This window comes from Microcebus murinus, chromosome 26 (assembly GCF_040939455.1).
Source record: "Microcebus murinus isolate Inina chromosome 26, M.murinus_Inina_mat1.0, whole genome shotgun sequence".
In the NCBI taxonomy this organism is placed as follows: Eukaryota; Metazoa; Chordata; class Mammalia; order Primates; family Cheirogaleidae; genus Microcebus; species Microcebus murinus.
This window is the reverse complement of record NC_134129.1, coordinates 1830172-1902260: the sequence shown is the minus strand read 5'-3', so window position 1 is coordinate 1902260 and position 72089 is coordinate 1830172. Positions and strand designations below refer to the sequence as shown.

At 40.0% G+C, this 72089-nt stretch overlaps 2 protein-coding genes and 2 non-coding genes across 7 annotated transcripts; 1 reads left to right on the top strand and 3 right to left on the bottom strand.

Moving 5' to 3' along the window:
- Window positions 1–34178: 34178 nt before the first annotated feature.
- RCHY1 (ring finger and CHY zinc finger domain containing 1) lies at window positions 34179–54793 on the bottom strand. Of its 3 annotated transcripts, XM_012744587.3 has the most exons (9): window positions 54576–54792; window positions 49376–49495; window positions 48635–48750; window positions 46623–46701; window positions 38662–38706; window positions 38501–38559; window positions 38386–38412; window positions 37057–37177; window positions 34179–34858 (listed from the first exon to the last, which is right to left on the bottom strand). In XM_012744587.3, the coding sequence occupies exons 1-9, from the start codon at window positions 54660–54662 to the stop codon at window positions 34730–34732; spliced, it is 783 nt and encodes a 260-aa protein (XP_012600041.1). In that variant the 5' UTR covers window positions 54663–54792; the 3' UTR covers window positions 34179–34729. The 3 variants fall into 3 exon arrangements, with proteins under 3 accessions (XP_012600041.1, XP_012600051.1, XP_075853983.1); XM_012744597.3 differs by lacking the exon at window positions 49376–49495 and having other exon boundaries at window positions 54576–54793; XM_075997868.1 differs by lacking the exons at window positions 49376–49495; window positions 54576–54792 and having other exon boundaries at window positions 48639–48724.
- On the bottom strand, window positions 50771–50874 carry LOC142864757 (U6 spliceosomal RNA). The gene has a single exon (XR_012915104.1). It is a non-coding gene; the product is annotated as a U6 spliceosomal RNA (small nuclear RNA).
- Window positions 54794–54877: 84 nt separating the features above from the next.
- Window positions 54878–67210, top strand: THAP6 (THAP domain containing 6). Of its 2 annotated transcripts, XR_012915082.1 has the most exons (6): window positions 54878–55361; window positions 55786–55888; window positions 57098–57305; window positions 60702–60827; window positions 64548–65205; window positions 66853–67210. XR_012915082.1 is itself a non-coding variant. In XM_012744652.3 (5 exons), exons 2-5 carry the CDS (start codon window positions 55809–55811, stop codon window positions 64800–64802), a joined length of 669 nt encoding a protein of 222 aa, XP_012600106.1. In that variant the 5' UTR covers window positions 54878–55361; window positions 55786–55808; the 3' UTR covers window positions 64803–67210. The 2 variants fall into 2 exon arrangements, 1 of the variants encoding a protein (XP_012600106.1); XM_012744652.3 differs by having other exon boundaries at window positions 64548–67210.
- A 4267-nt stretch (window positions 67211–71477) lies between these two features.
- Window positions 71478–71584, bottom strand: LOC142864756 (U6 spliceosomal RNA). Its single transcript, XR_012915103.1, has one exon. It is a non-coding gene; the product is annotated as a U6 spliceosomal RNA (small nuclear RNA).
- Window positions 71585–72089: the final 505 nt, after the last annotated feature.

Here is a 72089-nt window from a genome sequence, read left to right as displayed (position 1 = left end):
AAAGAGTGCATACCTCTGGGGGGAAAAGGATGGGATAAGGGAGGGCACACACGGAAGGGACTTAACAATAATGGTACGTTGGTCTTTTTCTTAAATTGGGTGGTAGGTAATTGATGTTACTTGTATTCTGATTACTTATACCCTACATATATTTTATAAGCATTCTTTTTTATCTGCTCAAGAGTTAATAGAAATGTTACAAACACATACATCGGCCCAAGGTTGAAAGGCCAAGCTTGAACTCAACATTCAGATGAGGTCAAAACCAAAGCTGACGGTCACCATCACAGAATGAACTTTTTGAGAAAAGGGTAAATCTGAAACTTCCTCTAGAATAATAATTGAATCATCACTTCAATCAACTTACTTAAAATATTACTTCTCAAATATAACTTCTTAAAGTTGGCATTAGAGTCCAGAAACAATAATTTCTCAGCTCTATTGATTATCAGATTGCTCCTAGGGTTAATACACTACATATTTACAACGTCAAATAGACCTTTGCTTTCAACTGACGTTAGCAAAAGAGAAAGATATTTTCCAATAGATATATTCTAGTCATATTAGGCTGTTGCTGGCACTGATGTTGCCCTTGCATTCTAGTAGCAACTGGATTGAAGTCAAATCCTGTTTCATCTGCATCTCTGGACTTAAAGCTTTGGTCTTTAGTGATTATGCAATTTCCTTAAAGCAACCTCACAAACAGAATCTCTGTGCACTGAAGAACGTGCTTTCTGAAACATTTTCAGAATAAACAGTAATTTTTTTACTCTCGCTTATATTTTTTATTTTTAATATAATACATGAACTTACTACTTTAGTTTGCCCTTAAGCCTTTGATCTAGAAATGTGGCAATAGAGCACCATAATTGACTTTTAAGATAACAAAAAATAGTCTCTGAATTTCCATTTGCACCTCAGCTATTGTTGAATGCACAGCAATTTCAGCATCTTCCCTGGAGCAGAATAAGAAATGAATCTGCATAGCAGGTATCATGTAAGAAACACCTGCACTCTCAAGCACATTGGTTAGGTTAGTACTTCGGCAAGTTCCAGCAAATGAACTACTTTATCTGCAAGAAACCCATTGACTATAAGTCCTGCTGGATGGTACTGTTATGTGTTCAGGTGAACTTTAAAATATGTAGTAGCTACTTCTCCTTTCTATGTGAACATCTAACTCATATGAGTATTCAACGAGGCAGTTCTAAAACCTGTTGGATATCATGATGTTTGTCAATGAAGAAGAGTAATGAGTGCCCCATGACCTTACAGCCAGTAATCTCATGATGGCACCCCATGCTGTAAGTCCTTCCTGAACACACAACTGAAGGAAATGAACAAAACATAACATTTTCAAAGTATTAAGTCATTCACACCTTTTGCTATCCTATGTTTTTTCCGTTGTCAATGACAACACTTGATATTTTATTGATTTTCCTTTCTAAGAATATTCCTTCAATCATATATGCTATGCAATATGCAATCATATATGCTATATATAATCATATATGCTGTTTGAGATACAGGCATCTCTCAGCATCTGGTAAACCAGAAACAGCCATTCAAGGCCTCCAGACGTGACACTAAAGTAGGCATTTCGTGTCAAAACATGAGACCAAAGCCACAGTTTGAATGGCAGGTACATTTTTAGCTGAATATAGAGGCCCAAGCTAGACCTATGAACCTCAATATTTTTTAATAAAATAATTACAAAAAATAAAGAGGCAAAGTTAAAACTAAAGATTAATGTGTTTATTCAACAAATTTGTATTGTGTACTTGCTGCATGCAGGGCATTATGTCAAGCACTGAGGATAAAATAATGAACAAAGTAGGTAAAAGTCCCTCTTCTCAGGGAGCTCACATTTTGGTTTACAGGGCAGGGAGGAATAAACAACAGCGATAAATTGATAAATAAATGTCAGATGGTGCTAAATGCCATATAGAAAAACAAATCAAGGAAGGAGAATCAGCAGTGGATGGGATGAAGAGAAAAAAGTGATTTTTTAAAAGAGTACTTGAAGGAAGTCCTCATTGATAAAGTGACATTTGAACAGAGAACTTTAAAAAATATACTTCTAAGTTTTCAAAATCAGTATTTTTTAAAATATGGGAAAATACATCGCTGATATAAAAACAAAGAATAGAATTTCACAAAATTATTATCAGACAAAAACAGAATTCAAGATGTAAAAATTGCTTATAATACTAAAACATTGCTAACTTGAATACTTACTGAAAAGGAGATTTATGAAATAAATCATAGTAAATCCATACAATTAAGTAATGTGTAGTCATTAAAAGATAACACAGACATTCATATCATTTTATTGAATTTTTTAAAGTATTCATAGATTTAAAAGTCTGATATGAAAAATAATTAAATATGGATTTTTTTTAAATCTGGAAGATTATATAACAAATTCTTAGTAATGGTGTATCAGGGAAATGGAATTCTTGGGAGTGACAAAATCTTCACTTCCACTTATGTCCATATTATTTTAAATTTTTACAACAAATATTTATTACACTGTTGCATAAATATTTTTAAATAATTCCATTCTCCTCTGTAACTCTTAGGTAAGAAAAGAAAGAAAAGAAACTCTTTCATAATACTTAATACTAAATAATAATCATACCACTACCTCCTAAAATGTCTGAATGCAATCAAAGCTGTTATCTGAAGAAAGTTTATACCACTAGATTTTTTTATTTCAGCATATTATGCGGGTACAAATGTTTAAGTTACATATATTGCCTTTGCCCCACCCAAGTCAGAGCTTCAAGCATGTTCATCCCCCAGACAGGGCACACTGAACCCATTAGGTGTGAATATACCCATTCCCCACCTCCCCCCTTCCACCTGCCCAACACCCGATGAATGTTACTACTATATGTGCACATAAGTGTTGATCTGTTAATACCAATTTGATGGTGAGTACATGTGGTGCTTGTTTTTCCATTACTGGGATACTTCACTTAGAAGAATGGGCTCCAGCTCTATCCAGGATAATACAAGAGGTCCTAGATCACCATTGTTTTGTGGCTCAGTAGAACTCCATGGTATACATCTGCCACATTTTATTAATCCACTTATGTATTGAAAGGCACTTGGGTTGTTTCCACATCTTGGCAATTGTGAATTGTGCTGCTATAAACATTCTAGTGCAGGTGTCTTTTTTATAGAATGTCTTTTTTTCCTTGGGTAGATGCCCAGTAAGGATATTGCTGGATCAAATGGTAGTTCTACTTGTATCTCTTTGAGGTATCTTCATATAACTTTTCACAGAGGTTGAACTAGTTTGCTGTCCCATTAGCAGTGTATGAGTGTTCCTATCTTTCCTCATCCACATCAACATTTATTGTTTTGGGACTTTTTGATAAAGCCATTCTCGCTGGAGTTAAGTGATATTGATTTGCATTTCCCTCATTATTAGAGATTGAGCATTTTTTCGTGTTCATTGGCCATTAGTCTGTCTTCTTTTCAAAAGTTTCTGTTCATGTCCTTTGCCCTCATGCTTTCTAATGGGGTTATTTGATTTTTTCTTTCTGATTTTCCTAAGTTTTATATAGATTCTAGTTATCAGACCATTATCAGATGTGCAGCATGTGAATATGTTCTCTCATTCTGTAGGCTGTCTGTTTGCTCTTGTGATAGTTTCCTTGGCTCTGCAGAAGCTTTTTAATTTGATCAGGTCCCATTTATTTATTTTCATTGTTACTGTGATTGCCCTTGGGGTCTTCTTTACAAATTGTTTCCTTAGACCAATGTCTATAAGAGTTTTCTAACATTTTCTTCTAGAATTCTTATAGTTTTACACCTTAGATTTAAGTCTGTTATCCACCATGAGTTTATTTTTGTGAGAGGTAAAAGGTGTGGATCCTGTTTCAGTCTTCTATATGTGGCTATCCAATTTTCCCAGTACCATTTATTGAATACAGATTCTTTTCCCCAGTGTATATTGCTATCTACTTTGTCAGAGATCAGATGGCAATATGTGGATGCTTTTACATCTGGGTTCTCTGTCCTGTTCCTTTGGGCTATGTCTCTGTTTTTGTGCTAGTACCATGCTATTCTGGTTACTATAGCCTTGTAGTATAGCTTAAGGTCTGGTAAAATGATGCCTCCAGGATTTTGATTCTTCACACTTGAAAGACTAACAAACCCTAGAGTTCCGAGACTTCATGCCTGAAACATAGAAGAGAATCAATAAATATTTACTGATCTACTGGTTAATAGAACCTTGGTATAGAAGAAATTCTAACCTAGAAGATTATAGATTTTTTGGCTTTGACTAACTGTATCTGACTGAGCAAGGATTTTTAAAACATGAAAGAACAATTGTTGTACATCCAGAGTATATGTCAGCTACTCAACTAAAACTTTTTTATCCCTCTTCAATCACTATAATGAGTCTTCTAAACATCAATATATCAAAAATCAACAATGACACGAAATGCATTAATCCAAGAGAGAAGATAAGTACAAAATGCACAAGCTTATCCTCTACTCTCCATCCAGCTATTATACAAGTGGTAAGAAAGAAAAAGAAAGCACAGTCTTGACTGCAAGCTACATGTCAATCATTTCCTAGCTCCAGAAAATCAACCAAACAGCCATAAACATGTAAAAGTCTAAAAACTAATTTGTAAACTACCATTCTGGCAATTTCTTTAGAAATTTGCATGGTCCAGGAGGCAATGGCGGAATGCCATTCTCTTCACATTATTTCCACTGTATCTTTCACATCAATTAGTTAGGGCTGTCGTGCACCTGTTGGCTGTAAATTGCATTATGAACAGCTGTCCCATCCCTTAAGTAAACAGGGTGGATATTGAAATAGCCATCTAGTCTGGGGTTTGCTGATAACATAGCATCTTGATTTCCCCAGATGTAAGCTAGCATATATAAGTTTTATTTATGCACACTAAACATGAGAGAGTTGGGTTTTTTTTCCTAGACTACTAGGTTAGCCCTTAACCATTTCCCATAGCTCCTCTAAATTCAAGAAGGAGGTTTGAATATTTATTATTAGTGATTCATTTACATTCAATCTCCTGAGGGAACTGCTATACTAATGGGCATAAATGATCATTGGAATGTGTAAACAGGGTAAGAAGCCTAACTTCATTCATTCCAGGAAGTTGTTCTCTTTATCATAGTTACAGATTTCCAAAATGCAATTTTTGTTTGGAGTAGTGAAACACATCCTCCATAGACCAGGATGTGCAGTCCTCTAAACAGGATGCCACCTTCTAGAGTTAAATATGGGCAAAACAGTAAAAGAAAAGCCCTGGTGTTTCCCTGCCACCTCCTTGAGCACCTGTTCCCTTAAAGTGCAGGCAAACAGACACATAAGTTGGTACTCACGCGTGCATACACGCATGCGTACACACATGCACACATGTGTGCACACACATACATGCACACACATACATGCACACACATACATGCATGTGTACACCTACACACATGCACGCACCTACACACATGCACACACACCTACACACATGTGCACACACACTCATCATGCCCCTGGTCAGCCTTCTTTAGCTAAGTTCCTCTACCTGAAAAACCAGCCCTATTTTTGTTTACCACTTCCCTCAAACTTTTAGTTCCTCAGAATCTGATCTATCCAGAAGCAGAAAGAAAGTTAATTGAACTATTTTGCGACACTGGGAGAAGCACTGTTGGGACTTCTTCAAAGAGCAGTTGCATTTTAAAAGCATGACTTACTCCAGACTGACGGAGTCTAATAGAGCTTCAGGCGTAATGTGCCCTATCAGGGCCCTTTCTGGCCTCCTCTAATCAAAGCTTTCTCTACTTTATAAAACAAGCTCTGTCAAATGTTTTCACTGTTCTCCAACTAAGGCATTTGACCAAAACAAAAACATTCCACAATACACCCAGAAAATATCATAAGCTAAAAACAAAACTGAGATTTTTTTTTTCCTTTAATTACTGAGCAAGGTCAGTTAATGCCTGCATGAAATTTGACAGCTCCTTCTGGTGTGTAAACTTCAAAGACCTGTGCTATTAAAGGGTCACAAAACTATAAAGAACTCTCACATACCTCTAGTAGATTCTCAAAAAGAAAATGCTTGCATGTTTGCTTTTTGGAAACAGGATGTACAAAGAAGCTAATTTGGGAAACTCTTGATTATCTGATCTAATGGGGAAGAGCATAGAGCAGATATGTTGAAACTTTGACACTAGACATCCAGTTGAATTTAGAAACAAGGCTCCTATGCAGATCTGGGCAAAGATTTCTGAGCAGAGAAGACAGCAGTGCAAGTGCTCTGAGCAGGGAGTGAGTTTGTCACAGAACAAAAATGTGACACACAGGAGAGAGCAAGAGGAAAAGTTTCAGGTGATGAAATCAGAGCCAGAAAAGAGCCAGAAAATGCAGGACTTTATAAGCTAAATCACTTAACATCTAGAAGTTCTTAGAACCCAACATATATATCATATTAGCCAAGGTCCTCTTAAGAACCAGAAACCACACTAGATCTTTAAAAATATATGGGAATTTGATTAAACAGCCAATAGAAGACTGCAGAAAGCAAAGAAGAAATGGTGAGGCCAGAGCAAGGATCCATTACTACCCTGGAGCAGGAAGAACTGCACAAAGAAGTGGCATTATCTGAGCCAGAAGGAAGAGGTACAAGAAATTCTCCCCGTGCCCTCCTGGTCTAACCACGCAATTCCCCAGAAAGTCTTCTCTTGCTTACCTGATTCTACCTGTCTGGCCACACAACGTGGGGCTGCCACAGTCCCCAGTTGTCACCAGCGTGATGGGTCTTGTGTGTGAGGCAACATATCTCCTTGCAGAATCAGGCAGCTGCTACTTCTCATGAATGAACAAGATGACTACAGGTATGCAGGCCATTGAAGCCAAGTCTACCCAACACCTAAGCAAAGTTGGAATTTTTAACAAATCATTGGTTGTACCAATTAGTTATTTTGTTTCCATAATATCAAATTTTTGTAGCTGTTCTTCCCTCAGTAACAGCATCATCATCTGCCCAGTTACTCAAGCCAGAAACTTGAGAGTCTATTTGTCTCTTCATTTTCTTTTCTTTTCTTTTTTTTTTTTTATTTTTTTTTTTTTTTGAGACAGAGTCTCACTGTGTTGCCCGGGCTAGAGTGCTGTGGAGCCAGCCTAGCTCACAGCAACCTCAGACTCCTGGGCTCAAGCGATCCTCCTGCCTCAGCTTCCCGGGTAGCTGGGACTACAGGCATGCGCCACCATGCCCGGCTAATTTTTTCTATATATTTTTCTATATATTTTTAGTTGGCCAATTAATTTCTTTCTATATTTAGTAGAGACGTGGTCTCGGTCTTCCTCAGGCTGGTCTTGAGAAATGATCCGCCCGCCTTGGCCTCCCAGAGTGCTAGGATTACAGGCGTGAGCCACCGCGCCCGGGCAATGTCTCTTCATTTTCCACCCCCAGCCAATCCTCCCAATGGTTTAGCCTCCAAAATACACATCCATTCCTAACTCCAATCCGCTCTATCTCCACTCCTGGCCTCATTCACCTCACCGCTTCCTGGGACCATGGCAAATGGCCTCTCAACTCTTGACCTTTTCCCATCCTTGGGCACATGCAGGTTCGTACACTTACTCCAAGTCCTCGTGTGAAAGCTCTTTTTTCATTTATATGTCTGTTCCAGGGGCATCTCCTCAGAGAAGCTTCCCCAACCCATTGATGCCCAGCCCCACACCCAGCATGGCACCTATTTTTTTGTTTTCATAGTGTTTTCAGTACCTGAAGTTATCTTGCTCGTGTATTTCTTTTCTTCTTACATTCCCCGTGAGGAGGTAAGTCAAGGGCAGTGGGCCAGTCTGTCTTAGTCATTATAACCCCAGCACAATAAAAGTGCCCAGCGCAAAACAAGCCCCTGATATTTACCAAATAAATTAAAGAACTGCTTCTCCTGCTCTATTAGGTGGTCTGCCTCGATCAGCAATTTAGACAATAGAAAGACACACAGTCTAAGTTAAATTTATATATGAGGGTTCTGCATATGTTTTGAGAGGGCTTTTAAAAATTATTCCTTGGTCTACAAAGGAGTGAAAAGAATTAAAAAGAAAAAAGTAAAAATAAAAATTAAGCCAGGCACAGGGGCTCACGCCTGTAACCTCTAGCACTTTGGGAGGCCAAAATGGGAGGATCACTTGAGCCAAGGGGTTCAAGACCAGCCTGAGTAACAGAGTGAGACCTCATTTCTCCAAAAATAAAAATTTTTAAAGATTAGCAGGGAGTGGTGGCGCATGCCTGTACTCCCAGATACTCTGGAGGCTGAGGCAGAAGGATTGCTTGAGCCCAGGAAGTGGAGGTTGCAGTGAGCTATGATCATGCCACTGTACTCCAGCCTGGGTGACAGAATGTCTCTAAAAAAAAAAATTAGTCCCCCAAAAATGTTTTAAGCCAAGGGTGACCTATCTTAGTCTGTGTGTGGTACCATAACAAAATACCATAGACTGGTGGCTTAAACAACAGAAATTTATTTTCTCACAGTTTTGGAGGCTAGAAATCTGAAATCAGAGTGCCAGCATGGTTGGGTTCTGGCAAAGGCCTTCTTCCTGACTTGAGACAGCCCTCCTCTCCCTGTGTCCTCACATGTTATAAAGAGAGATCTCTCTCCTATTCTTCTCCTCTTTAAATAAGGGCACCAATCCCATCATGAGCACCCCACCCCTATGAACTCATCTAACTCGAATTACCTCCCAAACGCCTACCTCCAAATACCAGCACACTGGGGGTTAGGGAACACAATTCACTTCCTAGCATGACCATTAGAATAAAATTGAATTCCTCAACATGGAACAGAAGAGCCTTAAGGACCTATCTTTCTCACATTCCTTCCCACCTCTAAATGTCCCTGTATTTCAGTTATACCAAACTCTCTGCAAATGACATGCTTTTCCCACACCTCTATCTTTGCCAATTCCCTTCTTTCTGCCTGGAATACTATTCCATTTTTGTCTGCCTGACACTCTTCAAGATTCAACTCAAGCGTCACCTCTTCATTGAAGCCTCCCCCAATCCGTCCTTGATGGAAGTGGGCACTTCTCTTCTTATACTCTTAGGACACTGACCCAGACCTTTCTATAGGGTTTTCATGATTGCATTATGATTAATGCACATTTCTGTCTCTTTGACTCGATTGCATGCTCTTTACAAGCAGAGTCATATTATATTCACATCTGAATACCTGGCACCTAGCTTTTGGGTGCTTGGCAATGTTTGGTGAACAAACGAATAAACCAACCTTAGACTTGGGGCTGTGAATTCCTGGGTTCTTATTAATATCCATGGAGAGTGGGCTATATAAAGAAGATGATGTTTAAACGACCTGGAACTATGGGAGAACATCATTACCCCTACCTGTCAAACCTGAGTGCAGGTGGCAAGCTTGCAAAATGCCTTTTCAAAAAAAATGCCTTTTCTTCACTACTCTCCTCTGATGAGCTTTTTCCATCACCTGTACACATTTTTGCTAATCATATGAGGAGGACACTATAGCAATTTTTTTTCTAATAAAGCTCTCAAATTGCGGGCACGCCACTGCACTACGCATTTGCTCTTCTGTCACCTTGTATAAGCAGATGGAAATTACTTCTCTGATGGAATGCCCAGGGAGAGTCTTCCCTTTGCCTTGTGCAGCCAGGGAGGAAGAAAGCACAGACAACTTTGTGCAACAGATGCCCTTCCTGGACCCCATCTACATGCCCTTCTTAACAAATCAGTAGCCATGACGCTCCACGGGCCCTCACCAGAGGAGTCACGGCCAAGCCGAGTCTGGCCGAGCTGCAGGCAACAACACAAGCCTTCCTTCCCGGGGCCAGTCCTCCCCCTGCACAGCTGCTCCACGGTGGCTGCTGCAGATTTGTCTTTGACCCGGGTTTGCCATGCCCTTCAACTTCTGCTTCCTCCTCATCTCCTTACCAAGGCTCCCGTCTGCGCTGTTCTCAGAATCCCAGCTAAGCCCTTTCCCAGAATGCTCTGTCTTGGGCTCCCAGAGCGTTCCATGACACTCAGCCCTGGAGTCAGCCTTGTCACCTCAGACCTGCCGCTGCCCAAGCCTTCACCCATATCCTCCTCCTCGTCACCTCCCTCCAACTCCCGACCACCCTTGCCGTCACCTGCCTCTGCTGGGGCCATGGTGATGGAGGGCTAAGGGACACACTCACACGGCCCCACAGGTGGAAACCACGAGTTCCTCTGGAACATCTCCACTGGCTGAGGCGGCTTCATCAGCTGTGCCCGCAGCGTGCGCTCCTGTGCACACACGCATGCGCTCGGTTCTAGACCTGGTTCTTGGCTTTTGGGTACGGCCGTTGGCAAATGGTAATGGGACGAGAAAGACCCTCGATCTCCTAAGTCCTCAGGTGAAGCTTTCTCACTTTATCGATGGACAAGTATTTGAAGCTTAGGATTTAAGGTAGCAAGACTGGACATTATTTTTGTATTCCCCAAATGGCATAGTTCCAGGCACATGGTAAGCACCAACTGTTTGAAGGTTGAACAAAGGAAGAAAAGAAAAACATTTAATAAAGCAAGGGGGAGAGAGCAGGAAGGAGCGAGACAGAGAGAGAAGGCAAGAGGGAGGGAAGGCTGGTTCTCACGAAGCCACGGCTTTCTCACAGAGCACAGTCACGCGAAGGTAGGCGTAGCACAGTGGGGATGAAAATCGCTGGGCCAGGAGTCAGTCAGGAGCCGGAAGTTTTAAATCTGACTCTGCCAACAACGTGCCATGTGCCCTTGAGACACCCCACCTCAAGTCTCTTTGTAGCCTCAAAGTCTGAGAAAAGGAATCCAGATTTCACCAGAGTACACTGGACGCTCCTGTCTCTTCTGCGTTTCCTGAAGCTTAACTGAGTTCAGATCACGCTTGGTTCTTTCAGGACAGATCTAGGTTAATCAGTTCCAGGTGTTTCCTGAGGGGATTTAGGGCCTCTACAGTACTTTGGTCTTAGAAATGTGACCCCAACTTGCCAAAACGCAGCCAAAACTCTTAGCCAGCTCTGTGTCCAAAGAATCTAGCTCCTTATTCGGAGCCTACTTGCCCCTCCCCCAATGTCACAGAGGGTTCTGGAAACGTGGCCCCAGAGCCTCAACCAGCCCCTGCAGGTGGGCCCAGACCTGAAAAACAGGTTCTGGGCTCTGGGCTCTGAGCCTCTGTTCCCCAAGCTGCCAAAAGATCAGGCCAGAATAGATCTACACTATAATTTCCCTTTTAATTTGAGATTCTATTTTTTAGTGGTTTCTATCCTTACCTTAAAATGACTTTCCGGTTTTTAGGGTTTTCTCCACAACTTTACAAAAGCCGCAGGCAGTGGGAAGGATTAAGGACTCCTCTGGAGGGGCTTGAGCTCGTCACCGTCACCGTGGTGTGCGGTTGTATTTCGGCAATGCGTGCTTCCACCCGCATCAGCCTTTCATGGCGGGCCTCAGTGGAGGAGTCTGCTTTTGAAAGAAAACAATTTCTGAACCTTAGGTGGAGAGATAATGAGGATTCTTAAGGTTTTCTTTCCCCTCCACCATTCATTTGTCCCTCCCTGGTGGCCCTAGGTGATCTCACCTGTGCACATGGCAGGGTGTGCTGCCAGCTGTCGGTTCTTAGCTTCTCACAATCAAAGATTGAAAGCAAGAGATGGTTTTGAAGCAGCAAACAGCAAAGTTTATTAAGCGAGTGCACCTCCAGACCAGGGGGCGGGCTGCCAAGAAAGATTAGCAAGCGATAGAACATTCCAGCAGGTGGGGTGGTGTGGGGGCGGGCGCATGTCCCAGCGGACTGTGGCACTAGGGTTTCTGTGCCATCCCTTCTTGTCTTGTCTGTCCTCTCCTCCTTCTGGACAACGTTGTCTCTTTTCTTCTTTCTCCTTGACCAGTGGGGGTGTTGTCTCCTTCCTGTCATCAAGCAGGGGCCAGGTTTCCACCTTGTAGGTGAGGCCCAGGTGTGTTGTGGTGTCAAAGCCCACCAGGAAGAAGGACACGAATGCATAATGTATCCCATGTTGCTTCTGTTTCCACGTGTCCTTCTGTTTCCACGTGTCACTTCTGTTTCCACGTGTTACTTCTGTTTTCCACGATCGTGGTGGTGACCCTCACTTTGTCATTGTCGCGCTGTGCTCTCTTACCCAGCAGCCCGTGGGTTTGCATCACTTGCTTCCGTATCTCCTCCACTCACGTCTCCCTTTCCCACCTGCGCTAACAGGTGGACACACTGACGCTTACCTTCCCAGCAGGCAGCTCCTCCCGGCCCTCAGCCTGGGCGGGAGCCCTCGGGTGTTCAGGACTGAGGACACAGGACAGCTGCTTGCTCTGTAGTCCCATGACCACAGCCGGCCCTGGAACAACATGGGAGGAAACTCACGGCAGACTAAACTCCCAGCCATACAAGGCTTACGTGATGCCAGATAGACAGTACAAGTGCATTGTTTGCTCGAGCTATTCAGGGTGGTTAACTATTTAGATTTTATGTGGGAAATTACTTCGAATCCTTGTCCAATGTCAGCTCTGAAACTCGTCTTTAACTCGCCTCCACCCAGTCAGTGAGAAGGAGCGGACAGGCTGAACCAGGGATCCAGGCATTCAAGGCCGCAGAATCACAAAACGAGTTCAAGGTCCCTGAACAGGGATGAGCGAGAAGGGAGCTCAGCCCACATCTCTCCACCGCAAGGGCCTCCCCAGACGCCCTGGGGGCCTGCGGCTTCCTGCCTGTCCCAGACAAGACCACAAGACTCCATAAAGCCTTTCTCTTGTATCCCCAAACCCAGCTTTTGCCCCCTATCCGCACGCCTGGAGACCCAGCTTCATCTCACCTGCTCTTGGCGGCAGGGGCTCTGCCCAGGCTCTGTCTTCATACGGCAAGGACACCCCCTTTGGGCTTTATGCTTCGGACAGTCCCTGCGGACCCCAACTGCCCCTCCCTCAGAATGCTACCCCGCCCCAGCTGCGGAACCCCAGCCTGTGCTGGACCCGGATGCCCGCAGGCTGGGCGGGAGGAGCACACTGGCTGTGCCCACACTCTGGCGGGGCTCATGTCACCCCATCTGCTCTGGGGAGCTGGAGGCTATGGGCCAAAGCCTGTGGGCTCAGGATTCAAGGAAAACCTGCTCTTTCACCCAGTGTGTTCAAACCAGAACCCTCAGGACCCAGGGGTCCCCAGAGGTACCTCAGGGGTCACGGCAGAGGCAAGGAGGGGTGGCGGACGACAGGAGCTCTGGCCACCCTGCCTCCCTCCCCAGCGGCACTTCTTTGTTTGGTCTTGCACGTTTGCCTTCGCTGTGTGATCTTGCTAGACTCAGATTTTTTTTTTTAATTTTTTTTTATTTTCGCATATTATGGGGGTACAGATTTTAAGGTTTCAATAAATGCCCATTTCCCCCCCTCCCTCCAAAAGTCTGAGTCTCCAGCATGACCATCCCCCAGATGATGCACATCTCACTCATTATGTATGTATATACCCGCCCCCCTCCCCCCTCCCACCTCCCCAATACCCTATTATTGTAGGGTATTGTGTCCACTTAGGTGCTACTCAGTTAATACCAGTTTGCTGGAGAATATATCTGGTGCTTGTTTTTCCATTCTTGGGATACTTCACTTAGTAGTATGGGTTCCAGCTCTAACCAGGAAAATATAAGATGTGCTATATCACCATTGTTTCTTAGAGCTGAATAGTACTCCATGGTATACATATACCACATTTTATTAATCCATTCTTGGATTGATGGGCACTTGGGCTGTTTCCACAGCCTTGCAATTATGAATTGTGCTGCTATAAACATTCGAGTGCAGGTGTCTTTTTTGTAGAATGTCACTGGATCATTTGGGTAGATGCCCAGCAATGGGATTGCTGGATCAAATGGTAGATTCACTTGTATCGCTTTAAGGTATCTCCATATTGCTTTCCACAGAGGTTGAACTAGTTTGCAGTCCCACCAGCAGTGTAGGAGTGTTCCTCTCTCTCCGCAACCACACCAGCATTTATTGTTTGGAGATTTTTTTATAAAGGCCATTCTCACTAGGGTTAAGTGATATCTCATTGTGGTTTTGATTTGCATTTCCCTGATGATTAGAGATGTTGAGCATTTCTTCATATGTTTGTTGGCCATTCTTCTGTCTTCTTTAGAAAAATTTCTGTTCAAGTCCTTTGCCCACTTTTTAATGGGGTTATTTGATTTTTTCTTCCTAATTTTCGTGAGTTCTAAGTATATTCTAGTTATCAGTCCCTTATCGGATGCATAGGATGCAAAAATTTTCTCCCATTCTGTAGGTTGTCTGTTTACTTTCATGACTATTTCTTTGGTTGTGCAGAAGCTTTGTAGTTTGATCATGTCCCATTTATTTATTTTTGTTGCTGCTGTGATTGCCTTTGGGGACTTCTTCATAAACTCTTTGCCCAGGCCGATGTCTAGGAGAGTGTTTCCAACTTTTTCCTCTAGAGTTCTAATAGTTTCATTAGACTCAGATTTTTTTAAGTGTCCATTCCGCTACTTAAACTTCTGCATGCAAATAGTTACAACCAATTCGAATTACAACACTTTACTTGTTTAAAGTTATAGTTGCTTTTCATTTTATAATAGCCCAAAACTACTACTAAGTGGACACTTCTTGGACAGGATCTTCTCCAATCCACCTCAAGTGCAAAGGCAGCTATTTGGAATCATTACTGGGTGGGATCTGTCCCCTCTGTTTCCTCCTCATTATCAGAAGAAGAAAGCTCGTTTTTCCTCAGCAGGGTCTCTTTAGAGTGTCCATATTTATAACAACATATTTAGAACCCACAAGTGATAAAAAAAAAAATGTTGATGACTATTTTTCCTGAGAAAGAGAAAGTCATTCACTGTGAATAAAACACTATGGAAATGATCTCTAAAAAAGAGAGAGAGGCGCTTACATTTGGCATTGACCTTTGCGCAGCAGTCAGCCCTGGCGTTTTCTCAGCTGGGACCGGTGTGCATAGATGATCTACACCTTTCAGCAGTGAATCTATAAATCCCTTCATTCTTCCCCTGAGCTGCCAATAAATCCTCATAAAGAGAAGCCTCCTCCTCCTCCTCACTAGTTAACTCGTCTCCACAGAAGGAGGAGATAGAAATGGATTTTATTTTTTCTCCCCCTCCCTACAAACACAAAATACGTGTTTCTCTGAAGGAAACTCAGTGTGAAGGAACAAGTCCTGGTTTCCCAGAGTCGGCAGCTGGCAGGAAGCAAGAGAAATTCTTCAGGCCTGCGGATTGCCCAGATCACACACCTGGTCATCGTCAAGGGCCACGGTGAGGTGAAGGATTACCTCGAATCTACACAGCTGCACATTGGTTTCCTTTCCTAAGTTCAGGATCATGATCCAGAGTTACCCACTCGCAAGAAAACACGACCCTTCCTCACCACAAACAAGGCCACAAAAACAAGCTCAAGCCAGCAGGTGGCCCCGGAGCCTTCCTCAGCCTGGGAAGGGTGATCTCTCCCTCTCCACCCAGTCTCCTAACTAATTTCCTCCAGGCTCTTGCCCAAATGCACTGCCTCTGCTGACAGTTGCTTCTCCAAGCCCACAAGATGCGTTAGAACCTTCTAAGTGGCCAGAGTTATTTTATTTTATTTATTTAGACACAGTCTCACTCTATTGCCCAGGCTAGAGTGCCATGGCATCAGCCTAGCTCACAGCAACCTCAGACTCCTGGGCGCAGGGGATCCTCCTGCCTCAGCCTCCCGAGTAGCTGGGACTACAGGCACGCGCCACCATGCCCGGCTAATTTTTTCTATATATTTTTAGTTGGCCAATTAATTTCTATCTTTAGCAGAGACAGGGTCTCGCTCTTGCTCAGGCTGGTCTCAAACTCCTGACCTTGAGCAATCCTCCTGCCTCAGCCTCCCAGAGTGCTAGGATTACCGGTATGAGCCCTCATGCCTGGCCCAAGAGTTCATTTTGATAAGACCAAATGACAGAATGTTCTCATCACAGAGCACATATCTCTATCAAAGCATAAGCTATGTATAAGGAATCCATGACTTCTAGCCCATGTCTTCCCTCTTCTGGAATTCTTCAAGGAATGGTGTTATAATAGCTCCTCATTTTCTAACAATCACAGCAAAAAAAAAAAAAAAAAAAAAAGAATCCTAATATTTTTCTAGAGCTCTTTTTTAATAGTTCCACAATATTGGACCACTGGATTATGATTGTCTTCTTTAGGTGTTCAAACTGTACTCATCAGAGTCCCAGGATTCTGCAGAACTGAGGGGACTTGTAGTGTCATCTACCCACGTCCCCTCGACACACACAAAGCAGCCTTGATGTTTCTCTCTAGAATGCACTGAGGTTATGTACCTATGCCCTTAACTACAGGAAAGGCAGCAAGGAGCAACCATTTCCAGAAATAGAACACATATGATTAGATGACCACACAGATGATACACAGAGACCAGGGGTTGGACAAAACCCCTGGTCCAGTTAATCCCTGGATCCTAAATCTGCCAGAAGTAAGTGTCAAAGAAACTAGGCTCTCTGGGCTCCCTCCCTTGCCCTCCTTTCTCCCCCATCTCTGGCAAAGGGGGAGGAGGACCTGGGGAGGGATCCTGGCACAAGCAGTACCCCTGGGGGCAGAGAGGATGAAAAACAAAGAACTCTGCTTCTACTCTCAAAGTGAAATGTCCGCAAGATCGACCTTGTTCTGCTGACATCACCGAGTCTTGTAGCAAAACTAAAAGTATCATCAAGCATTGCAACCAAGCCAGCAAAGCTCTAAATCTTTTCACATTTTGTCAGATAGCCTTTCCCATTAGCCTGGCCTGCTGTGGGCCAAGGCTTCAGGATGGGGATCTCATAAGGACAGAGGGAGAAGAGAACTGTGTCCTAACACATTTTGGGCAAGGAGTTCTATTCCAAAAAATATATAAAAGCAAGTTTGAGGTGCTTTGCCCTCCACCAAGAGCCCAAAGGCTACTCCTCCAGCCAGGAGGAAGAAGACACACGGGCAGGGTTACAAGCTAAGAGCTGCCTTGGGCCCAAAGCTGGCAAATCATCACAGCATAGCACGTACCAAGAATTAGAGCTTTTTTCTTGTCATCCACTGAGACTAGGGGGAGGGAGGTTCACCGCAGTATAACCTAGAAAATCTGACAAATACAGAAATCAGCTGCTGAAATAAAATCTAACAAAAACTTAATATACTTGGCATTACATTGGGTCTGGGTGACCGGTGGTGAAAAAACCTTTTTTGAAGTGACATGTCTCCTCCAAGCAGAAGCTTGAAGTCCATCCCTGCTCTTCTTCCTGTACCATGAGGCGGAGATCCAGGCACCTCTCAGCCTGGATGCCAACACGAAGATCCTTGGGGCGGAGGATTGGAGCTTTGCTGTTTTAAGCACCTCTGCCCCCCCCCAAAGTTTGCAATGATACTCATAAGGGAACCCCTATCTATTACTTGGTGCACCAGGCCCACATCAGCATAACACTAACCTGTTTCCTGGCCCATCAGCGAGTCTATTGGCCGGCATCGGCATGACACTGAATCTGTTGCCTGGTGCATCAACACAATATCAACCTGGTACCTGACACATCAACTAACCTACACCTGGTACCCCACCCCTGGACCACCCCAACTTAATAAAAATGGGAAAAATTGGGTAGATGGGCTCAGAATTCTGAGCCTGCCAGCAAATGAACTTCGATTCTCCGACTCTCCGTGTGATGCTCGGTTTGTCCGCGGCACCACCGGCTGTGACACTTGCTGCAACAGTACATCTATAAGTTCTTGTATCTGTGGGAGAAAAGGAAGAACAGAAGAGAAAGAAAAGGAAGGAGAGAGGAAGAAAATGTTTAAGATATCAATGACAAGAGACATTTTAAAGGAAGAGGGATTCTTGGCATATTATCTGTCACCAAATGGACTCAGGCCAGACACAGATGATAGACGGAGCGAGAAATGGGAGAATTCCAGTGGAAACCGGGCAGGCAGAGCCATGCAAACAAGCAGCTGCTGCCCAGGCCTAATTGATTACGGCTCTGAAGAAGACAGGCAGTGAAACAAGTAAAAAAATAGTCACCCTTACAGGCCTTTTATCAGCAATGCCCTGGAGCAGGCTTCTTCCCTCCCCTTCCTACCTCACCAAAAATAAAAGCGCAACCTAGTAATCGGTACACCAGCCTCAGGGGCTCTGGAGAAAACTTGATTCTTTTCCTACAGGGGAACAGCACCAAACCTTTCTGCATGTGAGATCCTCAGGAAAATTTAAGTAAAAACTGCCATGAGCACCTCTTTGTGCATGGCTATGATGAAATATTTCACCCCCATCATCAGAACGGAGGGGGAAGGAGGGCAAGGCCCACAGAAGGGAAACTCGCAGGACGATTCGCTCAGCCAAAAGGAGCCGGAGTCCCTAAGGAATGAGTGGGCTGGACAGCCCAGCTGGGGAAGAGCAGAAAAGTCATTCTTGATTCCTCTTTCCTGCTTTGCCCCGGTTTTCTATCAGTTGCCAATTCCTACTAACTTTGACTCTGCAGCAAGCCATCGACCTCTGCCTCCTGTCCCTCTCCCTGGCGGCCCTGAGCTCGTGCACTGGCTCTTCCTAGACCACTGCGATATTTCAAGCCCTTTCCTTGCTTCTCGTGCCCTCATTCCACACGATGCCAATGCCGACAGGCCGCCTTCCTAAAACAAGTCTCTGATTCTATCACCTACCCCCTCTCGAATGCAGTGGCCGAAATTCCCAAATCCCCACCCTACCTTCCAAACCCTCCCTAATCGGGCTCATGATTCCCTTCACACACATGAAGTCTGATCAAGATGAAGGATTCATCCCTTCAACCACCACTCTTTCCTTCCTGTATTTTTTTTCCAGGCTGTGGTCTTACCCTTTTATCCTAATGTCTAAATCCTACCAACCCTTCAGACCTCAGCCCACCGCTGTTTCCTCCTGAAGCCACCACACCCTTCAGTAGACAGTCACTGCTCCCCGCTGTGAACTCACATTTCTCATCACCTGTGCTGTGGTTTGAATGTGTCCCCTTCAAAATGGAGGTGCTCCCATGTGACAGTCCTGAGAAGTGAGCCCTTTAGGAGGTGAGTGTAAGACACTGGGCTATAAGGACAATGGACACCTTCCAGCTTCTATTTACTGCTTGTTTGCTAACCGCAAGGCATTATGAGGAAATAATGCAGAGGAAAAAGACAAAGAACACGGAAACCGGAGTCTCTCAGCTAGGACCCAGAACAGGTTAGAGCCTATCAGGGGCAGGATGAAGTAAGAATCACTGTGGGGGCGGATGCATGATCAGTATGTAAACAACTTAGCTATAAAAGTCACTAGCACACAAAGAGGGGTCCCTGCTCGAAGAAGGCCACTGCGCTGGCACTCTGGGGGCCCGGACCCTAGCTCAAGCTAGACAATAAAACTCCTTTTGATAATTACAGCCTCGGTGATTCTGTCTCTCTGTCCTGCGGCCTTGTGAATCTCGAATATAATAGTGAGTGGACCAGGACTGGGACTGAGGCCCTGGGAAAGAGGCTTTCATGCAGCATGAGGAAAACAACCTCCTTCATGTCTGGATTCAGTTGTGTGAGGGCAGGATGCTTGTAGCTATGGCAACCATCTTGCAACCACGAGATGAAAGCCGAAAGAATCACAGAGAAGCTGAGCCAGAACCCAGATATCACCTGTACTGCTGAATTAACAAATCTCAGGAGCACGTATCTCCAGATTTATGTTACAAAAATAACGAGCTCTTGTTTTTTAAGCTCTACTAAATATTGCATTTCTTAGAGCAAAGAGCATCCTAAATGATAAAACATTCATGAATGGCATCTGCCCCTTCCCTTTTATTCAATACTTCGGGGTTATTAAAATTGTTATAAATAAAATTATTGAATATTATTATAAATAAAATCTGCACTTTTATCTAGGTATAATTATAAATTAGACGTAACAATAATTGATAACATTTGATAGATACGATTATAGCTCATGGGAATATGAAGCTAAATTTTTACAAAGGGCATCACAGCCAGGTCATTTTGCAATGTCTAAATCCTTTACAATCTCATTTGCATTTTCTTATTTGCCTAGCAAACCCTATTACCTGTCCGGCCAGAGAGACTGGCAGCTGTCATGCCTGAACCACACTCCTGCTCTTGGCCTGAGAGTGGACATGTAGATGACCCAAAGCCTCTCCACAGACCAAAAAGCCACGTGGTCAAGCTGGGAGGTCCTCACAGAGAACAAAGGGTGTTTGTAAGACACGACCTTGTAGAATGTTTCAACTTTGAACTTGGAAAATTTTTCAGTGGGAAACTAACCACAATGAGTCTGAACTGCCTCCTCCAAGCTAAGGTAGAGTTTATCTGAATGCCCCAGAACACAGCATGTTTATCCATAGCCTGCTTCAGAGTTATGTTTTATTATCATCGGTTCTAGAATATCCTGTACCCAACTGTGTAATGTACCTGTCCTAAAGTGCAATGCATTTATTTTAAAATGCCACTCGTAGATGATTTCTCCCAGGCCTGCAAAGGACATAATGAGATAATGCAGTGGAAAGCACTTTGTAAGCTGTGAAGTAATATAAAAATGTTGCTATTTTTATTATGATTTAGATTTTGTTTAAAATGTTAAAGTAAGCAAGAGCTTTATGAAAACTGTGTCCTGGGCCCAGAAAAGCTGCTACTAAGTTATTGGGACACATACTCAGGGGTAGATCTGTGCTAATGGTTTCTACCATTTTTTTTACAACTGTCCAAGAAACAGTTGGGGTTCAGAAATCCTGCTTTCCTCTGTGCCTTAAAAAATAAGTACGTCATGCGCACTTCTAATCCGGGCAATTGAAACATGATAACCCTTAGATTATCTGTAAAGTTAACGTAACATCTGACCCCTGTGCTCTGGTCTCACTATTCCCTGTGTCAAGCATGGTATATCCCAGTTCCAGCTCAGCAGGTGTTCAAGAAACATTGTCGAACTGAATTGTGTTCATGAGAGAATGTGTAACTCCTTGCTACTCAAAGTCTGGGATGCCAGCAGTGTTGGCATCGCCGGGAGTCAGCTAGAAATGCAGCAGCTCGGCCCCACCCTAGACCTCCCAAATCAGAGTCTGTATTTTGCACAATCCCTCAGATGCCTGGTGTCCACCAAAAGTGTGTAAGCTGTGCTGTGTCCAGGTCCCCCTTTAAGTCCACCCCAGGGGCCACTTGAGACAGCTCCCGCACAGGCCTTGCTGTTCAACCCTGCCTGGTGGCAGGAAAACACGCCCTCGGCTGGCGTGTGCCAGCCAGGCAGAAGTGCTGGGAAGCTGAAATCCTCACTGGGACAGTGGCTGACGCATGAGCATCACAGCTTTCCTGGCTTTCATTAAGAAAATTGTGGGGCATGTTCCACACAGTCTTTCAAAGTGTTACTGGAGATACTAGGTTCCAGTTGCCCATGGTGACAAACCACCACGGGCTTTCCTGTCTTCCTCTGTCTCCCTTCCCCACACCCTCAGCATTAACTGTACGTACCTCCTCAGCATTGCTTCTAGGAACCACTTCCCAAATACACCGCCTTTCCTCTGATCCTTGTTTCAGGATCCACTTTTGGAAGAACCCAAACTAAGAGAAGTTACCTTCTACTTCTGAGAGTCTAGGCTCTATTCCAGCCCCTGGCCTGGGTCTGCTTCCGCTGCCTTAACAAAAACCGGATACCACAGACTGGGTGGCTGAACACATGGACTGCCCCACTAGAAAAAAATTTTCCCTGGAGCCACAGTGTTTTATTATAAACTTAGAATGAACACGTTGAAACAAAATGATCCTTTCTAATTGAATGAGAAATGGAATGTATTGACTTCTATTCATTTAATTCATGCTTTTAGAATTAATTTGCTAATATTAATTATAACAATAAGAATATCAACAGATTTTCATGAACCAACTGCAGGGTTTTGCCCAGGTTTTGCTTCACAAGGCCTCAGGCTCAAAACTAGCATGAGTTAAATACAACTCATGTGGCAGTTAATGTGTTACACAACAAAAATGCATTTTCTCACAGTTCTGGAGACTGCAAGTCCAAGATCAATATGCAGCATGGTCAGCCTCTGGGGAGGGCTCTCTTCCTGGCTTACAGACAGCTGCCTTCTCTCTGTCCTCACATGGCAGAGAGCACATAATAGATCCCTAGTCTCTTTTTTTATTATAAGGCCAGAGTCCTAATGGATTAGGGTCTCATGCTTATGACCTTATTTAACCGTAAGTACCTCCTTCAGGCCCTATTTCCAAATATAGCCACATTGGGGGTTAGGGCTTCAACATATCAATTTGTGGGTGGACATAACTCCATCCACAGCACTCATTATTTTAGAATATGAAGCCCCAAGAAATTAAATAAATGCACAACGGGTCAACAAGTTCATGTAGATCAGAGCAAAGAGGGAATTCAGCCACTTCTAATTCTGGTTCTACCACCACATTCCTGGCCTCTGCTCAGTTGAAGTATCAGAACGTTGGAAAAGGTGATTACTAATGGACTGAGTCCAGGATGGGAGAGCAGGGCCAGGAACCCAGGTCTCCTGACTGCCAGTCCAGGGTCCTTTCCAACACACCAAACTGCCATCTCCTAACCATGTTGTTAGGGGCTTTAAGAGCAATGGACAAAACCCAACAAATTATAACATTAAACTAAAAAATGTGTCTCGCTCTTTTGTTTCTCAAACCTCAATCACTTTGATTACAACCGGCTCACGACAATTCACACTAATGAAAGAGAGCATTGACATAAATAATTCAGAAACTCACTAATAATCAGCCCAGCTGTAAGATACTTCTGCCAAGGAAAACATCCCAGGAGGCCACCCAGGCTGGGAAGGTGGCAGTGTGACTCCTAGTGCCTGCAGGTGATCTGCGGTGTGGAAAGCAGCCTGCTGCCGGCCCCAAGACGCAGGTTCGGGAAAGCAGAGTTGGTTGCAGGCCCTTTAGAGTTAGGGAGAGAGGACACCTTTAGGACACATGGCCAAGAGGTCAACAGGGCAACAGCGGGTTTCCAAAAGTTGACATAACACAGATGTCAGTGCGAGGAGTTTGCCTATTTCTTAATCAAACCCTATCACTGCTTTATTGTAGGAGCTTCACCTACAGCTCCTCTGGGACCCAGCAATGACAGCCAAGCAAGCATTTGTGCTGCAGGGCCACTTTCCACCGTGCACCTGGGAAAGCAAAATGAGCATGCAACACAGAATAAACCAGAGAGAGAGAAACTGCATGACCGGAGTAGGCAGGCCCCAATGGAGAAAGTGGCCTCCTTTGTTCCTAGCAGGTTCCAAAGCCCTGGCTCTAGTCGCGCCTGAGACCACACTGTCCTGTCTGCCTGTGTGGTCGGAGACATCCAGTCCTTTCCCCCTTTTGTCTTAAAACCAGGGTGGATGATGTGTAATAGATAATCCCTGACTATACCACATTCCTCCAGCAAGACTGATCTGCTCACTGACCCCCAAAATGCAATTCTAAGAAATGCAAGTTTATCGTACCCTTTCAGATCCCAACCCCCAGACCAATCCACCCCAAATCCAGTTTCTTGCACCCCATAACATCTTCTCCAATCCCTGTAGCCAACAGGCCTCAGAGACGTCTAGATGAACTTCGGGAAGAGCTCGGAGCTGCAGGTGAGGTTTGCAGCCTTCACTACAGCATCGCCCAGCTGCACTGCATTGCGAGAAGTCTCAGAAATCCGGCATGCATTTCACATGCACGGCACACTGTAATCTGGACTAGCCACATTTCAGTGGCCAGTGTAGCTCTAGAGTTTGAATCCAAGTTCTGCTGTGTCCATTCTCATTGTGTGATGCTGGATGGATTACTCAACCCCTCGGCTTCATAAAGGTGTTTTGAGTATAACATGATATATTTCCTGCAAAACCTTTAGCATACTGCCTCAGTAAATAATAACCACTAATTTTATCACAAAATACAAGGGGTAAGCAGAAGGGACAGTCAGGGACGGCTCATTGCTTCAGTGGCACTCAATAAAATGTATTTAGAATAAAGCAACCAATGAACAAAAATCCTATTATGAGTGTTAGAATTGCCACGTGGTTCAATGAGATATCACTTAACTCCAATGAGAATGGCCTTTATCAAAAAGTCCCCAAACAACAAATGCTGGCGTGGATGCGGAGAGAAAGGAACACTCCTACACTGCTGGTGGGACTGCAAACTAGTGCAACCTCTGCGGAAAGCAGTATGGAGATACGTCAAAGCGATACGAGTAGATCTACCATTTGATCCAGCAATTCCACTACTGGGCAGATCTACCCAAAAGATCAAAAGTCACTTTATAAAAAAGACACCAGCACTCAAATGTTTATAGCAGCACAATTCACAATTGCAAAGCTATGGAAACAACCCAAGTACCCATCAATTCATGAGTGGATTAAGAAAATGTAGTATATGTATACCATGGAGTACTACTCAGCTTTAAGAAACAATGGTGATATAGCACCTCTTGTATATTCCTGGATAGAGCTGGAACCCATTCTACTAAGTGAAGTATCTCAAGAATGGAAAAACCAGCACCACATGTACTCACCAGCAAATTGGTATTAAAGGATCAACACCTAAGTGGACATGGACATATAGGAGTAACATTTATCGAGTGTTAGGAGGATGGGAGGGGGGAGGGGGGGAAGGGCATATACAACCATGAGTAAGATGTGCGTTTAGGGGATAGACATGCTTGAAGCTCTTACTCGAGGGGGGAAGGGGGCAAGGGCAAGATAAGTAACCTTAACACTTGTATCCCCATAATATGCTAAAAAAAAAAAAAAAAAAAAAGACTAACACAGAACTGCCCAACGGAGCCACTCTTGAATTCCTGACTCACAGAAGTTGTGAGCTAATAAATTATTTTTATTGCTTTAAGCCAAAAAAAAGAAAAAAAAGAATTGCCACGTGGTTTGTACTGGTTAAGAGCCGGTTTGAGATTCAAATACTGATTCTGCCACTGACTAGCATATAAAGTTGGGAAATTTATTTAACCATTTCACACTCCAGTACCTTCATCTGTAAAATGAAAAAAGTAATGGCATCTACCGTGTGTGATCAAGGTGAGGATCCAATGAGTTTGTAAATGTAAAGCACTTGGCACAGGGCCAACAGTAAAGATGGGCTGTAGCTGTCATCAGCATTGCCATCGTCATCATCACCATCATTCTTGTGATGGTGATTGCTACTCTGCCATCTCAGACAGCTAATGAACAGCTAATGGCATCGTAATCATTGGCTCTCGGGTTCTCAGCTTCCACTAAATACATGCTGACTTTTAGCTGACCCCAAATCAAATAATCTGTTCTGAATATAATCATGAATTTCAAAATATACAGCTACAAGGGCAAGAGCATAATTACAGCAGACTTGTTAGAAACATGCAATTCACAAACATCACAATCCGATTCACAGTGATAAATGCTGAGAAATAGAGCTAGGGTGCCAGGGACTGGACACATAAAATAAATGGCCACATACTGTCCCCTGGCTCTCCACACTCATCCATCTCCTGCTGCGTTCTTCCTTATATTGCAAGAGCCGGAATCTGGGAACTAACGTCACTTACTCAGTTGCCAGCTGGATACTGGGTCTGGTTTACTTTACGAGATACACTCATGCCAGACTTGAAGGTAGAAAAGAGGTAGAATTACTCTTCTGCTGCTGCTACTCTTAGCAGGTACGTGGGCTTCAGATATGGGGAATTTTAATAACAGCTCCCCTGAAATTCACCCCCTTAGGACTGCGGAGGAGCTGTGAGGCCAGCAGGAGTCTCCCGCCGGTCCCTGGCCTCCAGCCCCGTCAGTCTCTGGCTCCCTAACGAACCATAACCGTGGTTGTCCTCTTCCCTTTTGCTCCTCCAACCCCCTCAATGCTTTCTGTGGGCACCTGAGCCCCTATTAAATCGTGTCCTGTTTGAAATACCTAGGTTGATTTCTATTTTCTGATGTATTCTGCCTAATATTCCTGTTTTTCCTGACAATTGACCTGGACCCCTTAATTTGACCTATGCCTCTAAGAGATGCGGGTAATAAAATGTCAGACATTTATTTTAGCAATTCTAATTCATTGGCAAGTTTAATTGCAAAGCAGTAACAGCAATAAAAAGCAGAAGTTGGCCAGCCCGGTGGCTCACACCTGTAATCCTAGCACTTGGGAGGCCGAGGCGGGCGGATTGCTCAAGGTCAGGAGTTTGAAACCAGCCTGAGCAAGAGCCAGACCCCGTCTCTACTATAAATAGAAAGAAATTAATTGGCCAACTAATATATCCAGGAAAAAATTAGCTGGGCATGGTGGCGCATGCCTGTAGTCCCAGCTACTTGGGAGGCTGAGGCAGTAGGATTGCTTGAGCCCAGGAGATTGAGGTTGCTGTGATCGAGGCTGACGCCACGGCACTTACTCTAGCCTGGGCAACAAAGTGAAACTCTGTCTCAAAAAAAAAAAAAAAAGCAGAAGTTACTGCCATTTCTAAGTAGCAAAGTAAATATCTCCATACTAAGACACCTCTTTTCCATGGCTCTCCATCTGACCTCCAGAGTCAGCCTAAAACTGTGCAACACAAAAGCCCATGTCCTTAACCGTGAGATGCATGCACCCGTTATCACATCGTTGAGACGGTTTGTGTCCCTTTGGGGAGTAGCCCCGGCATCAGCACTGTCACCATGGCGGGATGCCATGGCCCATAACGACCTTACTCAAAACCTTTCCTCCTCAGGCTCGGAAGGCATTAGCCATTGAGTTAGTGTGACCATTTCCATTTCAGGGAACAGAGAGGCTAGTGCTAAAAGAATCTACAGGCTCAAAATAAGGCTGGATGTAATTGATCCTAGATTGAAATGAACATGGGGTAAGTGTAATTCCCAGCAGTCATGCTGAAAAAGAACCACACTTTGTTTCCACCTGATTTAGCAAAACTTACCTAAAAATGGCGCAAGATTCCCTCTCACCCAGGAAAAAATCCAGGGCTGGGGCCCTTCTCTGGAGAGCTGCAGCTCCTGTCTCACTAGGCCCTGTCTGCTAATGAGACAAAGCAGATGGACAGAGCAGCTGGGGTTAGAACAGAGTGTTCTCCAAGGCTTTGGGCTCTGTGTTTCCATAGCAACACCATACCTGGAGGAAAGCAGCCTGTGACTGAGCCCAGCAGATCTGTCTCCATAACGACAGGATCACGGTGACTTGCCTGTGATCCCTCCCTCTTCCTCCTCAGCAAGGGCCACAGTGCCAATGCCACATACCTCTGCTGGTCAGGTGTACAGATGCCCACCTCTGAACTCCTCTGATGGATGTCTTGGACCAGGTTCCCCAGATAAAGACCCTGAGAGGAGGCTTTGTGTGTGAGGGATGTATTAAAGAAGGGCTCCTAAGGGACACGGGGGAGGAAGGGGGGAGTGGGACAGAAAAGGAGAAAGCCAGGCAGCAAAGCCACCCCACACACAGTCCTGCAGAGGACAGCTTCAGCCTAACCCCATGGGGGAAATCAAGGTATAAGTTACAGCACAGAATTGCCTGTACTCATCTGCCGTGAGCTAAGGGTTGCCCCCGGGGGACCTTATTCCCACATACTTCCAGCTCTCCACCTCTTTGGAAAATCGGGCCCAGAGTCCCTGAGAAAGGCTACAAGGATTGGTTTTGGAAAGCACAGCAAAGCCAGATGGTACACCAAAATGGCAAAATGATATCCAAGGGGATCTGAGCAAAGCACCACCATCAACCACTATGTCAGAAAAAACTAGAGTGCCGTCCTTCTCATACATCTCAGACAGCGTCTGCCTGGACTTATCCAATCTGGGTTTTAAATATCAACATCCACTGGTGGCTGCTCGTCACCAACCACGTGCCTCACACGGGAGTGGGAATTATGGAAACACCAAGCAACAGGGCACGCTGGCCCTCCCTGTACGATAAGCTGGGACTTATGCTACCCAGCAAGGGACTACGTTTTGGTGCAAGCAGCAGGAAATCAGGAGTTGCACAACTTTCTGGCCTTACCTCAATTATGACCAGCTGACGGAGGCACCAGAAAGAGAACTGAAGGTAAGGGAAGGTGCCGGAATGGCCTGCCTCACCCTGACACCTAGGACTTCACACTGAGTCTTGGCGTGCCCTCCTCCCTACTCTCAGTGTGACCTTAGACAAGTTAATCTCTTTTGATATCAGATTTTTCTTTTGTAAAGTGGAAATATTAAAAACCTACTCTGGTATATCTATCTGTCAATCTATTGGGAGGCAGACAGAATGATAAAGCAAATGTGGGGAAATGTTAACTACTGGTGAAGCTGGGTATTCAGGGGTTTTTATTATTCTCGAAATGTTTTTGTGAGTTTGAAATTATATTAAAAGTTACCAAAAAAGAAAAAACACGACTCATACACAAAGTGCGTGCTCTTAAACTGTTAAATGGAGATGACAAAATCCAACCTGACGTAGGTTAGGAGGAAATGCCTACCATTTTGTTAAAACTTAATCAAGGAAATGGATTTTTTTTTCTAAACCCTGCCCTGGACTTCCACTTCTGGGAAGATGGGGCAGACCTAATTTTCCCCATTTCTCCTCCTCAGTACAACTAAAAATCCTGGACGTTATATCTAAAACTAACATAAGCAAGCTCTGGTAGGCCAGGCACAGTGGCTCCCGCCTGTAATCCTAGCACTCTGGGAGGTCAAGGCCAGTGGATTGTTTGAGCTCAGGAGTTCGAAACCAGCCTGAACAAGAGTAAGACTCCATCTCTACTAAAAAAATAGAAAGAAATTAGCTGAACAACTAAAAGTATATACATAAAAAATTAGCCAGGCATGGTGGTGCATGCCTGTAGTCCCAGCTACTCAGGAGGCTGAGGCAGAAGGATAGGTTGAGCCCAGGAGTTTGAGGTTGCTGTGAGCTAGGCTGATGCCATAGCACTCTAGCCCGGGCAACAGAGTGAGACTGTGTCTCAAAAAAAGAAAAAAAGATCTACCAAAGAATTAACTGAACAAACACGAGGAAAAAATCCCCATGAAAATGAGAACAAAAAAGTTGGCTTAGTAAGAAATAAATTTAGGTGAACATAATGCAAACAGTAAAAATTGTAAAACTTAAGCAGAAATGATTACAGTTGGTTCTCTGCATCCATGCATTTCATATCTATAGATTAAACCAACCACAGATTTTAAATACTCAAAAAAAATTCCACAAAGTTCCAAAAAGAAAAACTTGAATTTTCTGTATGGCAAGTACTATGTTGAATTCACATGAGTGATGTGTATGCATTATATAAAGTATACGGGAGGATGTGTGCAAGTTATATGCAAATGCCACACCATTTTTTATAGGAGACTTGAGCATCCACAGATTTTGGTATCCTTGCAGAGTCCTGGAACCAATCCCCACCAACAGTGAGAGTCAAGTGTATTTAAAGTCGGATAGGGTTCTTTGAAAAAATAAACAAAATTGACAAACCCTTAGCCAAACTAAGAAAAAAATAAAACCAGAAATGAAAAAGGAAACATTACAACCGGTATCACAAAAATACAATGGATAAGAGACTACTATTAACAATTATTAATATATACCTACAAGTTAGATAACCTAGAAGAAATGAACAAATTACCAGAAACATACAACCTATCAAAACTGAACCAAGAACAGAAAATCTGAATAGATCAATAACAAATAAGAAGGTTGAATCATTAATTTAAAAATCTCCCATCAAAGAAAAACCCAGGACCAGATAGCTTCATGGCAGAATTCTACCAAACATTTAAAGAACTAATATCAATCTTTCTCAAACACTTTCAAAAAATTGAAGAAGGAATACTTCCAAACTCATTTTATGAAGCCAGCATTACCCTGATACCAAAGCCAGACAAGGACACTACAAGAAAATAAGATTACAAGCCAATGTCCCTGATAAACACAAATGCAAAACTTCAACAAAACACTAGCAAATGGAACTCAATGGCACATTAAAAAGACTATTCACCATGGTCAAGTGGGATGTATCCATGGGATGCAGATGGTTCAACATATGTGAACCAATAAATGTGATACACCACACTAACAGAATGAAGGACAAAAACTATATGATGATCTCAACAGAGACGCAGAAAAAACACCTGATAAAATTCAAAATTGTTTCATGATAAAAACTCTCAACAAATTAGGCATAGAAGAAATGTACTTCAACATAATAAAGGCCATATGTAAAAAGCCTACACTCTACGGGACAAACTTCTATGGAAAAGGAAAAAAAAATCCCACAGCTAACGTCATAATCAACAGTGAAAAGCTGAAAACTCGTCTTCCAGGAATAAGATAAGGATACACACACTATTTCTATTCAACATAGTATTGGAAGTCTAGCCAGAGCAATTAGATAAGAAAAAGAAATAAAAGGCATCAAATTGGAAAGGAAGAAGTGAAACTATTTGCTGATGACATTATCTTATATACAGAAAGCCTAAAGACTCCACCAAAAAACTGTTAGAGTAAGTTCAGTATTGCAGAATACAAAATCAACACATGAAAATCAGTAGCATTTCTTCATACTAATAATGAACTATCTGAAAAACAAATTAAGAAATAAATCTCATTCACAATAGCATAAAAAAATACTTAGGAGTAAATTTAATCTAGGAAGTGAAAGATCTATAAACTGAAAACTATAAAACATTGATGAAATAGTAAACAACACAAATAAATGCAAAGGTATGTGTTCACAGATTAGAAGAATATTGTTAAAATGTCCATGCTAGCCAAAGCAATCTACAGATTCAATGCAATCCCTATCAAAATTCCAGTATCATTTTTCAGAAATAGAAAAAATCCTAAAATTCTTACGGAACCACAAAAGACCCAAATAGCCAAACGATATTGAACAAAAACGATAAAGTTGGTAGCACCACACTACCTGACTTCAAAACCTAATGCTGCAATAATCAAAACAGCATGGCACTGGCATAAAAACAATACATTCATTGACGAACAGGAGAGCCCAGAAATAAAGCCACACACATATAGTCAATTGATTTTTGACAAAAGTGCCAAGAAGACATGATGGTGTTCAATAAATGGTGTTGGGAAAACAGGATAGACACATGCAGAAGAATGAAATTGGCTCCTTATCTCACACCATATACAAAACCAACTCAAATGGATTAAAGACTTAAATGCAAGACCTGAAACTGTAAAACTACTAGAAGAAAATGGGAAATTCTCCATGACATAGGTCTGGGCAAAGATTTCTTGAATATGAATCCAAAAGCATAGGCAACAAAAACAAACAAATGTGATTGCTTCAAACTAAAAAGCTTCTGCACAACTGCACAACAAATGAAATAATAGAGTGAAGAGACAACCTACAGGTTGGGAGAAAATAGCTGCAAATCATAGGGGGCTAATATCCAAAATGTATAAGGAACTCAGCTCAATAGCAAGAAAAAGAACCCAATTAAAAATGGACAAAGGACATAAGTAGACATTTCTCAAAAGAAAATAAATGGCCAAGAAATTTAGAAAAACATGCTTATGCTCACTAATCACCAGGAAAATGCAAATTAAATGCAATGAAATTATCACTTCACACCTGTTCCACACATCCTCAAACTACAGCCCCCGGGCCACATGCAGGCCACCTAGCACATTTATCAGGCCCTCCGGGTGTTTTTGCCACGGCTGCCTGTCCTGCTTAGTAGCCGACTCGTCTCAGGCCCACAGTGCACACTCTCCAATGGTCTGAGGGACAGTGAACTAGCCCCGTTTAAAAAGTTTGAGGACCCCTGTGTTAGAGTGTATGATCAAAAAGATAGGCAGGAATGTAAATTAATTCAGCCATTACTGAAAACAGTATGGAGGCTCCTCAAAAAACTGAAAACAGAATTACCATATAATCCAGCAATCCCACTCTTCTGGGTATATATACAAAGGAATTGAAATCAGTATGTCAAAGAGATATCTGTACTACCACATTCATTACTACATTATTCATGATAGCTAAGATATGACAGTAACCAGTGTCCATCATCATGTGAATGGATAAAGAAAATACAGTATATATACCCAGTGAAATACTATTCAGCCTTTAAAAAGGAAGTTGTCATTTGTAACAACACGGATGAACTTAGAAGACAATATGTTAAGTGAAATAAGCCAGGCATGAAAAGACAAATACAGTATTATCTCACTTATATGTGCAATCTAGATAAAGGTGAACTCACAGAAGTGGAGAGTAGAATAGTGGTTATCAGGCTGCAGGAGGAGGGGGTGGATGAGGAAGGATGTTGATCAAACAGTACAAAATTTCAGTTAGACAGGAAGAATTTTAGTGATTTATTGCATGGAATGGTAACTATAATAAATAAGGCATTGTGTATTTCAAAATTACTAAAACAGTAGATTTTAAATGTTTTCACCAAAAAATAAATGTGAAGGACTTAATTAGCTTGATTTAATCACCCCAGAATGTAAAAATATTTAAAACATCACACTCTACCCCATAAATATAAAATATATATAATTACTTGTCATTTAAAAATTTTTAAAATAAAAAAGGAAAAATTCTGATTGTGAATGAAAACTGTTGAAGAATTTGAAGCATTGGATTGACATATTTATTATAGACAAATCCTTGAAGCAACCTGGGTACAAAAGTTTATAGCCTAATCAACTTGAGGGCATTTGAAAATTGCTTCAAGTACATGACTGAATAGCATAAACAAGTGATTGTATACTTATTCTGCATTATTTTAGATAAATTTGAATCATTAAGTGCAGCTACAAGCAGATTTTGAAATACAATATTTCTAACAAATGTTAGAAATGTAAGATCAATCTATCAAATCATGAGCTCTTCAATGATAGATGACTAGCTATGGGGGTATTTTAGCAAAATGGAAGTTTGGGTCAAAGGCAATGTGGTGAAGTGGGTTTGGAGTAATAGACTTGGACCTGATTCCCAACTCCAACATTCAGTATGTGTTATTTACTCAAAGCATGTCATTTTAACCTCTAAACCTCAGCTTTCTCATCTACAATATGAAGTAAACATCTACCCTGCAGAATTATTGTAATTATTAATGCAAATGTATGACCTGGCCTCATTATTATCATAGACTCACTATTCTTTGAAGACTCAATGATTCTATGATTAAAAGTAATAACATGATTTAAATTAGTATAGCAGGACACAACAGAAATAAAAAGTATCACATCTGGAAAACTAGTCTTTCATTATCTGTATACAGACTGGTAATACCTGCAATATATCCTGCCCCTTCCCCAAATCAAGATCAGCACTGCTGCTCTGCCCAGGCCAAAGAAACAGAGTATAAGAAGAGGAACACAGAAGACAGTGGAAGGTAGAATAGAATAAACATCTGAGCCCCAGACTGTCAATACTGCTGTGCCATTACTCAGGTAAAGAAATTTCAACAAAAGAGGAAATAAATGCATCAGAGCTGTTAGGATTCCTAAGTAAGACTATCTTCCTTATTCACAGGAGATTCAACTAGCTCAAACTGGCGCTCATCAATTGACATGTATACATTTTACTTCCTAATCTAATGGTAAGCAATCTAATGGTAAGCTGAATACTGAGATACTACTGTAAAAGTTGGCTGGATCATAAAACATGTTTGTTAGCTCTGTTCCTGAATCAAGAGGTATGTTTAATTCCATTATATGAGTATTAGGAAATCAGAAATCTTGCCAGGAATATCCCATGCCCCTCTCACTCATCCATCCACTACTTTCAAGCATTTAGGGAAGAAATAAGTCATTCATTTACAACTGCTTGCATAAAGAAAAACAAGGAGTATGCTGATTAAATATGAGGAAGACTAGAAGGTACCTCCACGAGGGCAGGGACATTTGTCTTTATTGTTTACTGTTGTCTCTAGTCTACAGCATCTAGAAACATATCTGGCATACAGTAGTTGCTTAATAAATACTTACTGAAAGAATGAATTATTCTTTGAAGAAATAATTTTGGGCATCCTAAACGAAATTATTTTCAACATTGAACTTTTTCTTAAGGCTTTGGAAGCGTCCTATTATTTTACATAACATTTTCCCCAGCCACTCATATGGAAGAATATCTCAAAAGAAATTTCTTTTACATTATAAAATTGACTACATTGCCCTAATTGAGCCAAAAGTAGACGACCTTAGAAAAAACTTTCTATAAAACCCTGTTGCAATACAATTTTATTAGCAGTTATTTCATCAAAATTCACATTTAGAGGATCCAAAGGACTGTCTTAGAAAACTCTAAAGTATACGTAATTAGACTTTAACAATAAGGTAGAATTTATTCTCATCATAGCACAGCCTTTACAAAGTTAATACTTAATTTACTACTGAGAATTAAGTGCAGTTTTATCAAGAACTAAAAATGAACTCTTCGTGCAGTGTCACTTAAAGCAAAGTTCCATGAAAATGTAACAGACTTCTATGGATGTGAGTATCAGTGGCAAACATCACTGGCTTCCAATCAACTGACCATAAAGGAATGTTCAGTCAAAACACAAGTGCAGTGGCTCTCGTTCGATATAGAGCTAGGATCATTCTGTAAGAGACCCCGAATCCCTCAGTACTTGTGATAAGATTCTATGCCGTGACACAAGCACAGAACACATCCACTCACATGCATAGATTATAACACATCATAACAACACGACACTAAGGAAAGCCTTTCTCTAAATCAGAAAACGCTGTTTTATCCAGTGCAATATAGGTTGGTCATTGCTGATCCACTGAAATTCTACGTCCTCCAGCTTGAGCAGTATTGTAGGAGTCACAAAGCTGACACTTCATGCCTAATATATGGAACTGAACTGTGGACCGTCCGTTACAGTCATTGCAGTGAATCTGAAAAATGAAGAGATAAATTCAAATTAAGTATTTTAAACCTTATAAATACAAGGAGCATTATCTGCTCCTAACAATCCCTTCAAAATTATACGATAGATGTGAAAATACGTATGTCTAAACATTTCCAGAAGTAGGAATATTTTTTTATTTTCTCACTGAAAACTCTAAAGAGGCTATTAATGTTGGTTTTGAATTTAGAAAATGAAAATGCAGATTTGAGTAAAAAAGGCTTATTTTAAGGTATTAATAGTTCTCAAAGAGTACAAATAGTACAAACAAGAAAATTAACCTAGCCATAATCAGATCAACATCTAATACTTAAAATTCAAAATAACATACATGATTTCATTATTTGTCATTAACACTTAAAAATTTAACTTACTCAATAAAACTCAAATTTTTACACAAATAACATTTTTACTTATCTTTTAGTTTTAATATATACTAAGTTCCCTGTCTCCTATGCCTGAGGAATGAAAGAAAGTCCATAAGGAACAGTTCCTTAAATTGAGTAAAGAGAAAGAGAAGCTCTTGACTCATCCCTAAAATGACAGTAAGATGCCAGTTAAGAATTAATCTCTTCTAGTGCTAAGTGAGATCCTGAAAAATGAAAAGGTATTAACCTGAAAATAAATCAATACATATAATAATGTATTGATTATACATTATTAATGTAAAGTAATGTATTGATTTATTTCCAGGTTAACATATTTTCATTTCAGAAAAGCATTAGCTTTAGAATAGTCACAGCATAATAAGGAGAAAATTTCCAAATTTGCTCTAAATTATTATTTGGAAAATTATTCCTTTAAAAATATAATCTAAGGCCGGGCGCTGTGGCTCACGCCTGTAATCCTAGCACTCTGGGAGGCCGAGGCGGGCGGATTGCTCAAGGTCAGGAGTTCGAAATCAGCCTGAGCAAGAGCGAGACCCCGTCTCTACTATAAATAGAAAGAAATTAATTGGCCAACTGATATATATAGAAAAAAATTAGCCGGGCATGGTGGCGCATGCCTGTAGTCCCAGCTACCCGGGAGGCTGAGGCAGAAGGATCACTCGAGCCCAGGAGTTTGAGGTTGCTGTGAGCCAGGCTGACACCACGGCACTCACTCTAGCCTGGACAACAAAGCGAGACTCTGTCTCAAAAAAAAAAACCAAAAAAAAAAAAAATATATAATCTAAATGCAGAAAGATTAGTGATTGCCTAAGCTGGGGAGGGGAGGAGAAGGGACTGCTAAATGGGTAAGAACATATTCTAATATTATGGTGATGTTTGCATAACTACATGAATGTACTAAAAAGAGCTGAATTATATACTTTTAAATGAATGAGTTGCATGTGAATTATATCTGAATAAAGCTATTTTGTCAAATAATTATCTACATGGAACATAGCACAATTCAGCTTCTAGTAAAACAACACATGATTATCAAATATTACAAAAGTTACCTTTCATTGCCCTTACTAACAGTTATCCACATGAATTATGAAACACTCCAGTGAATAAAATGAAAAATAATTTTATTTGGCTTTGTTATGTAGTTTTTATATGTGTATGTAGAAGTATTTGAAGATGTTCAGAAAATTTATAGTATGTCCAAAAATTACTAAAGCACCAGAAAGCTAGCTTTCCCATTCTGATCTATAACTCAATACTGTGCTGAGAAGAGATAATAACATATCTCAATTAGGGGAAAGAAAGGAATCATTCCCTATAAGAAAAAAGGCATATACCTTAGGCTGTAGGCTAATTAAGACCAAATAAAGTCTACGATAGAATAAAAAGGGTAATAAACATTAAAAACCAAAAAGTCATCTTCAAAAACCAGCAAACATGTCCTCTTGAAACAAAATGTAAAATAATTAAAAATAAAACATAATTAAAACATCAGACTAGTGATCCACCTCCTAGTCAGTTACATTACTGACTGATTCTCACTAGTAATGAGTAAGTAATTCAGAATGCAGCCTTTGCCTGCCATCTAGTGTTGGGCAGAAGTGCATGAAGGCATCCTTACGGCCGTTTTCTCCTAGTCTGAACTCAACTAAAATTTAAACGTCATTTTGTCCTTCCCATTAATCATTACATTGGCATCTGTGTCAAAGAAGATTTTTTTAGGCAAATTTGAAAAAGCAAAAATAAATAAGAATGTCAATAAGGAACCTGAAAAGTTTTATGCATTGATTCCACTCACATCCACAGTCATGTTCTGATACTCTGACGGCATCGGAGTCTGTGCTACCTCATCGTCCAGCTGTTGCCAATACCTGGTCATGTCTAAAGCAGAGTGCATACATAACGGACATCTGTAGCCTCTATGAGAGACAGAAAGGTTATTTTCCAAACATTAAATGGAGAATAAATCAACTCAGGTATACAAGAAGATGGCACATAAACCATCCAAGACAGAGCATTATACTTTCATTCAAGACAATCTCTTAGGAACCTGGGAACCTTCGCGCTGTAAAAGTTTTAAAATGAATTCTGTATCTTATGGTATTTTTTAAACCTAAGCCTTCTTCCTCAGTTCTCCAAACTGGAGAGACATTAGTTCATATTCTTTGTAGAACATACTTCACATATTTTTAAAAACCAATTAAGCTACTCCTTATCTAAACAACCTTAATTTCTTAATATATTCATGTGAAGAAGAGACTGTATTCCTTAAAATTATTCAGATCAGGTCAGGATTTCGAAACCAGCCTGAGCAAGAGTGAGACCCTGTCTCTACTAAAAATAGAAAGAAACTAATTGGCCAACTAAAAATATATAGAAAAAATTAGCCAGGCATGGTGACACATGCCTATAGTCCCAGCTACTCGGGAAGCTGAGGCAGAAGGATCACTTGAGCCCAGGAGTTTGAGGCTACTGTGAACTAAGCTGGCGCCATGGCACTCTAGCCCGGGCAACAGAGTGAGACTCTGTCTCACAAAAAAAAAAAAAAATTATTCAGATCATATTATTTCCTTTCTAAATATTTGAAAAAGTTCCCCTCTATATGGCTTTCATATTAAATCATAATTTCTGCTCAACAATTTGCAGAGCCAAAGTACATTTACACAATCTCCTCTTTCCTAACTATTCTCATCTCATTTTTAACAACCTTCCCCACAGTAAAGTTTATACTTCGGACAATCTTTTTACCAACTTTCTTTGCAGTTCATTATATTAGGCTGATATGACAACCCAACAAAAGTTTGAGCAACATCACTGGGCATTTTTATAACACTGTTAACTGCCTCTGGCAAAGACTGTCCTCCCTGGTAAGGATGGTCAGAAAACAAGAGATACATAATTGTAGAAGGAGATAAAGCTTAAGAGGAACATAGGGATAAATGTGTAGTTCTGTATCTAAGATGCTTTACCAAATTTAACACTCCATCTACCCTACCCATTTCAGTATAAGTATCTGCCATGCCCAATACAGTGTAAGTAGCAATACTTGCTCACCTCCCCATCCCTACACACACAAAAAACAGACATCTTCCAATTATAATTTTTTAAAATACCATTGAATACTCACTTTTTCAACATTTCTTCATAACAAGTTCTGGAAGAAAATATAACATTATTTTAGTACAACAAAAACTATCTCCACTATTTTTAAACATCTTTGAGGGGAAAAAAAGTTACTTTACCGATGTAAAAGGTGTCCGCATGGCAAGACATGAGCAACAACACGAGATGTGTGGATGTCCTGTAAAGAAAATAAATATTAGTGTTTACGTGAAGACAATAAAATATCCAAGTATTTTAGATTAGACAGAGATTTCCAAAGTAAAAAATATTTTAAGCTTACCTCCAAACATATTGGGCAATTCTGCCGGGAAACATTTTCAATACACTGGTTAAAAGAGAAACTCACATTAACAAAAGTTTAACTAGGTGAAAACGTCAGCTGTAACAGTGTTAATAAAAACAATACAACCAATTGACTAAAAATAATAGTTAATATTAATACATGCTTCCGATACATCAGAAAAGAGTTTATCAGTTTTTTAACTATCACAACTATTTCAGGCTTGGCACATTACCTGAAACAATGAAAATGCTCAAAAAACTTTAATTATTCAGATTACCTTCATTTTACAGGTAAGAAAAGTGACCTAGGGGGTCTTGGGATCGGGGACAAGGTGGCAGACGAGAAAAACCGCCAGACAGAGTATCTCTGCAAGAAAGACAGATTTTAGAAGAAAGTGAAAAAAACAAACAGGCAGACAAACAGATCAGACAAAGGTTAGAAGGAAGGGTGCCTGAAACTGCAGGAGATGCCACAGGAAGAATGTGCGGAGGAGAACTGGAAAGAGAAAGGCCCCCAAGAGGCCTGGAAACCAGCGACAAGGGTAGATGGAGCAGTTAAATTTCCCCTCCCTCGCATCTCGGACTGCTGGTGGGCTCCTGAGCTGCAGGAGAGACCTGCTAACACCAGCCGAGATGGTTGCCACAAGTGAGCATTCAGCCTCTTGCAAACAGAGCACCCGGCTCCCGTTCCCTCGGGCACCTCCCTGCCCGCAGACCCGAGCAAATCAGCAGGCGCCATATTGCTTCATTCTCCCCTTCCCTATCCGTGGCTGCTGAGACCATTTAGCCACCACCTGGAGGCATATGCAGGGAACGGGACCTTTCCTTTTGGGGCCCTACACCGGACTGAGGGGTACTCAGACTGTGAGCTCCCTGCCCACCAGCCCTCCCAGGCACCGCTACCCTGGTGACTCCAGGAGAACAGGCAAATCCTGAGGCGGAGAGAGACTCATCCAGCTTGGGCACCTGTGGGTGACTTGAGACCAGCACTCCTCTCCCTGACAGGGTCAGGAATTGATCTCCAGGGCCCAGGGAACAGGCCTACAGACTGGATCCTGTACACCTAGGTCTCAATCGCATTGTCCCTGAGCACAGAAGGGATATTTGTGAAGGAGCCTACTGAGGTGTGTGGGCCTTCAAGGGAAGATCAGCATGCTTGAGGGGCAACCATCCTCCCACGGGAGGGCTGTGTGCCCAGCCCAGGCTGCGATCCTGGGCACCTCCCAGCCCAGGGATATCCGCTGGTGTGAGGTCCTATCTGCTGGCAGAGGCCAGGGAGAAACCGAGGAATTGAAGAGGGTGGAAAGGAGTGAGGTCTACTCCAGAGTTTATATCTCAGACAGCTCCACCCCCAAACACAGACTTTCCAGATGACAGCGGCCGTTTCAGCCCCTCCCTGACAGCTTTGCCCAGAAGCAGAGACGAGACCTTTAAGGACATACCTGGGCACCACCCACCAAGTGAAGAACAAGACTGTTCCTCTCCAGAGGAACAAAAGCTGGTTACAGGCCCCAAAACAACACTGTAGCCTGCTCCTCTCAGCAAGCGCCACCTACTGACAGGGAGGTCATTCTGCACACCCTTTTGCTGCATCTACTGACTCATCAGAGACCACAATGACTCAAGAGAGAAAAGAAAGCAACAAAGTTCAACTCAACAGGATGAACAGAAATCTGCCCCACTTATCAATTCTCTAAATAAATGTGAATGGCTTGAACTGTTCAGTAAAGAGATATAGGCTGGCCAAATGCATAAATATACACAAGCCAAGTATCTTCTGCCTTCAGGAAACACATCTAACACACAAGGATGAATTCAGATTCAAGGTGAAGGGATGGAAAACAATATTTCAAGCAAACGGAAGCCAAAAAAAGCTGGTGTGGCAGTTCTGATTTCAGATAACTTAGTCTTCAAACCAACAAAAGTAATGAAAGATAAGGAGGGTCACTATATAATGGTGAAGGGTATAGTTCAACAAGAAGACATAATAATTCTAAATATTTATGTACCCAACTCAGGTGCACCCAGACTTATAAAGCAAATCCTACTTGATCTCAACAAAATGATAAACAGCAACACCATATTAGCCGAAGACTTCAACATCCCTCTGACAGACAGCACAGGACAGATCCTACAAACAGAAAATTAACAAAGAAACAATAGACTTAAATAGAACTCTAGAACAAATGGGCCTGACTGACATTTACAGAACATTCTATCCAAAAACCACTGAATATAAGTTTTTTTCATCAGCTCATGGGACATTCTCTAAGACTGACTAAATCCTAGGCCACAGAGCATTACTCAAAAAATTTAAAAAAATAAAAATACCATGCATCTTCTTGGACCACAGTGGAATAAAATTAGAAATCAACTCCAAAAGAAACTTTCATCTCTACACAAAGTTATAGAAACTAAACAACCTTCTGCTGAACGACATTTCATTAAGGAGGAAATCAAGATGGAAATCAAAAGATTCTTTTAACTAAATGACAAAGGAGACAAAAGTTATCAAAATCTGTGGGACACAGCTAACACAGTCCTAAGAGGAAAATTTATATATATGAATTTATATACATATATATAAATGCCTATATCCAAAACACAGAAGATCACAATCTAATGAAGCATCTCAAAGAACTGGAAAAAGATAAGCAAACCAACTCCAAACCCAACAGAAGAAAAGAAATAACAAAGATCAGAGTAGAATTAAATGAAATTGATAACAAAAAACCATGTGGAAGATTAATAAAACAAAAAGTTGGTTCTTTGAAAAAATAAAATTGACATGCCTCTGGCTAGATTAATGAGAAGCAGAAAAGAAAGAACTGTAATAAGCTCCATCAGGAATGAAAAAGGAGAAATTATAACTGATGCCACAGAAATATAAAATATCATCTATGAATACTATAAAAACCTCTAAGTACATAAACTGGAAAATGTAGAAGAAATGGACAAATTCTTAGAAACACAAAGCCTCCCTAGCCTCAATCAGGAAGAAATAGAATTCCTGAACAGACCAATGTCAAGTACCAAAATTGAAACAACAATAAAAAAGCTTTCTAAAAAGAAAAGTCCAGGACCAGACGGTTTCACACCTGAATTTTACCAGACCTACAAAGAACTGGTGCCTCTCCTGCAGAAATTATTCCACAACATCAAGAAGGAAGGAATTCTCCCCAACACATTTTATGAAGCCAACATCACTCTGATACTAAAACCAGGAAGGGACGCAACAACAAAAATAACAAAACTACAGACCAATATCCCTTATGAATATAGATGCAAAAATTCTCACCAAAATCCTAGCAAACCAAATTCAGGTGTTTATCAAAAAAATAATCCATCACGACCAAGTGGGCTTCATCCCTGAGATGCAGGGATGGTTCAACATATGCAAATCTATGAATGTAATTCACATTAATAGAAACAAAAACAAAGACCATATGATCCTCTCAACAGATGCAGAAAAAGCATCCAACAAAATTCAGCACATTTTTATGATAAGAACGCTTAACAAAATAGGAATAGACGGGACGGGACTTACCTAAAAATGATACAAGCCATATTGACAAACCCACAGCCAACATCATACTGAATGAGGAAAAATTGAAAGCATTCCCACTTAGATCTGGAACCAGACAAGGTTGCCCTCTATCACCTCTTCTATTCCACATAGTGCTGGAAGTCCTAGCCAGAGCAATCAGATAAGAGAAGCAAATCAAGGGCATCCAAATGGGGGCAGAAGAGGTCAAAGTATCTCTTTTTGCTGACGATATGATCTTATATCTAGAAAACCCCAAAGATTCTGTCATTAGACTATCAGAATTGATAAACAAATTCAGCATAATCTCAGGTTACAAAATCAATATATAGAAATCAGTAGCATTCCTATACACCAACAACAGTCTGAGAACTGAATCAAAGACTCAATGCCCTTCACAATAGCCACAAAGAAAATAAAGTACCTAGGGATATAGTTAACTAAAGAGGTAAAAGACCTGTACAGGGGGAACTGCGAAACATTGAGGAAGGAAATAGCAGAGGACATAAATAGGTGAAAAACCATACCATGCTCGTGGGCTGGCAGAATCAACATTGTTTAAATGTCGATACTACTCAAAGGGAGCTACCAGATTTACTGCAATTCCTATTAAAATACCAGCATCATTTTTCACAGATCTAAAAAAAATAATTCTACACTTCGTATGGAATCAGAGAAGACGCCATATAGCAAAAGCAATCTTAAGCAAAAAGAACAAATTGGGAGGCATGAATTTACCAGACTTGAAGCTATACTACAATGCTATAGTAACTAAAATAGCATGGTATTGGTACAAGAACAGAGACATAGACCTATGGAACAGAACTGAGAGCCCAGATATAAAACCATCCTCATATAACCATCTAATCTTTAACAAAGCAGACAAAAACATACTGCGGAAAAGAATCTTTATTCAATAAATGGTGCTGGGAAAACTGGATAGCCTCATGTAGAAGACTGAAACAGGATCTGCACCTTTCACCTCTCATAAAAATTAACTCACGGTGGATAAAAGACTTAAACCTAAGGCATGAAACTATAAGAATTCTAGAAGAAAATGTTGGAAAAACTCTTAGAGACATTGGCCTAGGCAAAGAATTTATGAAGAAGACCCCAGAGGCAATCACAGCAACAACAAAAATAAATAAGTGAGACCTGATGAAATTAAAAAGCTTCTGCACGGCAAAGGAAACTATCACAAAAGCAAACAGACAACCTACGGAATGGGGGAAAATATTCGAATGTTACACATCCAATAAAAGGCTGATAACTAGAATCTATATAGAACTCAGGAAAATCAGCAAGGAAAAAATCAAACAACCCTATCAAAAAGTGGGCAAAGGACATGAACAGAAACTTTTCAAAAGAAGATAGACTAATGGCCAACAAACACATGAAAAAATGCTCAACATCTCTAATCATAAGGCAAATGCAAAGCAAAACCACAATAAGATATCACTTATCTCCAGTGAGAATGGCCTTTATCAAAAAGTCCCAAAACAATAAATGCTAGCGTGGACACAGATAGGAACACTCATACACTGCTGGTGGGACAGCAAACTAGTACAACTTCTGTGGAAAGCAATATGGAGATACCTCAAAGTGATATACGTAGAACTACCATTTGATCCAGCAATCCCATTACTGGGCATCTACCCAAAAAACCAAAAGACATTCTATAAAAAAGACATCTACACTTGAATGTTTATAGCAGCACAATTCACAATTGCAAAGTGCCCATTAATACATGAATGAATAAATAAAATGTGGTATATGTATACCAGGGAGTTCTACTCAGCCACAAAAACAATGGTGATATAGTGACAAGGAAAACCCTCACTTATTACCTGGCGCAACAGCCACCTGAGACCCCCCATCCCTCACGGAAGACCTTCATCAACATAATACTAACCTATTACCTGGCGCATAAACATAATATTAAACCTATTACCTGGCACATTGGCCACCTGAGACTCTACCCCTCGGACTACCCCAGCTTAATAAAAGTGGGAAAAATTGGGTAGGTGGGCTCAAAATTTGGTGGCGAAACCCCTCTGAGCCCGCCAGCAAGTAACCTTGATTCTCTGACTCTCCGTGTGCCGCTAGGTTTGTCCTCAGAACCACCCGCTGTAACATTTGCTGTAAAAACAGCACCTCTTACATTATCCTGCATAGAGCTGGAACCCATTCTAAGTGAAGCGTCCCAAGAATGAAAAAACAAGCACCACATGTACTCATCATCAAATTGGTTTTAACTGATCAACACTTAAGTGGACATATAGGAATAACATTCATTGGGTGTTGGGCAGATGGGAGGGGGGTGGAGGGGATGGGTATATACACCCCCAATGAGTGTATTGTGCACCCTCTGGGGGATGGACACGTTTGAAGCTTTGACTTGGGTGGGGCAAGAGCAATATATGTAACCTAAACATTTGTACCCCCATAATATGCTGAAATAAAAAAAAAGTGACTTAGGGAGTCAAGACATTTACCCACGATTCAAAGATAATAAGGTTCTGAACCTTTCTAAAATGTTTTACTCCAAAGCCACTTTCCTAAATTAGACTAAGTTAATTAATAATAATATTGATAAGAATAGCTTATAATATTGAGATTTACATGCCATGTACAGTACCTGATTAAGATCACTTCTCACAATCATAGATGAAATAGGTTATGATTATTGCCCCATTTTAAGTATTTGAGGTCTAGAGAAGCTAAATAATTTCGAAAGTCACACACAGTAAGAGGCAGAACTAAATTTGAGCTCCAGCAAGCTGACTACAGAGCTTGAGTTCTTAATTTCACAAGATATAGTGTCTGATTAGATGTGGGGTGGCGAGGGAAAACATCACGCCATGGGCTGACACCTGGGTTTTTAATGGAAGCACTCAGTAGATGGCAGGACCATTTACCAATACAGACAATGAAAGGTAACTGAGAAACAACAAAAATATCACAAGAAAAAATACACATACAGTTTAAGGATAACAGGATATAGTGGGGGAAGAAAACCCTCAAAATAATAAATTTAAAAATCTGGATTGTAATCTCAGCTCCGCCATTCATTAACCCTTAAGATTCTGGGCAAGCCACCATTTCTTTAGTCTTGTTTTCCTTATTTATAAAAAATAAAATACACATTTCATTTGATTCTAAAGGGCTCTTCACACACACACACACACACACACACACACACACACACACACACATTTTAACATCTCTGCAATCATAACCCATCTGATAATCACGGTATCTTCAAGCTGATGAACTGCAAATGCTGAGGTAAGGACATAATGAACTGGTGTGTGTGTGGGCAAAGGCACACATACTATGCATTTTTTGGAAACCAGAAAGTACCACAGAAATGTCATCTTTAAGAGGCTATTGACTCCTGGCTGTTTCTACTAGCATGTCTTGTCATCACCCCAAATTCAAGTTTAAAAACCAGACTCAATCTTTTATCTCCAACAAATTCACAAATTACTAATCAAGTAATGCAAGCCAGGGCTGAAAATCTTGAGAGTCACCTTACGAAGCCACATTCTTTTTCCAGAATACCCTGTTACAAGATCCTATATGCTCATTATTCATCTCATTTTCCTTACCACTATTTAGGCAAGGTACTATTTAATACTATATTTCTTTAGTCACTTATCCTTATTTTCTATTGAATCCACTATCCTACTAAGCCAATGATTTCAAACACTCTTTCCAATCAATGTCTGTCTTGGTCTCTCTCTTAACAGTCACACACAATGTTTCTACCTACACTGTTCCCCTTTATCTGGAATTTCCTGTACTTGCACAAATATCATTACACTTCACTCTACGCCAATCCCCATTCCCTAAATTCTCATAGTAGAATCAGTATTATAAATGTAATACTTTATTAAATTTTTTTCAAAAATAATGAAAAAAGGGCCTGGGATTGTGATATAATTCCTACATTTGGATTAAAAATAATTTGTCTTAATCATGAAAGGAAATATAAACATATTTTCTGAATTTTCTTAGAATGCAGTGCTAATAAGGTTACCCTGCTCAGTGTTTCTGTTTTACAGATATTCTTAAAAGCAGTACCAGTGATATGAATCCATAAACCAACCTAGAAGTTGTCAACATTATGCTAATAACTGATATAAGCATTTCCACAATATAGAGAACAAAAGGAATTATATAGGTCAGATGTTCTGAGGCATACATTTTGGAATATCTACTTCTTAATAATGCTTTTCAAAAAAGTAATAGATGGGAGTATATAGCTCAGTGGTAGAGTATGTGACTAAAAAAAGCAATATAGTTGTACTTGGTAATATCTAAAAATTAGCATTCTTCCAAAATGTTAGAATTTAAGCCAGTTTTCAAAAACATTGTAATATTTTAAAAATTATGCAAACTGAATTACATACCTTGTGTCTTCCTTGAAGATTCATAGCTAGGCATAAGTTACATTTCAAACAGTGGAAAAAATCTTCCTTTGGACCAATCCTAACAAAACATATAAAAGCCAAAAATTGGATTCTTTTTTACTACAGTGATAATTTGCTCATTATAAAGTTTAAACTCATGGTTAAAATAAAAAATACATGCCACACTGAAGAATATGAGGTAAACCACCATCTCCCCAACATCCCTCTCCAGATATAAGCACTATGAACAGAATGGTATCAACCCCTCTAAGGCTTTTTTTCTATAAAATATTACACACACAGACACACACACACACATATACTTTGGGTTTTATTTCTTACATAAATGAATTCATTCTGCATATGCTGTTCTACAACTTTTTTTTTCACGTAACAATATATCCTGAAGATTATTCTGTCCTATACAGAACCACTTCATTCTTAATAGCTACACGGTATATTACATGGTATGGATATATCATATTTTAAATATTCTCTCATTGATATAATTTACAACCTTTAGTTGCTACGATACAATAAATATCCTTGTCCAGACATCATTTAGCCAACATGCTGATTATTTCTTACAAGATTCCTAAAAGTGAAATACTCAGTCAGAGGGTACTGCAACATTAATTCTGATACTGCCAAACTGACTTCCAAAAAGAAAGTACCAATTTACAATCCCACCAAGAGTGCATAACAAGTTCCTCACACCTTGGCTAACAATGATTATCTACGTGACAGTCAAATAAAGGCAAAGCCAGAAAGTAATTTAAAATATTCAAGACAGTTATTATCTCCAGTGGAGATAAGAAGAAAGGATTGAACATGGAACACCTTGAGCTTCAACAGTACTGGTAACATTCATTTCTTAAATTGGGTGGCTTATGCATGTATTATAATTTGTAACACACATTACATATATGTTTTTGTATATATCAAATACTTCAGAATTCTCTCTGACCCCCCTCCTACAACCCTGCACCATCTCTCCCAAAGCATAGGATAAAGTTGTTCTCTAAAGTTCCATTTTTGTCTTAAGTCTGGACCTAACAAAGAAGAAAACAATTACCTATGGTCCCTTCCCTAAGTTTTCCTTAACTGAAAGCATATCGCAGAAAGGAAGACTAAATTCTGTCAAAAAAAACCTGGACAGACTTACCACAAACCACTGCCTCCTCTGCAGGGCCAATAGACTTTGCCCCACATCACTGGATGTTACTCAAGCCCATTGAATTCTCCCTGGCAATCATTGCCCCTCAACAGAATTCCTTTTCTCCCCTCTCCCATCCTGTTTTGCCAGGATCCAAGCACCCATTCATTCTGTGACCTCAGATGGCATATAAACTTCTACATCCCACTGGAGGGTTGGGTCTTCATTCTGAAGGCTCCCATGTATACACATGAAATAAATTTGAATGCCTGTTCTCCAATTAATCTGCCTTTTGCAAGTTGATTTTTCAGAAAATTTTCAAAAGGCCAAGGAGAACGTTTTGGCCCCTAGAACACCAACATGTAAACAGTAGTTTGTCAATGGATGGCTAGACTGTAGGTTATTTTATTTCTATTATTTCTACTTTCCTATACTTTTCAATTTTTATAAAATCTGCCAGTACTTCTTGATAATTTTTTAAATACTTATTTTTAAAAAGGAAAAATCTACCCTAATTTTCTACCTTAGTTGCCTACAGAGCACTTCACATAAAATACATTTTATAACCCAAAGGTAAAATTTTAAATATGCACATAATAGTTGATTGGCAAATTAAACCATTATTGCAAAAAGAGGTATGAAGAAACTTTTTAGAATGGACATGTTCTACATCTTGACTGTGTTGACAGTATTAATAACATAGATACACATATATTTATCAAAACTCATTGAGTGAGACACTTAAAATAAATGCATTTTATGAGATGTATATATATCCCAATAAAGTTGATTTTTAAAACTATTATTGCCAAGATACATTAGAAGTAATTAGAATACAACATTTTATATACAGTACCTACAAATTCCACAGTTTTCACAATGATACTGCTTCTTATCTTTGTCAAACAGATGGCATATATTACAATAATATTCTCCAAACAATGTGCTACATTCTTCACAAGTCTGTTGGGCCTAAAAGAGACACATAATTAAAAATTGGAATAAATTAACCATAGCATTTTGAGTTACTGTTTGAATATCTAGAATTTATGTTAAAGTATATGCAGTTTTGACTGGGCGCAGTGGCAATCCTAGCACTAGTGTAATCCTAGCACTCTGGGAGGCCGAGGCAGGTGGATTGCTCGAGGTCAGGAGTTTGAAACCAGCCTGAGCAAGAATGAGACCCCGTCTCTACTATAAATAGAAAGAAATTAATTGGCTAACTAATATATATAGAAAAAAATGAGCCAGGCATGGTGGCGCATGCCTGTAGTCCCAGCTACTCGGGAGGCTGAGGCAGAAGGATCACTCGAGCCCAGGAATTGGAGGTTGCTGTGAGCTAGGCTGACACCATGGCACTCACTCTAGCCTGGGCAACAAAGTGAGACTCTGTCTCAAAAAACAAAACAAACAAAACAACAAACAAAAAAAAGTACATGCAGTTTTATTTTTACAAGTTTTAAAACATCTAAATTGAAGATATTGCTCATTGTAAGAGTTAAGTCTTATTCGCAATACTTTTGATTAAATTTTTTTCAAACTACCTTAATAAACCTTTTAAAAAGAAAGAAAATAGAAATATGTCATAAAATCTTACATGCTGAATTTTTTCACAGTTTATACACTGCACTTCCTTTACTTTAAAGCGATCTAGCTGATGATCTTCATTGTTATCATGACACAAGCGGCAAGTATAAAGCTTGTCACAGCAAGGCGCCTAACACCCAGGAGAGAAAAAGGTATGATAAGATGACAAGTTTGCAATGCAAAAATAAAAATTTCTTCTTCCTCCTCCTGGAACCCAATGATTACAGCCAATGGATTAGTTGCTAAACTGGTCCTAAACATAACATTTCAGTGTTTCTTGGCATATTTTACGTTACTCTTCCCTTCAACATATGTATGTCTGTATGAAGTTGAACACAACCTTCATACAAAAGAATTATGAAGGATGGAAATCCCTAAACTGAAAAACTAATCCCATAACACCGTAATCTCATTCTAAACAGCAGACAGGCGACCTCTACTTGGACATTTCCAGATAAATGTATTTACATACTTCAATCCCTAAACAATATTATAAAGATTATACTTTTATTACACTAGTCTTTATTGATCAACTATACACCTAATATTGCAGAGGGTGTGACAAATCTAAGAAATAGTTCTTGTTTTCAAGAATGGCAAAGACTGCCACTTATCCACCAAAATCTAGTCTCTCCTTCCTGGGCACGTGATTGCCCAGCTATACCAGAATTGGATCATGCAGATGGCCATATGCCCTAAAACAGAAAAAACTTGTCCCTGGAGTGACCACATAAACAAAGTTTCATCACCAATCTGGATCACTCACCTTAGAAATGTTAAATGGGAAGAAATAAACACCATTTTCTTAAAACCACGTAACTGCTGAGCCTTTTCATTATAGCAACTTTACCTTACCCTTACTAGTATATCAGAGATTTGCAGGCCAGGGACGCAACCCAATACTTTCCAGGGCACTGTGACCTTGCAGATCCACTGACTTGCGAGGGGCTTTCTATACCATGACTTACCACAACATGGTTCATTCTTTAAAGATTTTAACACTTAAGGGGCTTCCTTTCTCTCCAACACTACTCTCATCCTAAATCTTAGTGATTTGTATACCCACAATGATAAGCCTTCCAATAACCTGAACTCTCAGTGCCTTGACCTTCTCACTTCCAATGGCCTTGTCCTCCCATTTCCTCAGCCACATACTCACAGTCACACCACAGACCCGTGGTTCTGAAACAGTCTGGTCTCAGGAAATTACTCAGGATCTCAAAGAGCTTACGTTTGTGTGGATTCTATCTATTGACATATACCACATCACAAATTAAAACTAATAGGATGTTTTTATAAGAGGAGTTAGAGATGAGGCTTGATGCCAAGAAGAGCCTTCAACTGGGTAAGCCACTTCATTTATTGGAGTCTCAGTTTCTCCATCATGAATATTAGAAGATGAGAACAAAATATCAAATGCTTCATGAATTTGCATGTCATCCTTGCCCAGGGGCCATGCTAATCTCTCTGTTGTTTCAATTTTGGTATATATGCTGCCAAAGCAAGCACTAAAATGACAAGTTTTTCAAATATTATTTATTTTTAAAATAAAAGTAACAAACCTATTACATGTTAACATAAACATATTTTAATGAAAAATAACTATATTTTCCTCCAACATAGCTGGATTCTCATATCTGCTTCTACATTTAAACGGTTGTGGAAAAAAAAAAAACGGTTGTGGTTGAAGTATATGAAGAAATTGGCCTCATACAAATATGTACAAGAGACAAAGGAGTATTTTAACAGCTTTTTCAGAGAATTATGGATGTTATTCTCTGATACTACACCAAAACTCAACTCTTCAAGGGTGGTTGTAACATGGAATCTGAAATCATATCAATGAACTTTTCTCCCTCTGTTACATAAAAATCCATTGATCTATCTTGCACTCCCAAAGGATCTTTTACCCATGCATTTGGTCATGTGGAAAATATCAGCTCACTAAGTTATGTTGATCTTTCAAATGTTCACACATTTGACACACAATATCGAAAAATCACATTTGTTAAAAGTTTTTAGATATCACAGGAAGAAAATCTCATCAAAAAAGTCTTTGAAAAAGCTTCCAAGCTCACAAAAGCTAATAAAAATTTTCCAAAATTTTAATTTTGCATGAAAGCTTGAATTTTATCACTAGCAACAAATATTGTCAATTGTTTCAACTGTAATGTGTCTTGCTTTCCTCCTTTTTGAGAAAATGTCTGTCAACTGCTCAAGTCTGAATAACCATCATTCTTTCAAGTAAAAAAGCGTTCCATGAAAAAGGTTTCACTTTGCAATCCAATCACACAAGAGCTTTTCCTCAAGACAACCATCTAATTAGTTTGCAGAAGTGCTTGTTGAAAACTTACTGTTTCATCAGAATATTAAAAAGACATGTATATATTCAAGGGTTGAGATTTGATAAAAATGATTTTACTGCTTTATCAATTCAATTACATATTTAAATAAAATTGACTTTTAAAATTATAGATAAAGTATAGTTTAGGGCTATCTTGAAGGTGTTAGGAGTTTTAAATAGTGCTTTTCCAACATCAGTGCAAATGTCAACACACTGAAAAAGACAAATAATATCTTAGTATTGGTAAAAAATAGTTTTGACCTTGCAGACCCGCTAAAAGGGCCTCAGGGATGCCCAGGAGTCCATTCACCACACATTGAGAACCACTGCTCCAGAATAAGAACTCCACCTTCTTTATATCTCAATTTCAAGCATGAAATTGTCTAAACACTACCTCCTCTCTTTTCAACTCACTCCAAGTCTTCTCTTGCATAATTCCCTCCACCCTAATTCCCTCCACTCTTCCTCTACATACTCACCTATCAAAATCCCAACTGTGGTTAAATCCAACTCTCTCATACTCAACCTATATCAGGAACAGTTGAATATGGCTATATAAAAAGTACTGCCCTACTGCCTGGTCTCACCTTTAAATAATTGCCACTTATAAAAAGTGGGCTCTTACTACCACATTTCCCTAGTCAATTCTCTCATGCTTCCAGAACAGGCGTCCTCAAACTACAGCCCGCAGAAGACATGCCGCCCACGGAGGACATTTATCCGGCCCTCCGGGTGTTTTTGCTACCACTGCCTGTCCTGCTTAGCAGCCGACTCCTGGGATCACAGTGTACACTCTCCAATAGTCTGATGGACAGTGGACTGGCCCCCCGTTTTAAAAGTTTGAGGACCCCTGTTCTAGAATCTAAGACCTAAAGTCTAGATGATCCCTTCATGTCTTCTCTCTAAAACTCTAATACCTCTTCCTCCTCCTTTATACTCTGCTGATGACCTTCTTATTTTACTATAAAAATAGAAGTAATCAAAAGAGAACATCTACCTACAAACTCTGTAACAACCTACTTGCAAATATACCTCATCCTCTGCTTTCCTTTCTTTTACAACGAATCTACAATCCATGCTTCTATCTAAGGTCCATTCCTCCACTTGTGAAATGAATGGATCTCATCCCTTTAGCTACTCAAGGACAGTGCCCCTACGGTTTTCCGCTCCCACCCGCAATATAGAATGTTCTCAGTTGGATAATTTCCAAGAATCTACAAACATGCTGCAATACCTCCTATCTTAGAAGGGAAAAAAAAATTCACGAATTCCATCTCCCAGCAGCACCATGCCTCATTTTTTTGCTCTACTTTACAGCAAAATTCCAAGAATTATGTATAAGTGCATTTCCATGTCCACCCCTCCCATACTCTTGAATGCATTCCAATCAGGCTTTATCGCAATCTCCTCGAACTCCTCTTGTCAAGATCACCAGTGATCTCCACCTGGTCAAATTCAAAGGTCCATTCTCAGTTCTTATCTTACTCATTTGACCTAAATGATCACTTCCTCCTTGAAATTCTTCACTTGGCCTCTAGTATTTAAGAAAGAGGGAGGGGAAAGGCAAAAAATTGTTTGACATTTAGGGCCTACTGTCTCAGTGCCATGACCCTCGTTGTGTGGTTTGAGGATTAAATGTTAAATTCCGTTTTAGACCTCAAGTTTGAAAGAGTAATAGAACATCTCGGTAGAAATGGAATCATAATGATAGCATTCAATATCATTACACAACACTATGAATGACTAACTTTGAAAGAGTTTCATCCAGGGCAGTAGAGCAATGTTCACCAAACCACAGCCTACAGAAAAGAGTTTAGGTTATACTTACAAGCCTGAGACTACCACCTGCTTCTAATGAATCTGGTCAGTGATCAACAGGGCTGACTGGTGAAGTGAGATAAAAAAAAAAGAGGATGATGATGGTGGTGGAGTTGACGGTAGTCTACATTTCCTACTCACTAAATCCTAGGAATGTGTCCTGCTAAACACTCTACATGCACGTTTGTATACAATCCTCGTACTTTTTTATGAAGCTGGAACTTCTATCATCCCTATTTTACATACAAGACACTTAGAGAGGACCATGCTCAAAATCACAGTGTTATCAAGAGGCAGAACTAAGATTTGGAGACAAGGCGGTCAGAATCCAAAGCTCAATTTTTCTAAGCAAAATCGTCGCACCTGTTTTTTGCAAGAAAAGTCGGGAAACTTCGATTGGACGGGCGCCAATTACAAAAATTCTAGCTTGACTAGGAAGTTTCCTCAAAGCAAAGAGCGAAAGTGACAACACATGCGTACAAGGCACTTTCCTATTCAAGATTTCCTATTTAATGGCAATTATATGATTGCCTTCCTACTTCACACATTACATTATTTTCTTGGGTTTGGACATACGCATGAACTCTAAAACGAAGGTGGTAGGCTGCAAAATTTAATTTACTACAGGAGCTGAATTGTATCCCGGTTCTCCACTTGCTTATCCTCCTTCCATTATTTCATCATACACCTGAATGAAGGTGGTCCTGGGGAAAAGCCCAAGCAGGGGTCCGGGGCTGCCTCAGTCTATTTCCAGCAGCAAAAGACGGATAAACCCATCGGTAAAGAAGCCGTTGTGCAAGCCGAAGCTATTCCCAAACAAGAACAGCTTCCCTTGCGAAGAATAAAGCAGGGAGAAAAGGTGGGACCTACTACGGGTCGCCTCGCCAAAAACGCTCTCTGCTAGAGGAACCCAGTTCCTGGTGGAGAAGGCATCCTGACAAACAGCTTAGTTAGCCTCAAACTTAAGCCCAACCGAACCGCCTGCCTACCCCGCCCCCAGCCCTGCCCGACGTAGGTCTGTCGGGCAAGAGCCCGTTGAAATCGTCACCTTCAGGAGACATCCTCTGTCATAGTGCTCGCAGCCCCGCTGCCCACGCTCTCGGCCGCCATCGCCGTCTTCCCGCGCCGTCGCCATCTCCTCCACCTCCACTCACACGCCGCAGCCCCTTCCCTCAGGGTGGAAACCACGCCCCGAGAAGCGGCACGTATCTAGTGCTCCCTCGCCCCGCTGCAGGTGCCACCTCCAGAGCCAATATGGCGTCCGAGCACGTGACCCGGGGCAGCCGGATTTCCGGTCCCAGGGCTTCCGGGGACGGAAGCGTAGCAAGGTGCAATGTCCGCGGCCGACGTTAGTCGCCGTCTTCGCTGCTAACGGTAGTAACTCTTAGGTTGCCTCTTCGTCTCCCCTCATCGCTGCCCGCCCACATCCTGGGGCGTGGTTTGGAGCGAGGAGGACTGCCGCGGCGCGGAGACACTGGCTGGCCCCGGGCGGAAGAGACGTTCACCGGGCGCATCGGCACCTGTGACAGGGCGGCCCCTCCCTGTCTCCCTCGAGCGGCGGCGGGAGCCTCGAGACGGGGGCGAGCTCGGCGGGGCCTCGGGGCTCCAGGCCGGCCCCAGCGCGCGCTAGCCCCCTAAACCGCTTCTGGCTCGCGTCCCTTGCCCCTGTACTTGCCCTTCGTCCATTCATAGTGTGTGTTAACATTCCCTACGTGCCGGCCCCAGCTAGCCGTGAGGACGAAAAGTGAGGAAAAACCCACGCCTCACCGTGCCCTCGTGGAACTCAGACTGGTGGACAAGAAAGACGTTAATCAGCGCAATCCCTGCAAAACATGTAAGATTATAGTTTGGAGAGGTGCATGTCCTATGAGAGCTAATGTTAGAGAGGATCCGAGTTGACGTGCGTGTTAGGGTAGGTTTCCCTAGGGAAGCTTAATTTCCGCGGAGAGCTGAAAGATGAGTGAGACTTAGTGTGCCCCCACAGTAAGTCGGTGTGAAAAGGTAGAAGGGAAATGTACAATCCTGCAAAACTGAAATCAGACGCCTTAGGTTGCATAGCTGAATATGCCTCACCTTATTAAAAGAGTGGAAGCCTGGGAAAATTTTATGAGCAAAGCTGTAGGTGTTGGAAGAAAATATTTGCCTTTGGCTTTTCTAACCTGATTTCGTGCTTCCTAAAACATAACTGGAAAAAAGGTAAGTATGTTCTCCTTCAGCTTTGAAATTACTAACTCTTAACCATTTTAATTTTCTTTCAGTTCTGTTATGAGTTGCTAAAATCATGGTGAAATGCTGCTCGGCCATTGGATGTGCTTCTCGCTGTCTGCCAAATTCCAAGTTAAAAGGACTGACGTTTCACGTGTAAGATTTTGCTTAGTCAAGCCAAGTACTTTTTACGTGTTATAAAAAGCAAAAGACAGTTCTACTTAAGTCAATTCTGAACTTTAGTTCTCACATTCTTTTTAAATAACCTTTTTATTAAATTTGAAGGGACAGTGATGCTTTTCCATGTTTACGGTTTAGTTTAAAAGTTTTAAGAGACCTGCCAGGATATCAGAGACTGGTTACAAAAAAATGCCATCAGACTCACTCTTCCTAATATTACTACTTTGTATTTTAACATGCCTTCAAGGAAATTCAGTATTGTTATTCCAGAAAGAATTTGAACCACCTTGAAAATTGGGAAAGATACAGTTTTTGGCCTTCAGATCTCTCAAAATAGTTCTGATTTCCAGATCTCCAAACTCTGCACTCATTCGCTAGGCATTTATAGACCTACTATGTATTAAACACTGTACTAAGCAGTTTTTTGATTCCGACAGAAGAATGAAGTACAAGGGGCCCTATTCATTGGGGATAAATTGTGCATATCACTTCAATAGGAACAGGCCCAGGTAATACTCTTTCTTCATCTATAGATGAAGAAAACTTTCAGTTGTGAATCTTACTATAAAGTGCTAAATACCTATTGAAACTTTCTTCTTTTTTTTTTTTTCCTTTTTTGAGACAGGGTCTCTCTTTGTTGCCCAGGCTAGAGTGAGTGCCGTGGTGTCAGCCTGGCTCACAACAACTTCAAACTCCTGGGCTCAAGCCATCCTACTGCCTCAGCCTCCCGAGTAGCTGGGACTACAGGCATGCGTCACCATGCTCCGCTGATTTTTTGTATATATATTAGTTGGCCAATTAATTTCTTTCTATTTATAGTAGAGACAGGGTCTCACTCTTGCTCAGGCTGGTTTCGAACTCCTGACCTCGAGCAATCCGCCTGCCTCGGCCTCCCAGAGTGCTAGGATTACAGGCGTGAGCCACCGTGCCCGGCAAAACTTTCTTCCTTATAATACGAGAAAAATTGAAATGAGGGCCATATGTCTGCAGCATGATTGGCAGAAAAATTTGAATATTAAAACTGAAAGTTACAAAAGCATGAATTATGGTTTCCTGAATATTGCAATTCCCAAGAGTAATAACAAACTAAAGGAATCAATTTAGCCATAGTTATATGAGACAGCTTTAATTCAAGTATATATCAATAGTGTTTAATTTTAATTTTTTTTTTGTATTTTTTTCCAGATTCCCCACAGATGAAAACATCAAAAGAGAATGGGTATTAGCAATGAAAAGACTTGATGTGAATGCGGCAGGCATTTGGGAGCCTAAAAAAGGAGACGTATTGTGTTCAAGGCACTTTAAGAAGACAGATTTTGATAGAAGTGCTCCGAATATTAAACTGAAGCCTGGAGTCATACCTTCTATCTTTGATTCCCCATATCACTTACAGGTTTGTTTATGAGATATTGCCTACCATCATTACTCACTTTTTATGATACTGTTGAAGAAACTTTACCACTCTTCCTAACATTTTTATTGTTTTCCTATTTATTTGAAGTCCGTTTTTAAATTTATAGACTGCAGCTTCAGCTTTCATAATGTGTAGTGGGAGTATTTTACCAGTAGCCACTCATAAATATTCATACATTACTAAGGTTTGGTGAGGTAGACTGACTTTAGGAATTGGTATGACTCATGATTTTTGTCTAAAAAATGGAGATTAACATAAGGTTGAACTCAAGTTCCAAGTTGACAGTCCTCAACACTGGAGCAGAAGTCAAGAGCAGAACTACTAACAGAATTAAAGTACACTTCTGAGAGCCACATATATGCAAGCTTAAAGTCTAGGTAGGACCCAAAGGAAGAAAACCAAAAGAGAGAGATAAGAACAGGAGAAAGAAGATAAGAGAAGAGGTGGGAAAAAGGAAATAGATTGAATAAATTCTTACTGAATACAATGTTTTTTCTTAGTGATAGTGCCATCAGTTGGCTGCTTCACCCTCATTGCCTCTCTTGGCTTCATGTACTTGAAAGTGAATTTGCTTCCAGAAATTATAGATGGATTGGTTGATTCCAAAGTGAAAAATTTATGGAGAGCCTCAATTGAAAGGTGTCTCCTTCCCGCCAGCTGGAAACAAGTAGCCAGAAGCGCCCCTGCTTCGTGCAGTCCTGGTCACTTTCTGCAGTTGATCATGTTGCAGAGCCTGAAATGATCGATAAAGTGGAGGCTGCCTCATTTTCCTCCATATTAATAATGCATAATATCATGAACAGTTTCCTCTAAAAGTGGTTTTTTTTTTCCTGCCAGCAAGGTGTCATCTAACTGTAATGTTAAAAAGAGCTTAACAAATAATGAACACAATAAATCTATCTAAGTTACTTTCAAACACTACTTTTTTCGTTATAACAAATTTATTATTATAGGAAATTAGATGATAGAAGTAAAAATAAAAATAATACATAATCCAGAGATACTAATGTGAATACTTTGACGTTTATCTTTCCAGCCATTTTTGTGTTTTATATAAATTTGTATATATTTTTATAGGTAGGAAACTAGAATTACCCTGTATATCTGCTTTTTTGTTTTCATATATCTATATAGTGCTTACTGTATGCCAGGCACTATTCTAAGCACTTTACATGTGTACTAACTCATTTAGTCCTTAAAACAACCACATTAGGTAAGTACTATTCTTAATCTCTAGGACTAATAGTACTCTCTAAGAACCTGAGAGCTGGAATACTTTCCCCAGAGTCACAGAGCTAGTATATTAAACTGCAGAGGCCAGGTTTAAACCCAGGCATTTTGGCTCCAGAGTCTACTATTAACTGCTACTATTTATGACATTAAATATTTTCCCAACCAACAATTGCTTTCAGACTTTAATCTACTTAAAAATTATCCAACGAGTTTGTTTAAACTATAGAATCTTATGTCTCACTCCCAGAGAATTTGATTCAGTAAGTTTTGGTGGGAGTCCAGGCATCTGTACTTCTTAGCAAGCACCCCACATGATTGGGCTGTAGATCTGTGGATCACATGTTTTAAGAGAAGCCTATGTATACTATCAATATTTTTAGCTAAACTTCATATTGAAGTATAACGTATATGGAAAAGTGTACCCATCATAACTATACAAATCAATGAATTTTCACAAAGTGGATATACTCATGTGACTCCCCCAAACCAAGATATAACACATTACCAGTTCCCCAGAAGCCTCCCTTATTCTTTTTCCCAGCTATTACACCCCCACCAAGGTAACTACTATCCTAACTTCTATTACTATTAATTATATAAATGGATTCCTATCTAGAGTATATACTCTGGCTTCTTTAGCTCAACGTTTGTTGTTTGGTTCATCCACATTGTAACATGAGAAAGTAGTCATTATTTTTCTTTGCTATATACTGTTCCATCTTTATAAATAAACTAATTTTTCATTCTGTTGATGAACATTCGGGCTGTTTTTCACTTTAGGGCTATTATAAATGGTACAGCTATAAACATTTCTGTCAGTGCCTTTTGGTGCACTTACATGCACATTTCTGTAGACTGTATATGTGCATCTGTTAGGAATTGCTGAGTCCTAGGGTGTGTATGTTCAGCATGAGTAGATATGTGCCATGGTTTTCCAAAGCAGTGTTGCAAATTTATAGTCCCACCACACCATCAACATATAAAAGTTTCTTTGGGTCCACATCCTTGCCAGTACTTGTGGTATCAGTTTCATAAAACATTTTAATGACCATATAGTAGTTGGTCCTATGTATGAATAATGGTTTACATAAGCAGTCATCACTATTGTGTATAGATTCATCATCTTAAAGTATTTAAACAGCATTAAAAAGACCATTATTGTTCCTTTGAACATCTTTCAAATTCTTATTTCTTTGAACTAAATTTCTGGAAATAAAATTGTTGGATCAAAGATTATATAAATTTTTAAAGCTTTGCTTTTGATGCAGTTCTCTCAAAGACTCACCAAAAAGTTTGTACCAATCTATTCTCCTACTAGCTATGCATGAGAGTGTCTGTACCCTAATCCTTGGTATAAGTTGTGTTTTTAACCTTTGCTAAAATTGATAGACAAAAATGGCATCTTAATTGTTATAATTTATCTTTGAATACTAATGAGTGTCTATATTCAGGATATGAATCATTTAACTGCGATCTATGTTGCGGTTACTTTTTATTTGTCTTTAGTTCTAATTATGGCATTGGTTTTATTTTATTTTTTGGAATTCAGACTTTTTTTATATAGTTGTCTATATTTTCTCTTGTATTATATGACATTAGCCTTCCCCACCTTAAGATTATATAAATAGCCCCTATATTTTTTTTCTAGTTCCTCGTGGTTTTCTTTTTCATGTAAATTTTCAGTCTATAGAATTGGAGTGTGGTTTACTATACATAAAGGACATGACTGGTTTTTTAATTAGTTGATTTTTACTATGTGATTTATAGCCTTTCACCACTTATTTAGAATGCCACTTTTATCCTAAAGGCATTTATCTACTTGATCTAGTCCTAGGTTTTCTGTCTAGTTCTAAGAAATTAGCATGCTGTTTTAACTATTGTTACTATGTACTATATTTTTAATAGTTGGTAAGGCATACCCTCCCTCTTTATCACCCTTTTTTAAGGAAAATTTGTGTTTCCAAGTGAAATTTAGAGTTGTTATCAGTAAGTTCTTTTAAAATAATCTGAGTGGAATTTACTGACTTTTAAAAGCAATTTTCATGAAAAGAAATGTGGTATGTTACTACATAAAGTTAAGAAGGAATAAAAACTTAAGAAAGAAGTAGTATTGCAATGATTGTTGTTAACTATTCTTAACAGGGGAAAAGAGAAAAGCTTCCTTGTAGGAAAAACTTCACCCTCAAAACCCTTCCAGTCACAAACCACAACCACCACCTTGTTGGTACTTCCTCATGTATTGAAGAATTCCAGTCCCAGTTCATTTTTGTAAGTACAATTACTTGCTGAGCTAGTGTTTTAAGATGAATATGTCCTCTCCATTAGGGTCAGACTTTTTAGAATCATAGCAAAAATCTAGGGGTTTAGGTGTTTGATGTTTTTTCCTTGATATTTAATACTCACAAATTATATTGCTTCCCATATCATTGTAGTGTGTATATGTTTACAATAGCAATATAGAGGTAGTTAATTCTTTGGTTACATATTTTGTTCAAAGAATGCATTTGCAAGCTTATTTCTAGCAAGAAAATAATTAATTCTTCTCTTTTTTTTTTTTTTGAGACAAAGTTTTACTCTGTTGTCCAGGCTAGAGTGAGTGCCATGGCATCGCCTAGCTCACAGCAACCTCAAGCTCCTGGGCTCAAGCAATCCTTCTACCTTAGCCTCCCAAGTAACTGGGACTACAGGCATGTGCCACCATGCCTGGCTAATTTTTTCTGTATTTTTAGTTGGCCAATTAATTTCTTTCTATTTTTAGTAGAGACAGGGTCTCGCTCTTGCTCAGGCTGGTTTCCAACTCCCGACCTTGAGCTATCCGTCCGCCTAGGCCTCCCAGAGTGCTAGAATTATAGACGTGAGCCACCGCGCCTGGCCTTAATTCTTCCCTTCAAGTACTATATTTTCAATATGGAAATATCTAATTAAAGAATAGCTATTTCATTAGGTTTTCTTGAAAATCAGTCATATAATACATACGTACAATGTGTTCAAGCTTGCATTCATTTATTCATTTCATTGCCTGTTCATGTTAGAGCCAGGCCTAGAATCTTGATTACTATAGGTTTATAATAATTCTTAAAATTAGGCAGTGTTAGTCCTCCAACTTTGTTCTTTTTAAAGGTTGTTTTAGCTATTCTAGGTTCTTCGCATTTTTATGTGAATTTTAGAATCACTTTATAAATTTCTACCCCCAAAAAGCTGCCAGAATTTTGACTGGTTTTGTGTTAAATCTACAGATCCATTTCGGAAAAATTGATATCTTAGTAATAGTAAGTCTTTCAACACATGAGCTCAATATATCTCCATTTATTTAAGACTTTAACTTCTCTCAGCATTGTTTTATAGTTTCCAGTATATAGGTCTTTCACTTTGTCAGATTTACCCCTTAGTATTTTAAATGTCTGGATGCTATTGTAAATGGTATTATTTTGTTTGCTGCTAATATATGGACATATAATAATTTATTTTCATGTATGAATCTTGTATTGCAAACTTGATAAACTCATATTCATTATAGCAATTTTGTGTAGAAGCTATTAGACTTTCTGTGTAGATAATCATGTTCTCTATGATTAAAGGCAGTTTTAATTCTTCCTTTCCAGTGTGAATACCCTTCATTTCTTTTTGTTGCTTTATTATACTGCCTCGAACCCCAGGGCTATGCTCAATGGAAGTACTGAGAGCTGATAGCCAAGCCTTCTCCCTGGTTTTAGGAGGAAGGCATTCAGTCTTTAACTATTAAATGTGTTAACTATAGATTTTTCATAAATGCTCTTTATCAGGTTTAGAAAGTGGCCTTCTGTTCCTAGTTTGCTAAGAATTTTTTTTTTATCAGAAATGGATGTTCTGTCAAATATTTTTGTTTCTATTGAGAGATTGTGATTTTTTTAGTTTATTAATATTATGAGTTATATTGATTGATTTTCAAATGTTAAACCAACTTGTATTCCTAGAATAAATCTTACTTCTTTATTATACATTATCCCTTTTATATGTTGTTAGATTAGATTTGTTAAATTTTTATTTAATCTTTCCTTTTCTGTTCACGGGGAATATTTGGCCTGTGTGGTCTCTTTCAGTCTGGTTTCAATATTAAGATAATGCTGACCTCAAAGAACGAGTTGGAAATTATTGCCAATGTTTTTAATTTTCTGGAAGAGTTTGTGTAGAAATGATATTATTTCTTCTATAACTATTTGGTAGAATTCCCCAGTGAAGCTATCAGGACTTGGAGTTTTCTTTGTGGGAAGGTTTTTTAATAGTTTATGTCTTCCAAGGAATTTGTCCATTTCATCACTGTTGTCAAAATTTATTGAAGTTGTTCCTAACATTTCCCTATTCTTTCAATATCTGTAGACTCTGTATTGGTATAGCTCTCATTTCTGATATTGGTAATTTGTTTCTGTTCTCTTTTATTACTGATCAGTCTACCAAGAGATTTGTCAATTTTATTGATTTTGTGAAAGAACTAGTTTTCATCAATTTTCTTGTACTTTTTGTATGTTTTCTACTTCACTGATTTCCACTTGTCTTTATTATTTCCTTCTACTTATTTCAGTAAAATTTTCTCATCTTTTTCGAGTTTCTTGAGGTGGAAGCTGAGGTCATTGTTTGAAGCTTTCTAGTATAGGCATTCAGTGGTATTAATTCCTCCATAAGTATTGCTTTAGCGGCATTCCACAAAATAAATATGTTGTGTTTTCATCTTCATTCCACTTAAAATATTGTCACATGTCATTTTGATTTGTTCTTTGACCCATAGATTATTCAGAAGTGTGTTTGTTATATGGTTTCTAAATATTGAGAGATTTTCTAAATATCTATTATTAATTTCTGATTTAAGTCTGTGTGGTCAGAGAACATACATCGCGATAGTTTGAACCCTTTTAAATTTATTGAGATTTATTTGATAAGCCAGAATATGGCCTATCTTGGTAAATGTTCTGTGTACATTTGCAAAGAATGTGCCATTCTCTTACTTGAGCCTCCCAAAGCACACACATGAGCCACCAAGCCCAGCTCTAGTTTTTATGTCTAGATAAAGAAGCTCTAGTTTTTATGTCTAGATAAAGACTCTCTAGAGTGTTTTTATATATTTCATGCCTCTGCTTAACCTTTGGAATATATGGAATGTGGTTTTAATAACTTTCTTAATTCGTTTGTCTGCTAAGTCTAACATTTGTGTCAGTTCTGGTTTGGTCTCCACTGATTCATTTCTCTTATTATGGTTAATATTTTCCTGCCTGGTAATTTTTGCATGCCACACATTGTGGATTTTAATTTGCTGGATGCTAGATATTTTTGTATCCTGTTTTCTTGAGCATTATTCTGGGGTATAATTATTCAGAAACAGTTTGAGCCTTTCAGATTTTGCTTTCTTTGGCAAGGCCAGGATAGTGCTCAGTCTGGGGCTATTATAATACATTACTGAGGCAAGACCCTTTTGTATACACTAGTCAGTGTGCTGTGAATCTTGATGACATCAAGTCTCGCTTTTAGAAATAGTGCCTATGCCCTACGACCACAGGTCACTTCTAATCTTTCTTGGTTGTTCTTTCCTTATCCTTGAGTAGTTTCCTCATATGCATATGCTGATCTTACCCAGTAGAATACTTCAGGGGGATCCTCTGAAGCTCTCAAGAATTTCCTCTCTGTGCAGCTGTCTCCTGTCTAGTACCTTGTCCTGTGAACTGTGGCCACCTTGGTCTCCCTGGACGTTTTGCGCTATCTCCTCAGTCTGCCCAGCCCTGCATGTGTCTGCCCTCTTTGCACTACGGCCTAGACACTCTCTCAAGGCATTAAGCTGAGGCAATCATAGGGATCACTTCTTTGCTTCCCATATTTCCTTGAACACCTAGCCTCTAAATATCACCCACTTAAAGATCTTTTCTAAGCATCATAAATGAAGAAGCAGCTGAGACCTAATTATAAGCTTTTATTTAACTACTTGTTTTGTCTGGTTTTATAACTTGGTGTTTATGTTTTTAGGAACATAGCTACAGCATAATGGACAGTCCAAAGAAACTTAAGCATAAATTAGATCGCGTGATCAGCGAGCTAGAGGATGCCAAGGAAAGTCTACAGAATGTTTTAGAGCGAGAACAGCGTTTCCAGAAATCATTGAGGAAGACAATCAGGGAATTAAAGGATGAATGTCTGATCAGCCAAGAAACAGCAAATAGATTGAATGCTTTCTGTTGGGAGTGTTGTCAGCAGAGCATAGAACAAAACTATATTTTATAAAATAATTTCATGTCATGTTCTACCTAAAAATGACATTGGTACAGTTTTTTAGAAAATAATTCTCATTTGCCATTGCTAAATAATATCTGTCATTTTAAGTGCTTCTTGGAATCCTCTGGAGCATTATGCATTGTAGTTGCTATCCAAAGACTTTTCTGAAGATGTGCAGAAATTTGTGGCAGTTATCATGTTTTGGGGTGGCTTGTGACAATTATGTTTTTATAGACCTATACTAGTACCAGGTCACCATTGTAAAATGTTAAGATCTCAAGAATAGTCCACAGGGCTAAGGAAATGATATCAAAATAGCCACATTAAGCTATAGTAGAAGGAACTAGACACTTCTTCAGCAGCATCAAATATTTGGCTTCACAAGAGTACCTACACTTATGTGTGCTTTATGGTAAGTATGTTGAATTTTACTTTAAATGTATTTTACTGTAAAACAGAATTCATCAATAACACATATCCATCTTGGATCCAGTCCAAGGTACGTTAGTTATCAATAATACCTAGTGTTCAAAGCATCCCATATTATTGACCCTGAGAATAACACATGGTGAAGATCTATTGGCTTTTCAAATTGTTCAGAGCTGGCTTAAGAAGATTCCTCATGGGTCTTAGTTTTTCATTACAGTGCGTCATTCTGCCTCACTAGGAACACTTTGATATAAACCAGAATAGATTTCAAAACCAAAAAAAGGGTCAGAAATCTGATTTGTAAATGGTTGGCTGCTCTGACAGGTCTGAACATTTTGCTTTATGATTGTCATTTAATCATAAAGATGTATCTTTAAAATCTGAATGCTAGTACTAGCTGAATATTTTTAATGCTGCTTTGTATTTTACAGAAAATAATATTGCTGGCATTTTTTAAAATGTAAAATATAGAAGAAACCATTAAAAATTTATGATTATGGCTTTTTGAGTTGAAATAGGAATTGGAGAAAGTGTTCAAAAATTTTTCTTTAATTAGGAGAGTAGATTACTGCCTAAGGGCTTTTATTTAGAGAAAGACAACTGAAATGAGTCATAAATACTGTGAATTAGAATGAAAACTGTTAGCCAAAGCCACACTCTACATGGAAGCACATGTACGTATTATGAACCTCATTCAGGAGTCCATGGTATAGTAGTTAGAATTTGAGTATCACCTGTTTCATTGTATTAACAAGAAATGAGTTGCATTTTGTGCTGATTTGTTCATTGTACCTTTATTTGTGTTACATTAATATCAGTAGGGATATGGTGACTTGAATTTTTTTGTATTTACAATTTTCAATGTTTCAGTGCATGTTATATTTTTATGTAGGATTCTAAACCTTCCATCTAAATGAGATTTTACCCACCAGCATTATGCTAAAAGAAAAATCACCGAGGCCATATCTTTTTACTACCTTAAAAAACAAAAACAAAAACACCCTTACATTAGCTACCTATTGTTTTAGTTATTTAATTTTAAATTCATAATGGATACTCTAATGGAAAGTTTGGGTATGAACTTAGGTTTTATAGAGAAACTTTGATAGAGATGAAGACTTGTTCCCTCACCTTATTTGGGAGTGTATAAATTAAAGTAAGCCAATGGACAGTGGAGAAAAGAAAGAGGATAGACCCAAACACAGTATGTCTAGATTCTAACACTCTGTTGGCTTCTTAGAATAAATCAAGCCTGGAAGATCTTTCCAAAAGTAAAATCCCACATTCTGCCACTATCACAATTGCCACAGTCACTTTTACTACTTGTATTCATAGTGAACTCAGCCCTTGTCGTCTTTCTCATCGGATCTAGTGTCGCTGAGAAATAGGTAACTATGGGCAAAATACTGGTATCATTAAGGATCCAGAGCTGCCCATTTCCTCTTTATTCTTATGGAGAAATGGTTACTCATAGAAATCTTACATTAAAAATAGGGTCCTTCCCACCTGCAGCCCCAAACAAAGGCCTGAACACAGTATATACCTCAGTCCTTTGTTCCCAGAGGTTCCAGCCTACCCCAGGAAAGAACTGTCCTGTATAAAGCAAAACCAGGTCATCTCTCCCATCCAGAAATTCCTCTGGCAGCCAAGGCTGACGCAAGGGTTCCACTTTGCTTTGAAACTTGGAGTGGCTTCTGGATCCTGGAACACACAAACCTCAGCACACAAGTCAGGTACAAAGGACTTGCCTCAGCAGCAAGTCAGGTACAAAGGACTTGTCACGTGGCATTTTCTCCATATCAAGTTTAAATTTCTGGAAATGGACTTTGTTCGCTAAAGATAATTACCATAGTCTTTAATTTGTGAAAAGTTGAAATGTATTAAATATATATTTAGTTTTAATAAAAAGATAAAATTATTATAGAAATAATTGAGGGGTAAAAAAAAATCCATTATTTATTTGAAAAATAAAATATTTTTTCCAGTAATGTGTTTTGTGGCTTTTATACATTTGGTTACTCAATAAAATGGGCAGAGAAAAATGAAGGGTTAAATGCAGAGAGGTTTTGCTTTAATTTCTTGTGCATCTTTTCTCTCCACCAATAACTCCACCGTGAGATCTGTTAGGTGAGGTGACCTAAGTAGCAGACCAGTTTTCACCACAACACGGACCTGCCATCGAGCCCTTTGCTGCTTTGGTCATCACTCAAAACTGGGATGCTCTTGTGCCACCCAGAATATAAGGGAGAGTGGTATCCCTAGGTGTGAAACATGTTGCCTTCAGAACCTAAAGAGGCCTTCAGGTATTGGGCTTTCTTCTTTATAATGGGATGTTCAAGTTGCAATAATTTGTTTTTTATTTTAGAGGGGATGTCTTGGCATGCCCCAGATCACTGGACACTCCGCCCCTCAAACTTTACTGATCATTGTAAGCTCCTGAATTTCACAGGTTCTGTCTTACCCTCTGGTACACATATGCTATATCGAGGCCTCCAATTTACTAGTTACTTCTCATTCATCCCATTGGATTAACATAATCCATTAATACTGTGAACTAAGTGATTTTCTATGGAATGTCTATCTGGTGTACAAAGCAAGAGCATTAACATATCCTTGGGCCCAGACTGTATATTTTATTCATTGTGACCTGTTCTGATCCTTCTTTCTGATGGGAGTGGGAAGGCATGCACCCACCAGGGGTCAATGGTTGCATAGCCTGTACCCAAAGCCACGTTAATCTACACTAACAAAGATGTCCCCTCTGGCACAGCAGCTATAGTCAGGCTGCTATTAATATTTGGTTGAATTTGCATTTAGTCCACTGTTATCTTGCAGCATCTGTCTAAATTGTGTGAGGGTGGTGAATTAAATGGTGATGTGGGGGCCACCACTCCAGCATCTTGCAGGTCTGTGAAGGTGGCACCTTAACCAACCCCACAGAAAACTCTGAAACTGGGGCAGTTTGTAAAAACAAGCTGACATAGGCTTGAGACTGCTGTCCTTAGAAAGGCCTACAAGGTTGCAAGTTGGTCCTTGGCTGGCATCTGGGAACTTGGGTTTAGGGAGGGCTCCCACCATTCCCTAACTGGTAAGAGTACCTCACCACGCCAAACTGTCTGTGCAAATAATGTGGTTTATGCTAAACACCTTACCTTCTGAGAGTCTGGAATGTGGGAATGTGTTAGGCAGTGGGGTCCTACATAACCAGCCCTGAATAAAACCTTCAGCACTGAATCTTTATTGAGCTTCCCTGGTCGACAACATTACATACATATTGTCACAATTTGGTGCTACAGGAATTAAGTATGTCCTGTGTGACTACACTGATAAAGGACTCTTGGAAGTTGATACCTGGTTTCCTCCAGACTTTGTACCATGTGCCTTTTCCCTTCACTGTTTTGTTTTCTCTTTGTATCCTTTTGCTGTAATTGAAAGGATACATGAGTACAGCTCTGTGTTGCCCTCTGGGAGTCCTAGGAAATCACCAAACTTGAGGGTGCTCTCTTGTAGACATCAGCACATGGCCTTCCAGAATTGTCCTGCGTTAAGGCAAAGAAGCTGTGCCTTTATACCCCTGCGTCAGTTATCGAATGTGGTTCACAGAGCAGCGTATGCGTTAAGGAGCTTGCACCAGAATGTAGATCAACCACATGAGGCACGCTGTTCAGCTCCATCAGCATTTTTTTTTCAGAGCAAGACTTTCTCCATGAATGAAACATTACGCTGGTTTACAATCTGGAATAAGTGGCTGATCTCATTCTGGACCAGTCCAAAAGAGTTCCCAGGCTGGCTGCTTTGAGTAGCACTGTCTCAGAGTATCAAGTCACTAAACAGACAATCTCTGAACTAACCCAAGCTCTGTGGTTTGTGGTCAGTCAACAGCAGAGAAGTTCCCGACAGATTTGTGTCAGATAATAAACTTCCCAGATCCTTGTAGCAGAGCTTGTGCAGCTGAAAGGTAACACATCACATCTGACTTAGCAGATCTGGGCCTCATGCTTTTTAAAACAGAAACATTTCATTAAAGGAAGAGAGTGAAGTGTACGTGCTGTGCAGGCTGCCAACCACAAATGCTAGTCGTGGGTACCTCGTGGAGACAGACATTCAGCTACAGACTCGCCAGCAGAGTGGACTCAACATGCAATTTCAATAAAATGTAGGGTACCGGTGCTTACTGAAAAGGTAGTTTTTGTAATGGTACAAAATGTTGCCAGGCTACCCAGCTGAAAGAAATTACCTCTGAAATCCTGAAGATTCTAAAAAATGTTTTGGTTGCCACTCTTACTAAGACACTTGTAGATGGGTCTTAGGTGTGGGGAGAGGGGCCAGATGCAGTGGCTCACACCTGTAATCCCAGCACTTTGGGAGGCTTAGCTGGGAGGATTGCTTGAGGCCAGAAGTTTGAGACCAGCCTGGCCTTGAAAACACTGAGCAAACATAGTAAGGCCCCATCTCCACAAAAAATAAGAAAAAATTAGCCACACGTGGTATGCACCTGTAGTCCCAGCTACTCAGGAGACTGAGGCAGGAGGATCTCTTGAGCCCAGGAGTTCAAGGATGCAATGAGCTATGATCATGCCCCTGTACTCCAGCCTGGGCAACAGAGTGAGACCCCATCTCTAAAAAAAAGAAAAATTATAGTAAGAGCATTCTATAAATTTAAATTAAAACCATTAAACAATTTCATCTCTGAAAAACTAGGGGTTGCTTGTTACCAGTGCTTTTATCATCTCACTGGGGTATTGGCTAACCTTAAAGCCAAGTCTTCAATTATTGCTATTTCCTGTGACACTTAGGTATTTCAAAGAAATCTCCCAAACCCAGCTTAACAAATAAGACTTAAAGAAACCACTGTCTGAGTAGGTGTGGGTACAAGATTTTTGTTAGCTTTCCTGTGACTGCTCACCTAGCAGAACCCTAAAAATAAGCCCCTGTTGAGACCCTTCAAATATAGCTTTCCATCTGACTGGGTACCTTAGAATACTAAAGAACACAACAACCAAGTACTGATATCTGAGAAGTGTTGCCCACTCTCACAGAGATGATTACAATTTCCATAAATCCTCATATTTCTTGCCTTTTCTTTGTGTTTTTAGGATATTCATGTTCAAGAGGAAATGTTTGTTTGAGGCAGAAAATTATTAGTTTTCAATAATAATGATAGCTAACATTTACCAGGTGCCAGTCTCTATTCAAAGTGCTTAAATTTTATTAACTCATTTAACTTCAAAACAACCGTACAAGGTAGGCACTATTATTATTCAAATTTTACAGATGAGGAAATTAAACAGAGAAAAGGTCTCACAGGTGGTATAATGATGTCTTATTATTATACCACCATTGAGTCACAGTGTTCTCAATTCTGATCTACAATGCCAGACCCAGAGATTTTGATTCCTCGAATCGTAACATCTTAAAGGCCAGACTTCAATCATTCCATTCAGAAACTCCAACTGGTGCAGTTAGAGGCTGAAGGATAAAAGATGAACTCACCTTGTGTCTGAAGCTGAGGAAAACCCATAATTACTCATTACCACAATCTGGATCTGTCTGAAGCCACCATCAAACACAGACAGGGTAGCTGAGCATCAGGGTGAAGTCACCTTAACCACATACATTGCAAGACATTCAAGTACCTGTGGGTTTCATCAGCACAGGAGTCTGTCTAGTCACCTGATTCCTCTTAGCTCTCAGAAAGAATGATAAAAGATTGGTCCTAATCTCTGCTAAAGATTTACTCAACCACGGGAACTGACATAATTTTCCACTCCATGTCTACATCTATAGTCTGTAATCAAATACAAGAATATAAAAATTAACAGCTCTTCTTTTTCACTTTTTAATACTAGGCTTAAGAATTGTTATCTTCTATGTGATTTGCTACTATATTGGTAATATTTCAGTCTCTGTGTGTCTTTACGGGTGAAGTTGGTTTCTTGAAGGTAGCATATAATTGGGTCTTGTTTCTTTATCCATTTAGCCACTCTGTGCCTTTTAATTGGAGAATTGAGACTGTTTACATTCAGTATTATTAATAAGAACTTACTCCTGTCATTTTGTTGCTTATTTTCTCATTGTTTTGAGACTCCTCTCTTCCTTTCTGTTTACTTTTGTACTTTAATATCTCTCACGGTATGTTTTAATTTGTTGCCTTTTTATTTTTAGTGAATTATTACATATTTTTGTGCTGTGGCTACTGTGAGGCTTACAAAAAACATTTTACAGATATAACAAGTTAAAGAGATGAAAACTTACAAAAATATGGAATGCTTCACAAATTTGCATGTCATCCTTGCACAGAGACCATTCTAGTCTTCCCTTTATCATTCCAAGTTTAGTATATGTGCTACCAAAGCAGGCACTGTATTTGTAATATTTAAGAATCAGTTTCAGCAAACCACATGCAGCATACTGTATATGACTTTAGGTATAGCTGGATCCAGGAGCTCAAATGATGTTACCAGAATCTGGAATTTCTCCACTCTGCTTTATCATGCAGCCTCTCCCTTTGTGTAGGTCTGTCTCCTCACAACTTCAAGTCCAAAAGTAAATACGGTGACTCTTCTAAACAGTGTCCTACCCACTCTCTCCCTGTGGTGTTGTTCTTCTCACTAGCTGTGAGGTGGATCCAAAGTGCTTTTGACATTTCTCAGAGAGAATAAAACAAAAATTTATACAGGTGATTTTTAAAAACTTTTCATAATGAGAACTTCCAAACAAAAGTATGGAGTATAATAAACCCCAATGTACCTGTCACATAGCAGCAACAATTATTAAACAGGGACAATCTTGTTCCATCCATCCCTCAACTCACTCCCCTGCTCTGATTATTTTGAAGCAAATCCTAGACAGCATATTATCATATAT

What these genes read in the sequence shown, in the direction of transcription:
- RCHY1 (XM_012744587.3), bottom strand. Translation starts at nt 54,662, where the DNA reads ATGGCGACGGCGCGGGAAGACGGCGATGGCGGCCGAGAGCGTGGGCAG. An exon ending in GAAAACTGTGGAATTTGTAG is followed by an intron (nt 46,702 to 48,634) that starts GTACTGTATATA and finishes ATGTTTTGTTAG; the next exon opens with GATTGGTCCAAAGGAAGATT. An exon ending in TATGAAGAAATGTTGAAAAA is followed by an intron (nt 37,178 to 38,385) that starts GTGAGTATTCAA and finishes TGTCTCTCATAG; the next exon opens with AGGCTACAGATGTCCGTTAT.
- THAP6 (XM_012744652.3), top strand. Translation starts at nt 55,809, where the DNA reads ATGGTGAAATGCTGCTCGGCCATTGGATGTGCTTCTCGCTGTCTGCCA. An exon ending in AAAGGACTGACGTTTCACGT is followed by an intron (nt 55,889 to 57,097) that starts GTAAGATTTTGC and finishes ATTTTTTTCCAG; the next exon opens with ATTCCCCACAGATGAAAACA. An exon ending in ATTCCCCATATCACTTACAG is followed by an intron (nt 57,306 to 60,701) that starts GTTTGTTTATGA and finishes TATTCTTAACAG; the next exon opens with GGGAAAAGAGAAAAGCTTCC.